The sequence below is a fragment of the Silene latifolia genome, chromosome 3 (assembly GCF_048544455.1).
Source record: "Silene latifolia isolate original U9 population chromosome 3, ASM4854445v1, whole genome shotgun sequence".
NCBI lineage: Eukaryota > Viridiplantae > Streptophyta > Magnoliopsida > Caryophyllales > Caryophyllaceae > Silene > Silene latifolia.
In genome coordinates this window covers 106,800,107-106,872,195 of record NC_133528.1, presented here as the reverse complement: position 1 = coordinate 106,872,195, position 72,089 = coordinate 106,800,107, and the positions used below count along the sequence as shown (strand labels likewise).

The window sequence follows — 72,089 nt, the reverse complement described above, 5'->3', positions numbered from 1 at the left end:
GGCAATCGGCTTCCATGGTGGTCCAGTAGTAACCTAGCCGCATGATTTTCCGTGTAAGCATCATTGCACTCATGTGAGGGCCACATTCTCCGTCGTGAACCTCTCCCATGACTTTTTGGCTTTGGGATGGTCAATGCAAAGGAGGAGAATTCCTTGGGGTGTTCTTTTGTTGAGTTGATTTTGGTTTATCACGAATTGTGATGCAAGTAAACGGATGGCTCTTTGTCCTCTTTGATCAGAGTTGGGAGGGAATTCGTTTTTGGTTTTGTAATTGAGGATGGCTTGGTACCAAGGTTCATCATGGCTTTCCTCGTCGTCGATAGTGGCACAAATGTGAGCTGGCTCGCTCCTTCTTTCGACACATAGGGGCATTGACGTCATGTCGTCAGGTATGTTGATTAGAGCGGCAAGTTTTGCCAGGGCATCAGCAAATTGATTTTCCTCACATAGCAAGTGGAAGTAGTCGACTTGGTCGAAGAACTCGGCCTCTTGATTGATCTCTGCTCGGTAGGGAGCTAAGCTGTCAGATCGGATTTTCCATGATCCGAACACCTGATTGATGATGAGCGAGGAATCGCCGTAGACCCTCAGTCTCTTGATGCCAAGTGTGATGGCTGCTTGTAGGCCGATGAGGCATGCTTCATATTCAGCGGCATTGTTGGTGACGGCGAAGTCTAGCTTGACCGAGATCGGAACATGTTCTCCCTCTGGTGATATTAGAAGGATTCCTACCCCGAAGCCTCTCAGATTAGATGCACCATCGAAGTATAGGTCCCATGCGTCGGAGTCGGCACAAAGGATGTCCTCGTCAGGAAGTGACCATGTGTCGGTCGTTGGATCCTCGTTGACGGGATTTTCTGCTAGGAAATCAGCGACTGCTCTTCCCTTGATGACCTTGAGGGTTACAAATTTGAGATCAAACTCGGACAGCATCAGTGTCCACCTAGACAGCCTTCCGTTTAGTACGGGTTTTTCAAAGATGTATTTAACCGGGTCCATCTTGGAGTAGATGTGGACCGTGTAGTTGAGCATGTAATATCGCAGCTTCTTTGTTGACCATACTAGGGCAAGGCATGTCTTTTCCAGTTGGGTATACCTCGTCTCGTACTCAATGAACTTTTTGCTGATGTAGTAGATGGCTCGCTCTTCGTTGCCAACTGTTTGTGCTAGCATTGCTCCCATGGCTGTGTTGGTAACAGTCAGGTATAGGGATAGAGGAATCCCCGGCTGAGGTGGCATGAGGACGGGAGGTTTGGATAAGATTTCTTTCATCCTGTCGAAGGTCTTCTGACAGTCGTCGTCCCAATCGGTGTGATTGGAGGTGCGAAGCTTTTTGAAAATTGGTTCACAAATCATAATGAGCTTGGAAATGAACCGGCTGATGTATTGGATCTGACCGAGAAATCCCCGAATCTCCTCCTCGTTCCTAGGCCGAGGCATCTGTTCAAGGGCTTTGATTTTGGTTGGATTAATCTCAATGCCTCTTTTGCTGACGACATGTTCTAAGAGTTTTCCGGAGGTGACCCCGAATGCACACTTCTGAGGATTTAGTCTCATGATATATTTCCTCAGACGAGCGAAGAATTTTTGGAGGGCACTGATGTGGCCGTCTCATTCTTTTGATTTGACGATCATGTCATCGACATATACCTCTACCTCCTTGTGCATCATATCATGTAGGAGAGTGGTAGCGGTTCTTTGATAGGTTGCTCCGGCGTTGATGAGGCCGAAAGCCATGACCGTGTAACAATATGTACCCCCACTGTGTAGTGAACGCAGTCTTGTGCATGTCTTCTTCAGCCATTTTAATCTGGTTGTACCCAGCATACCCGTCCATGAAGGATAGGAGAGCGTGCTCGGCGGTATTGTCTTCCAGAATGTGAACATGTGGCAAAGGGAAGTCATCCTTTGGACTCGCCTTGTTCAGATCCCTGAAGTCGACGCAAACCCGAATTCTTTCGTCTTTCTTCGGTACCGGCACAATGTTGGCCATCCAATCCGAGTATTCAGACACCTTGATGAACCCAGCCTTGAACTATTTATCCACTTCTTCTTTGATTTTTAGGGCCCATTCCGGGCTCATCCGGTGTAGTTTCTGCTTCACAGGTTTAGCCCCGGGTTTAATGGGTATCCGGCGCTCTGCAATTTCTCTGTCAATCCCAGGCATGTCTCTGTAAGACCAGGTGAACACGTCCTTGTATTCGTGGAGGAGGTCAATGAACTGTTGTCTTTCCGAGGGGTCCAGGGTTGTCCCTATCCTAAGTTCTTGAGGTGTATTGTCGGTTCCTACGTTAATAGGTTCGGTCTCCTCAATGATGGGGGTTCTGGTTTCCCGCTTGTCAAGTTCTTTGGCTAAGTGGGGTGGGTAGTCACTCAAGTCAAATTCCTCATAGTCATTCAGTATTGCATTGCAGTTAAATTGAGACGAGTCATAAGCAAACTTAGCGTTCATTAAGTTGACACGAGCGAAAAGCTCGGAAAGGACAGACATCTCGTGGTCAGTCAGAGGCGACACAACAGAGGAAGTGGCCCCTGGAACAGGCTCCAGGTTGTCACCGTTCATGGGAGTGGGGGTGACCTTAGTAGACTCAGCCTCTGAATCAGCCACGACTTTGTGATAAAACAGTGGGAACGGGACCTTGACTGGGACATTGGGAGTGTTAGGAGCTATAACAAACTCTGAATCCGACTCAGACTCAGACTCAAATCCTTCTTCACTTCTCTCCTTGAACATAGGGCCTTCTCCAGTTGTTATCTTGAGAATGCGGCCTTGACGATCGGTCCATTTGACGGTCTTCCTTCAGCCTTGGGTAGCTTTCTCCGGGTCAGTATCGGAGATCAAGGCGGTTGGATCGAACTGATTGTCTTTCAGGGCGATGTTGATGATATCCTCATAGTCGAGGTATTTGACGTTATCTTCCCCAAAGAGGAGTTTGACAACTTGTCCGTCGAGGCATGGTGATGGCTTGGACTCACTTGATGTAGCTTCGATGTTGTCGGGGATAAAGTAGCAGTCCTGGAAGACTTCCACCCCCGGGTACCGAGCCTTCACCACAGAGTCATAGATTTTCTCCGGAAAGCCATGGTAGAGCTCGGACTATCCCTCGGGGACAAAGTATCCGTTGAGAGTCAGGTGGTAGGGACGGAGGATAACTCCGTGCTTCTTGCGTTTTCGGATTAGGAGGTTCATCTCCTGGACATCTTCGTCGGTAGGCTCATATCCCAGCCCAAAGGGAATAAAGGGGGACCTTAGCCTGTTTCAAGGGAGGCAATGGGTTCTTTAGTGGATTGAGCGGCAAACCCGGGAAATAACCCTGACGCAACATAATACGGTTGACCGTGAGGTTGGTGAACAGGTCACAGTCAGAGGGTGTCAGTTCATCAGTTATGGCGTTCACGGCTTGGAAACCCCACATTTCATTATCATCCTCCTCAATGGCTTGGTAAGCTATCCCCTTTCTCATAACTGCCTTGATTGGGGAAGCAGGAATTGTAATCGTTTTCCCGTTAAAAGGGACCCTGATCTTCTGGTGGAGAGTTGAGGTGACCGCCTTGACGGCGTGAATCCAGGGACGTCCCAGGAGCATGTTGAAAGATGCGTCGATGTCGACCACTTGAAAATTGGTTGTCTTTCTAGTGGCCCGGTTGCGACGGTCAAAGTGACTAGCCCAGCGACCTTGTGACGAGTGCCGTCGTAGGCGCGTACTCCTTGATTCGTCGGGATTAAATCAGATTCCTTGATACCCAGCCTGTGGGCAGTTTTGAGAGGGATGACATTCACGGCGGAACCGTCATCCACGAGGACCATGGGTATATTTTTCTAGAGGCATTGTACGGTGATATACAGGGCCAGGTTATGATTGGCTCTGAACGGAGGGATGTCCTCGTCGGAGAAGACGACTGGGTTGTTTAGATCAGGGGCATCCCTCGTCATGTGCACCACTATTTCTTCTGGGGAAGAGGTGGTGGGCACGGTTAATTTTCCCAAGGCCTGCAGCAAGGCCTGCCGATGCTCAAAAGACGTTGTGATCAGTTGCCAGATCGAGATCTCGGCTTTTGCTTTCTGAAGTTGTTTCAGGATTGAGTTCTCAGGAGCCTTCGGTTGGGAGTCTACCTCAGGGACGACTTGGTCATTCGTTGTTGGAACGACCGTTGGATTGTTCGAATTCTGATAGGGACGTCCGGACCGGGTGAGATGCCCGATTTCTTTCACCCTCTTTTCCTTCCCCGGGATGACATAGACATCCTCAACATCATCTCTCCATATGCCGTTAATTTCGGAGTCTCGAGGATACCTTGGAGGGGTGTTCCTCGGTGGGTAGTTCTTGTGAGGGATATTTTTGTGAGGGCGATTCTTATGGGGGTATTCATTTTGAGGGTAGTTATTTTGAGGATGATTATTTTGAGGGTGATTTTCGTGGGGTCTATGCCAGAATGGCCGCGGGAGCAGTCCATCTTGGGATGGGTAATTTTGGATGTTTGGGGAATTCTCCCTTGGGCGCGGTGCTGGAGGATTAAAGATGAGTCGATGGTAGGCGTCGTCGAGTCGGGTGATTCTCTCAGAGAGGCTGGCTAAGGCCTCCTCAACTTGTTGAAACATAGTGAGCATAGTGGCAGCACTAAACACAAACACTCCGTCTGAAGGATCTTTTTCCAAAGCATTCACCTCGTCATCAACTGGCAGGATGAGGTGAGAACAGTCTAGGGTCGGCTCATCATCAGAGATGGCATAAATTCCCAGGGGATTCGTTTTGTTGTTCGGTTTAGTTGGTGGGGGTAAAGGGAAATCTCCTTTCTCAATCATGTCTTGAATGAGGTGCTTGAGTTTGAAATTAGTTTCGGTATCATGCCCTTTCCCTCGATGATACTGACAGTAAGCATTGGGGTTCCAGAACCAGGACTTCTTGGCATCGGTCGGATCCGGGGTGGGTCCGATCGGTTGTAACTTCCCCTGGTCCATGAGTCTTTTCAGGGCACTTGCGTAAGTCAACCCTATGTTGGTAAACACTCCCTGGGGGCGCTCAGTTTTCTTCGTAGATGGTTCAACGAGGTTAACCTCATCAATCTTGTTTGTCTGACCGTAAGGGCGAGATCCGGTTGAGGTGGATCCTTGATAACCCCTGCCAGTGGTCTTTGCTAAGACACCCTTTCGGAGGTCGTCCTCAATGCGCGTCCCAAGAATCTGCAGATCTTGGAAGGTCTTGATATTCTGATACCTCGGTAGGTTGGCATAAACCGGGCGGAGATTGTTGACAAACGTTTCCACCGAGTTGATTCACTCGCTTATCGACCAATTGAGTACTCACCCTCCTCCAGTAGGGTTAGGAACTCAGTGAACCCTTCCTTGTCGTTCTGGGTTAGTACTTCGAGGGTGCGGGTGTTGGCCTGGATCTCGACGTTGTCGGCATACTGTTTGGCAAACTCAACTGCGATCTCATCCCAAGTAGTAAGATTTTTCGGATCAAGGGAGTAGTACCACTGACGAGGGATTAGTTCCAAAGAGGACGGAAAGATCCGGGTGAAAAGTTCCTGTTTGACCCCTTTAATGGCCATGTAGTCTTTGAAGGCACGGATATGATTGAGCGGGTCCTCCACTCCTTTGAACTTAGGTTCATCAGTTAGGGTAAAGTTATCAGGTAATTGATCCCCAATAGGTTCGAACCTTCGGTTGTTCTCAGGATGGATATTGTTACCCCGGGCTAGGAGCTGTTCTTCCAAGAGCTTCAGCCTCTTCTCAGTTTCAGTCAGAGGTGGGGTATTATGTTCCCCAGTTTCCTTATTCTCCAGGGCGTCGATACAGGTCTCGACGCGATCCAGGGTGACCTTAAGGGCGGTAAGCAGGCTGGCTAGCTGATCAGTTGTGACATCTCTGTTGTTGTCATTGTTGTTGTTGGACGAAGCTGAAGATGGGGTCATGGCTCTGAGGCAGAAAAACGGCTCACATTATAACTCAATCCGACACGGTTCCAAGACTGAACGCAGACAACACAAAGGACGAGACAAAGATCAGACTCAACAAGACGGGGTGACAGTGTGTGGTCCCTCGGTGCTGACTCGATTTATGACGTGACGGTGTTTGACCGAACCTTTGACACGAGTCCAACATGACGGCGTGACGCCGTTGGACGGGTCTCGTGGTGAGACGACTCGTAAGTAAAGACCCATAAGTATGTTTGCTTTGACTCGATAGACACGAGGCGGAATTGGAATGGTGGACTGATGTTTTCGAAAATAGAAATTTTCAAAAAGATTCTAATTTGTGTTTTTTAAGACAGACTTGACTCGAGGTTCGGGTATGTGTTTCCCGAACGTGTCATTAGGAGAATTCAAGAAACGGATATTGGAATGACTCGATGTGTTAGCCTCGAGTGTGTGAGTCGAGGTGTGGAAATGTTTAGATCCTAATTGAAGGGGTCCAAAATGACGGCGTGACGCCTTAGGACTTGACTTGAATTTTGAAAAGACCCAAAATGTAAAGGAAGACGAGTTTATGACTCGACAGAGTTTCGACTAGGACATAGTCGGTTTGAACTTTGACTCAAACTTAGCCCAATTGAATTTACATATTTACATTTACACAGTTTGAAAAATATTTTGGTTTTCTTTTTTTTCTTTTTTCCTTTTTTTTTCGGACCTTTGTTTTTTGGTTTTTTTTTTATTTTCGACTTTTTATTGGACCCTTTTTCTTTAGGTTTTTTTATTTTGGACTTTTTATTGGACCCTTTTTTTTTAGGTTTTGAAATGGGTATTAGGCCCGAAGTTTGACTCGATATTTGGACAGAGTTTCGGCTCATTTTGCGCTATTTTGAAAATGTTTACATTTTGAAAAGGATTTTATTTTACAAAATTTCGTCATCGTTTCGTTTACAAAATGGTGATCACATATGATACAAGCATTCAAACAGGCATTATAACGGGATGCTGAGTGCATTTAGAAGGGTTTTGGTTTAAAGGGTGGGTTGCCATACCGAACAATCAAACCCGGGGTCTGTGGAGAGGCTCGTACCAAACAGGAGTAAGGCCGATTCCTAGTCCATTCTCTCGAGTAGTGAAAGCCCTTGATACAAACAGGAGTAGGTACCATGGTATGGTTGACGTCAATCGTTATCCATACTTAGGCCCTGTGGACATGGGCCACGTCTCGGTCTGTGGATTTAGGGGTCCACCTACCGGTCCGCGGTCACGGGCCACCTGCACGCCAGGCCAATCTGTGGACATGCAGCGGTCTTTTGAAAGCCACGCTCGGCGGCGTAAAAATGCTTTCGACCGGATCGCTTTAGATCGGTCGGTTTCGTCTCGGTAAAGGTCTCGAAACGATTAGAGATGTTCGGAGTCGCCACCAAGCATTTGTGGGATGCTTGGAACCCGTTCGAAATCCACTTTATACCTCGGTCAAACGAAGCATAAAGCAGGGTTTGACATAGGTACTAAAGATAAGGATTCGTCCCCCTTTTAGCATTCTATGCCTAAAATGACTCTCGTATGCCCTGGATAAGGCCATCCACTATCCAAAGGTTCTGAGTAAGGGGTGAGGGTACGTATTGGGAAGCCCTTTAATCGGACACCCAATCCCGCCCGCGTTAGCGGCCTCTACTGATCGATCGTGGTTTTTTAAGTGCAATAGTTGATAAAACGGTGTAAATGCATGAATGCACATCCAAAAGTGTTAACCTAACATGTGAGATTTCTAAGTCGGTTTGTTAATCCAAATATCAAGCATAAGATTTAAAGTTGGATTTATGGTTGATTTGCATGTGAGAACGGAAATTAAACATCCATTTACCAAATTCGGGCTATGATGCTTAACACGATCTATTTATTGAAAAAGGGTGTCAAATGACAAAGTGAAAAAAACGTAAGCTTGTCAATCTGATCCGTCATGTATTCGGATTAACCGTAATCGGGATATTCCTAGACAAGTGCTAACAACAAGACAGAACATTGCCAGGCAGCGCCCTTGGGGCGCGAGCCTATTGGCGATAGAAGGGGCTCTACCCTGGTTTTGAAACGTAGAAAACAGACGGCCTCTTGGGGCGCGAGCCATGAGCCGGCCCAAGGGGGTGTCTCCTGGTTTTTGAAAAGGTTGTTTAAAACCGTATTTGTGATTAAATAATTTGCAAGTATTGTTTGCATGACTCGGAATAATTACTATTGTGTTAGTAACATTCGTTGTCGGATTTGCATTTTTGAAAAGTATAGTTTACAAGTAAAAATGTAAAATGTTTGATTTGAACTAATCATGTTAAGTTCATTTCTTTGTAATTAGTCAAGTTAATCATCGTACTCGGATTAAACCGACATGGTATAAAGAACCAAGGATGATTATGAATTATGACTAATATATTTGCAAATGTAAACAAATGAGAAAAATGGTAAATAAAAGAAAAGGGTGTTAAAATATCCATTAAAATGTAATTAACCATAAAGTCATCAAGTCACGGAAAAAACCGTCATGGTATAAGGAACCAAGGATGATTTTTGTAATGGCCAAAATATGTTTATCATAAAAATGAATTAAAATGGTAAATAAAGAAAAGGATTTCTTTTAAAATGTAATTAACGAATTAATATCACCGAGTCACGGATTTAACCATCATGGTATATGGAACCAAGGGTGATTATGATTTATGGTTAAAAAGTTTGTTATAGAAATGGTTTGAAACATTCGAAATAGTAAAAACCGTAAAAGGAAAGAAGTAAAAATAAAAGAAAGTGTTGAAGGAAAGACGAACTCAAACACGTTTGAGTCTGACCTGGGCATCCCATTGAGGCGCGAGCCACCTTGCACAATAAGGGGCTTCTGCCCAAAACTCAGTTTTGGCTCGTCTAACCTAAATTTGAATCGTGTTATGCATCGTTCGTGCTTATAGACTCATAAAAACAGTAAATACATGAAATAAAGTGAGTTGATTACACCCTCAAACTTACGTGTATTGATATTTTGCGACGTAGACGACTTTAGAGACAAGTTTTCTCGTAGCGACTACTCACAATCAAGAAGTAAAAGAGTGCCTTAAAAAAGGATTTTGTTTTGAAAATGAGTTGAAAATATGTTAATTAAAACATGTTGATTGATGAATTGAGTTGGTCAAATGGGTCGGTCGAATGCACGGCGACGGTACCAAACAATATGTGTAAGGCTTGTGTTTACGATCGGTAGGTCGTAAACACGTGTCGATTTTGTGACTTAGGAAGTCGGGTCTAGAAGTTTAAGAGAGATGTGAGGGGGCGGACGCTCGCGTAAGTCTCAAATGGGTGGCATTTGAGGGGTATTTATAGGAGAATGAGTGGTTGTGTGAGTTTTGAGCGACGTGGCCACTTGGGCTGCTCAAAGAGGCGCGAGCCATGTCGCGGGTCTTCGAGCTATGTTGTCACTTTCACAACAAACACAATCATTATTTGTTCTATCCTAGGTTTTGTAGTCACATGTTTGGTACTTGACCAGCATGAATCCGGGAAAACTTAAGGTAGAAGGTTTGGAAAGTTTTGTCTTTGGTGGTTGACTCGGTTTGACTCGTTGTTGGAGTCGGGATTTGAATTTTTGAGTCGGTTTTTGGTCCGGTGTCGGTTTTGACTCTAGTTAGTGTCATTGCGACCCCGTCGTCGTGCATTAAACACTCCAGGTATTTTTGAAATATTTTATTTTCGAAATCGTTTTCAGTTTTCCGACGTAAAGTTGTACACAAACTGTCGATCAAACGCCGCGATTCCAAAACATGTTGTAGTCCGATAATCATCGGGTGTTTGTTGGAGTCTCAGCAGATACTGGGTATCTACAGGCCCAAATAAGAATTTGGACCGTCTAGACGGGACGATTGGTCGAATGGGTTGGGTTGGGCCTAGGAAGGCCGAATAAAACGGTCTAGGAAGACCGAGTTATGAAAATCGACAACTGTCTTGTACAAACTATTCCCTAACCTTGTTCAAGTTTCACCCTTGGCTACACGTAAGTGTATTATCCCCAGCGGGGTCACCAAACTATGGACGCGGGCCCACGGGGGTGAAAAGCGAGCAAGCTTTCCTTGTTGCATTTGTGGAGTCGCCACCAATTTATTGTGGAAAATTGGAAACCGTTCAAATACCTCGTGCTATGTCAAGACACAAAGTAGTGACATGAACACCAAGAACTCATTACCCTTAGCATTCTATGTCTAGAATGACTCTCGTGGATGCCAATGAACACGGATGTTCACAGAGATCTGGAGTAAGGGGTGAGGGTACGTATTAGGAAGCTCTTTTGATCGAACACCTAATCCCGCCCGCCTTGATAGCGGCCTCTACTAATGATTAGGGAAGTTGTCTATACTCGATATGTTGTCGATTATATGCATGCAATGCAACACTCATTAGATTAATCCTAGCATGTGAGAATTAACTAAGTCGGTGAACACGTAATTTAACATGCAATAATGTCGAAGTAGAAATTTAAGATCCATTACATGTGAGAGCATACAAGCAATATGATAAAAGAAACACAATAAAAATACAATAAAGAAAATTACAATAATTACATCGGATTAATGATTTATGTCGAAAATACATCTAAAACGGATAATTTTAGAAAAGAAAGAATAAATAAATAAACAAACATAAATTAGGTGATAATACGATTAATAGTTAACTAAATACGTAATCTAATAAACTAGGTCAAGGCAGAAACGGGAATTCAGAGACAGAAATCAACCGGAAACAGGCGCAGCAGAGCTGCGTCCCTTGGAAGAGGCGCAGCAGTAACTGCGTCGGTTCCTGGGTTGAGTTCTGGCTGTGAAGCCGAAACTGCATCTCGTTAATATTCATTGGTAAATTTAATGCTTGATTATGTTATTTGACTCGGGTGAAAGTGATTAACAGATTATTTACATGTGATTGAGGTCATAAAAGCGATAAAACACAAATAAAAACTAATTAGAACGGATTATATACAAGATTAATGAGGTTATTATAAATACAAATTAATCAAACTAATTAAATTAATTAGGTTAAACAAGTTATTAATGACGAACTAATAATGACGACGATAAATAACAGATGAAATATATCAAAAGTGAATTCCAGAGATTCAATATTGAGAAATCGAACCTCTAAAAACCCGAATTGATTTTAATGACGAAAACCCGCAAATATGAATTATAAGGGATTTAAGTCGGGAATTTAATGATGAATTAAATATTAATGATTTACATATTAGATTTATCATACTCAAATTATTATGTTAAAAGAACAATGAACAATTGAAGACGAAACAAAAACAATCGGATTTACAAAAGACGAAGGAAGAAGAAAGGAAGCATGTGTCCCTTCGAAAAGTTGCAGCAATTGCTGCGTCCTTTCTCGACGTTTGTCTCCTGATAATCCATAAGAAGGGTTTGAAACAAGGTTTTACAAATCGGTTTTAAGCATATTTTCGACATAAATCTTACAATTGTGATTACAATAATAAATAACAATAATAAAATAAGGATTTACACCATCAGACTTACATGTTTGACGAAGCGAGATTGACTAAGTTAACGTTTAGTGATGCTCGACTCGAATGTACGACGAAAGTGCCCTCTAGGAGGAAAACGAATAAGATTGATTAAAGTTGATTGATGTGGAGTTGGTCAAATTGGTCGGTCATGCAAAACGAGGCTAGTACTCAGAAAGATCCAAGCTTACGTGGTCGAAAGTTCAAGCACGTAGACGTCAGAAAGCAAGAGCGTGGTCTAGAATGCAAAGGGAGAAGAGAAGGGCGGACACTCGCGTGAGATATATGAGGAACGAAGCTCCCTATTTATACTAATCGCGGAATTAGGGTTTAGGAAAGGAGAGAAAGATCCGGAAACAACCGACTTAGGTTAAACACGAAAACTTGGACAAAAAGAAAGCCTGGGGAAAAGGCGCAGCAGTGCTGCGTCCCTTGGAAGAGGCGCAGCAGTTGCTGCGTCCTTTCCCCAACAGTTTCCTCCTGCGTAGAAAAGCGCGTTTGACAGCCTGTCGTATTTTAGGCATAACTTTCCCTACAAGACTCGGAATAAGGTGATTTTGGTGGCGTTGGAAAGCTAAAAGAAATATCTATAACTTTCTGAGAAATAGGCCTGACCCAAAAAGTAGTTATCACCTCGTAAAACGGGCCTAAAGGTTGGGTTATCATTTTAGCTAAATGAAATGCACATTTTGTAATGTAAACTTTAAGCTTAGCCCAAAGAAGTGACATGAGACTCAAAATGAGATATACTCTTAACATTTTATGACATCCTAACCTTAGGTAGACAATAACATTGCTTTTGACTTGGGATTTGACGGTTTTAGGAAATGAAGACGGTTTTTGACCCGGACTCCAAATGAACTCTAATTACTGTCAAAACGACCGTAATGACACCTAGATGACGACCATGAGGTAGACACAAGTATTTGAGCTATCACTTGACGATAAACTTAAGAATTGTCATAAATCGTTCCATGTACCAAACATGCGGCCCAATCATCACCGGGTGGCTTGCGGGAGGTGCAGAAATGAGGTATCTACAGGTTCTTAGATATAATTATAGCACTCGTGTTATCACTTAAAATAGGAATGCACCCAACGTTAATACCGTAATCACATAACTATTGCTTAAGTCATAAACGCTGAGAACATACCAACCCAGTAGCAATATACTCGGCTTTAGCTGTAGATAACGCAAAGGAATTTTGCTTTGTTGACCCCCATGTAATAATACACGGTCCAACAAACGTAGCTATGCTGGAAGTACTTTTTCTGTCAAGTGAGCAACCTGCATAGTCTGCATCTGAATACCCTATGAGATCAAAATTACACTCAAGAGGATACCATAGATATAATTTCGAGGTACCAATTAAATACTTCAAAATTCTCGTAACTGCAATCATATGCGATTCTTTAGGGCACGATTGAAATCGAGCACATACGCATACACTAAACATTATATCAAGATGACTTGCAGTTAAATAAAGAAGTGAGCCAATCATACCTCGATAAGTTGTCTCATCGACAGACTTACCGTCTTTATCCTTAGTCAACTTCTTATCTGTAACCATAGGAGTTGGCTTAGAATTAGAATTTTCCATACCAAATTTCTTAATTAGCTCTTTGATGTATTTTTGTTGGAGTATAATAATTCCTTCAGCAGTTTGTTAAATTTGAATCCCAAGGAAGAACCTGAGTTCTCCCATCATGCTCATCTCGAATTCAGATGTCATCAGTTCTGAAAAATACTTACATAAACGATTATTAGTTGAACCAAAAACAATATCGTCAACATAAATTTGTACAACTAATAGATCGGAATTTTCAGATTTCAAGAATAGGGTGGTCGACAGATCCTCTTTTAAAACCGCTTTCAAGAAGATATTTTGACAATCTGTCGTAACAAGACATGGGAGGTTGTTTCAAACCATACAAAGCTTTATCTAATTTGAAAACATGGTTTTGAAACTTGCTGTCGAGAAATCCTGGAGGTTGCACAACAAACACCTCCTCATTCAAATAACCGTTAAGAAATGTTGTCTTAACGTCCATTTGATACAGTTTAATTCCTTTGTGAGCTGCAAAAGCTATTAATAGTCTAATAGCCTCAAGTCTGGCTACGGGAGCAAAGGTCTCGTCATAGTCAATTCCTTCTTGTTGATTATATCCTTGTACAACCAATCTGGCTTTATTTCGTACAATAACTCCCGTATCATCCAACTTGTTTCTAAAAACCGATCTTGTACCAATAACAGTTCGGTCTTTAGGTCTCGGAACCAAATGCCAAATTTTGTTCCATTCGAACTGTTGAAGCTCTTCTTGCATGGCCTGTTCAGCTTTATCAAACATATTATTTTCATCAAAAATAACATGTTAGAAAACACATAAAGATAAACGCAATCGTGAAAGGATAACAAAGTCAACACAAAGCAAAGTTTAATCATAGTTCAAACGTTGTTCACCATGGCAATATCAAGTTTAAAGGGTACACCACCAAAACCAATAATACGAAGAAGGGAAGGGATGTAACAAAAGAGGCAAAATAGGTTGAGAGGATAAGGGTTAGGTCTAGGATGAGGACTCATCATCAGAATTTCCCTCGGAGGGACCATCTTCCTTTGCTTGGAGAAGAGTAGAGATAATATCAACTTCACCTTTCAACCCATCTACAATCTTCTCAAGACGACCAATCCCAGCCAAGGCATCCTCCACACGAGCCATAATAACATCCTTCTTTTTTGAATCCGCCTTAACCCGTGCACCAAGTTCTTGGGCTGCTTTGAGAACCGTTCCCAAAGATGGACCCGAACCTTTGCTAGATGAAGCAGATTCAAGACCCATGCCCCGAGACTTAATTGGGTGCAACCCATCATCACCAATTCGAATCAACATCTTGCCAAACTGCCCATCACTCATCACATCATAACAGTTTACACAACCTACACTTGTCGAGAGTAGCACACCCTTAGCTTTCAAAACTTTAGAAACCCACATACAATAAGGTAGACGGATAACACTAGAATCTTTGGGGTCGTAAAGTTTTGTGGTCATGGCCGAGAAACGGCGAAACATTAGACCAGGGAGGTTTATTTTGCGGTGAGTGGCAATGTGGTAAATGATGTATTGTTGGGCATTGAAATTTTATTGCGGTCTCCTGAAGGGTAAAGGGTACGGCAAAGCATATTGAAAATTAAGCGGAGAGGGGGAGGGATTAGAGTGTTCCCGACGCCACCACAAGTAATGGCCTTAGGAAAAACAATTTTGGCAATGGTCATGGGTGAGGCATAATCAAGGGCAGGCCAGGTTTCAGAGGGTAGGTTGTCATAGCCTTCGTTGGGTATGTTAAGAATTTCAGAAAAATCAGATTGAGAAAGTTCTATGGGCTTACCATTAACTTTGGCAGTGAGGGTTTTTCCAGTTTCATCAACTCGTAAGGAAGCATAGAATTGAACAACCTCACAAGCTTACACTGGTTCCCTAAGCTCGATTAAGCTTTCCCACTGTTGAGCAGCTATCATTTCTCGGACCTTGGTGAAAGCGGGTCGGTCAAGCCAAGTTTTCTCATAGACACGGGTTGAGTGGATAACATCCTTAGAAATTAGTCTCTTGCAATGACGATAGATTGAGGGACGAAGATCCAAAGCTTCGATTTGAGCCCATAAAGTGTCCTCGTCCCATTTTGATGTCAAGGGGACGGAATCATTTGGATCAATGAAGAAAGGTTTCCTCGGTTCTTCCACTGTCATGGGTTTCCCTCATTTCTTTGGAACCCCTTTTTGAAGTCTTCCTCTCCTTTTCTTAGGCTCCACAACCTTGTTTCCCTCATCAAGACCCGACTCATTACCTTTCCCCTTATCAGATTTTGTTGGTGACCCGGTTTTATCCGGATTTTCTTTATCCAAAACAGTATCCTCCTTTTCAACATTCACATCATTACCCTCGGCTTCTTCATTAATGTCGGGGAGATCAAGTTTTTTCTTTCTTTTACCCCCTCGTTGAGACTTAGCCGGAACATCTTCTTTTTCCCTTTGATCCACTTCCTCCTCGGATTGTTCATCATTTTCCTCATCCAAAATAGTGACAGTAGCAGATGATGATCCTACTGAGGTAGAGTTTATGCATTGTGAGCCTCGGGTTCTTATGCCAATCATAGAGGAGATCGGCGGTTCAGGTGGTAAAGGCTGGTCAGGAGGGAGGGTGGCAATAAGTGGTGGTTCAAGGGGAATTTTGGATTCAGTGGTGTTAGTGGGATCAGGAGTGATTGGGAATGCATGTGATCCCTTTCGTTTAGCCATGTCGGATTGAGAGAGTGAAGGGTCGTTGGTATGGTTGGTAGGGTTGGATGTTTGATTTGACATATGGGTAGGCTTTAGTTTAGTGTTGAATGAGGTTTTTACCATAGTAAAATGGTAAGGATAAGTAGGGATATGGATAGTTGGTAGGTGATATTGGGTGGATTTTGGGAAGTTGGAAGGAGATGGACGGATGTTTTGAGGATATGGGTTTGAGTCATTGAAGGTGGACGAAAATGACGAGGTGAAATGGCCCCATAAATATTGGATGGTGAGGGTAGGTTGGGCCAATTTAATGAAATGTAAACAATTCATATTAAGATTTCAAAGTGGTGTATAAGTAAACATGGACCTTGATATGAGGGTGAGTGATTACCAATTCACAAAGACGATATCAATTTATGATTAACGAACAATATGCAAAACACGAGAAAGAACAATAACATACTAACATGTCCCTAATTAGTCAATCATTTAGGAGAAAAAATATAGTCATAGTCATGAATTTAGTAACAATTAATTAAGCTTATGTCAAGTCTAAGTTTCTCAAATTGTTTCTGTTTAAGTGGCTTGGTAAATATATCGGCTATTTGGTCTTCGGTTTTGCAAAAGATAAGTTTAACGTTCCCTTTTTCTACATGGTCTCGAATGAAATGATGACGAATCTCAATATGGCTAGTCTTAGAATGTTGAATAGGATTTTTAGAAATATTTATTGCACTCGTATTATCACACAGTATGGGAACGGAGTCATAAATAATTCCAAAGTCAAGAAGTTGTTGTTTTACCCAAAGAAGTTGAGAGCAACAATGAGCGGCGCTAACGTACTCACTCTCGGCCATTGAAAGAGCAACCGTGTTTTGTTTTCTTGAGCCCCACGAAATCAAGCAAGGCCCCAAGAACGTGGCAATTCCGGAAGTGCTCTTTCGGTCAACGCTACACCCGGCATAGTCCGCATCTGAATAACCTATAAGATCTAAAGGACAATGTAAGGGGTACTATAAATAAAGTTCTTGTGTTCCAATCAAATATCGAAGAATACGTTTAACCGCTTTGAAATGGGATTCTTTCGGATTTGATTGGAATCTAGTACATAAACAAACACTAAAAAGAATGTCGGGACGACTTGCGGTCAAATAGGGAAGTGATCCAATCATACCTCTATACACCTTATCACTAATAATCTTACCATTCTCATCTTTGTCCAATTTGGACTTAGATATCATAGGTGTAGGAAGTGAGCTCCCATTAATCATCCCAAATTTCTTAAGCATTTCCTTAATATACTTTTATTGATGGATGATAATTCCTTCTTTGGATTGTTTAATTTGGAGTCCAAGGAAAAATCTTAGCTCACCCATCATGCTCATTTCAAATTCCGATTTCATTAGTTCCGAAAAATAAGCATAGAGTACATCATTTGTTGCACCAAAAATAATATCGTCCACATAAACTTGGACAACCAACAGTTCATCTGACTGTTGCTTCAAAAACAATGTTTTGTCAATTGAACCTCTTCTAAAACCATTTTCAATTAGAAATTTAGACAATCTATCATACCAACACCTAGGTGCTTGTTTTAAACCATAAAGAGCTTTGTCTAATTTGAAAACATGTTTTGGAAAATCATTGTTTAAGAAGCCCGGAGGTTGCTCTACAAATACATCTTCTTCCAAATATCCATTTAGAAAAGCGGTTTTGACATCCATTTGGAAGAGCTTGATGCCCTTGTGAGCCACAAAAGCAATAATTAATCGTATGGCTTCAAGTCTAGCTACCGGTGCATAGGTTTCGTCATAATCAATACCCTCTTGTTGGGTTATAACCTTGCACCACTAGTCTAGCCTTGTTCCTCACGATTTCTCCGGAATCATCAAGCTTATTGCGAAAGACCCACCTAGTACCAATGATGGTACGGTTAGGCGGTCTAGGGACTAAGTGCCATACCTTGTTCCTTTTGAATTGATTGAGTTCTTCTTGCATGGCAATTAACCAGACTGCATCAGTCAGAGCGACTGTCACATTGGCAGGTTCAATTTGAGAAAGAAAGGCATTGTGGGCACAATACTCATCAAGATGAGCAAGATTGTTGAGAGATGATCTTGTTTGAATTCCAGAGTTAATATCACTTGTGAGGTTTGAGAGAGGATGAGAGCTTTGACATTTCCACTTCTTTAGAATGATGGTTTCTTGTTCCCCCTCAGCAGTGTCAGTCTCAGTGACTGATTCCTTCTATGTGGAATGGTCATCATCAACACTGCCATGAGTTACCTCATTTCTGGAAGTGGAGGCAACAGTCGTTTGGTCTGTTGCGTTCTGAGAGGAAGCAGTGGCAGAGATACCACGTGTTCCCCTTGAAATGTTGCTTTTCTTTGGAGGTGACAGTGCCTGAGATTGTTGTTGATCAGCGTCATTGTTCATTGCTTCATCCTCCTCAAACACAAAGTCCTTTCGAACAAAACCTATTTAGAACTCATCATCATCATCGTCTTCTTCCACATTTTGTACCTGTCGAAGCATACTAGATTCATCAAAAATGACATGGACACTTTCTTCAATTAACATGGTTCGTTTATTGTAGACTTTATAAGCCTTACTATGGTCGGAGTAGCCAATAAACACCCCTTCATCACTACGTGGATCAAACTTACCCAAGTTATTTTTACCATTGTTGTGAACAAAGCATTTGCACCCAAAGCATCTAAAATATGAAATGTTGGGCTTTCTTCCACGTAGTAATTCGTAGGGAGTTTTGTTGATTATACTCCTTATCATGACACGATTATGAATATAGCAAGCGGTGTTTACCGCTTCGGCCCAAAAGTTCTTAGGCAACTTACTACACAATAACATGGTTCTAGCCATACTTTCAAGGGTCCTATTCATCCTTTCAACCACTCCATTTTGTTGTGGGGTTTTAGGAGCCGAGAAATTATGGTCTACACCATTGTCATCACAATAAGCACCAAATGATGAGTTTTCAAATTCGGTTCCCTGATCAGTTCATATGGAAACAAGTTTTAAATTGAGTTTATTTTGAATCTTTCTTAACCAAATTAGAAACTCATCAAATGCCTCATTCTTAGAGCCTAAGAAGAGTGCCCAAACGAACCTAGAATAATCATCAACAATGACACACACATAACGACTACCACCTCTACTCCTAGTCCTCATTGGTCCACATAAGTCGATATGTAAAAGTTGCAATGGTCGAAGTGTGCTCACAATTCTTTTAGGTTTAAAGAAACTTCTAACATGTTTACCTCTAGCACATTCATCACATACTTTGTCAAAGTCAAATTTTATGTTAGGAAAACCTTCAACCAAGTCAAGTTTTCTAAGGGTGTTAAGAGTTTTAGCACTAACATGTCCAAACCTTTTATGCCACAACCAAGGATCACTATTCATTACACTCATGCAAGACATGGTATGACCGGATAAAGTGTTTAAGTTGGTTAAGTACACATCTTTGACACGTCTACCTTCGAGAATTAATTCATGAGTAGTGACATCAAATATTCGACACAAATTAGCACTAAATTCGACAATATTACCCTTATCACATAGTTGAGAAATGCTAAGGAGATTATGCTTCAAACCTTTGACAAGCCGCACGTTGTCGACACAAAGAGATGGTGACTTACCGACCTTTCCAATGCCAATTACTTCACCCTTTTTGTTGTCACCAAACCTTACCGTGCCACCATTATACGCCTTTAGTGAGAGGAATTGGCTTCTATCACCCATCATGTGACGAGAGCATCCACTATCCAAGTACCAATTGCGGCCGCCTCTCACCAAGCCCTACACAAGATTAGACTTTGAGTTTAGGAACCCAAACAAACTTGGGTCCCCTTTTGTGATCAACATATCTTACGGTGTCCTTCCTAATCTATATTTGTTTTACAACTTTAATGTTCTTGTTAATGTCATTGAATCTTTTCTTGCAAGCATTAAGGACATGACCATTCTTACCACAATAGTTGCAAATAATATATTCGGGAAGACCAGCGTATTTTCTTCTCCTAAAGTCGGTCTTAGGCTTCTGGATATGATAGTCTGTCTGACTGTTCCATTTAAAGCCCAAACCGGCAACCTTGTCACATCTCTTGGATTGACTAGTGAGGAAGTTTAACACGGTTTGACTTCCTTCCCATTTTTCAGTGACATTTTTGGCATTCACAAGTTCTTTTGTCAATTCATTGACTTTGGTGAGAAGACGCATGTTCTTTTCCTTTTCTCTTTTAAGTTCATCATTCTTCTCAACTTCTATTGACGACCTTTTTTCAACTATGAAGTCATGAGTGTGAGCATTGAGTTTAGACACAATATATCCAATTCTTTCCTTAGACTCTTCATACTTAGATGTCATTTCATCAAGACGTTTGTTTAGATCAAAGAATTCTTCAGATCTTTGGTGAAGTATGGATCTAGAAGTACTACATTCGGGCATACCCTTTTGAAGGAAGGTAAGCCTTTCGTGAAGGACTCCTATTTATTTCTTGAGATTAGCTACTTCACCCTTTAGACACTCGTTTTCACTGACCAAACATTTGACGTTTTCATTTGACTTGTCTAGGTCTTTGTTGGATGCAACAGTTTCAGACACTATTTCTCTCAAGTCTACTATTTCAACCACAAGGTCATATACTTCATTTTCGAGAGCATCTTTGTCCTTTAAAAGATCATCACGCTCCTTGGTTAGCGAGGAGACTTGCATCACCAAGGTGGTGTTGACATTTCCAAGGTCAGAGACGTCCATGGGGGTCATCTTAAGACGCTCTAGCTCCTTAGTCATTTGTTTGTTTAGTTTGTTGACTCTTTTTACTTCCTCGTAAGCCTCTGAGGTGACAGTGAAGTTGTCTGTTGCTTTTAGTTCGTTCTTAAGGTTAAAGTTCTCTTGGGCAATTTCCTCAATCTCACTTTGCATGTCATCAAGTTTATCATTTTGAAACTGACACTTATCAAAAAGTTGGTCAAGAAGCTTACATACTTTCTCTTTGGAGTAAGTTCTAGCCTTGGCCTTTAGATGATTTACCTCATTATCGGAATCGGATTCGGAGTCATCGGGATTAGACATGAGGCATCTAAGGTGTTCGATTTTTGAAGTTTTTGAGACTTTGTCCTTGAGATGACTTGTAAGATACATTTTAGCCTCTAGTTCCTCCTCGATGATTTCCTCATCTTCCTCGGAGTCGGACATTCCCCAAATAGCACTCATGACTCTATGTTTGTAGTCCTTTTTAACTTTGTCTCGTTTTTCCTTAGATTTGATTTCATCCCACTTGGGACATTCTTTAATTTGGTGAGTTTTATCACCACACTTAAAGCATCCCACGGTGGAACTAGGTCGTTTCTTAGGAAAGCATTTTTTCGATTGATTATTGTTGAACCTTTTACTACCTTGACCATTGACTAACCCGGGTAAATTCCTTGAGAACATAGAAAACTCGTCTTCCTCCTCGTCTTCTCCATCACTTGGAGAGGATGTGAGGGCGAGACTCTTTCCCTTTGAAGACTCACTAGAATGCTTGTCGAGATTGAACTCGTGAGCCATTAGTGATCCCATTAGTTCATGAAGAGATATGGTTGACAAATTTTTGGCTTCCTCTATGGCGGTAACTTTGGGTTGCCATTTAGAGGTTAGACTACGAAGGATTTTTCGAATGATGTCCTCGGACTCGAAATTCCTTCCTAGACTCTTTAGCTCATTAATAATACAAGAAAAGCAAGAAGAAAAGCTATTTATGGACTCGTCCTTTGACATTCTAAATATCTCATATTGTTGCATGAGAAGGTCAATACGGTGTTTTCTAACTTGGGAGGTCCCCTCATAAGCAAGTACGAGAGAATCCCAAATAATTTTGCCATAGGACATCTAGAGATTCGACTAACTTCCCCCTCACCAACACAACGTTGAAGAATCGACATTGCTTTGGAGTTCTTTTCGGCAAGTTTGAAGTCATTTTCATTGTAATATTTTTCCTCTTTGGTTTTGGTGAAACCGTTTAGTATGTCGGTTTCCTCAATAACGAGAGGTCCATTTTGGATGATGTTCCAACATTGATAATCGATACTTTTGATGTAATGTTCCATTTTGAGTTTTCACCATCCAAAATTCGCACCGGTAAAGACCGGAATCTTGGAGTGTTTCTCGGAATCCATTACCCACGAATCAAACTCTAAGGCGATTAGCCTTGATCAAGAGCACGAGGCTCTGATACCAATTGAAGAGTTTAAGGATTCAAGTACCTAAGAGGGGGAGGGGGGTGAATAGGTACTATTTTAAAATTTCAACTTAAACTTTATTGGTTAAAGTAAGTTGTTTGATAATGTGGAGAAGTTGTGAATACATCAATTAATATTGACGAATTAAACGAGTATTGAAAAGTAACTACTTGCTGAACTGTGAGGGTAACAATGGTTCTGACTGTTGCTATTCGTCTCTTAGCATATGAAGTACAAGCTACGGAATAAATGTGACAGTATGTAGAACTGTTACTTCAAAGTAAAGCAAACAAAGAAGCTTGATAAGAATAAATGCAGGGGAATAAAAGTAAGAAAAGATAGAACACAAGATTTTTGAATTGTTTCGGCTAATACTCAAAAGCCTACGTCCAATCTACTTTTTATTGAATATTTTAGTGATCTACTCCGACTACTAAAAACCCGTACAATAAAAAGACCAACAACCTACTCCGGTTGTGACACAAGTTCAAGGACTACTCCGTCCTAGAACCATACACTCTTACTTAGAACGTTTTACAAGGATCAAGTTTCCACGGACTGAATCTTAACAAGAATTGATATGGACAACTTACAAGATCAAACGGTTCATAAGTGAAAGAGTTCAATACTTAAAGTAACAGTTGTTGTGACTGTAACACTTGAAGACTTTGAAAGCTTTTGCAAAATGTTAAAAATGATTTTAAACTTGAAACCAATTTTGCAAACTCAATAAAATTCTCAGGAAAGTCTTGCTTTCAAAATGAGGAGTGGTGCTCCTTTTATAGAGAAGGGACGAGAGGATGTAAGCTAGGGTTTGTGGTCAAGTTCTTTGGTCACGAAATAAGAGAAGTTGACCTTCCCAAACTAGCACCAAAAGGGCTTACTTCTAAGGAGCAAAAGAGAGAAAAGAGAGTTTGTATTTAGCCTCAAAATATCCGTGGCTTTTCAGAAACAAAGAGGAGATGCCATTAATAAGAAGACAATTCATTGATAAACAAGGAAAGAGCCAAACAAGGTTCATGGAAAGTTAAGAAAAAGTTGTTTCATGAAAAGGGAAATCTTTTGAACTAGTCTTTACAAACTCTTTTTAACATACCACCTTTTAAAATATTTTAGAATGCCAAAACTGATTTGAGAGAGCCTATTCGTAAAATATTTGAAATAAAAAGTTTGCTTCAAGTGTGACGGGTCAAACTAGATAGTCAAGAACACCATTACCCGTTATAGGTAACGGTATGTCAGACTGTCACTGTTATAAGTATTCTACTCTTCCAACTTGTACATAATATGACCGGTACAAGACCAAATGACTATATCTTGGGTAGCAATTACTTGACGATCCTTGAATGATTAGAATAAGCAAATTGATCGATTAAGCCTGAAATAATAAACTAAGAAAACACAAGTTAAAATGGGTATGTCATCATCAATTAAGAGAACCCAACACTTACCTCTTCTTCTTCTTCTTCTTCTTCTGAATCTCCTAAGAAGCAGCAATATTAGTCCACGCTATCTTTATCATCGTCTGAAAGTAGGTCAAGACTTACGTTGCTTAGGCATAGATTAGCAACTTCTTCTTCTCCAGATCCTTCGTCGTCCTCCGTGTCAAGATATCCCCAGCATGATGCCATCATAACTTGCTTGAACTCTTTCTTAGTCTTCTCACGTTTTGTTTTGTCTTTAATTTTCTCCCATGTGGGACAATCCTTAATCATATGACTGGATTATCAGCACTTGAAGTATCCTCTATTAGCAAACGTATTCTTAGACTCAGAAGTTTTCTTATTATAGGACTTGTTGTTGTTATTGAACGATTTTGCTTGCTTGTTTCTAAAAATTCGTTTATTGAATCATTTAGCAAACAAAACTGTTTCGTCCTCTATTTCAGCATTGACATCTTCCTTAGCAGAAGCTTGTAGAGCCATGCTCTTACTGTTACTGGACTCGGCCTCATCGTCATCCAGGACGAGTTCATGAGCCATAAGAGCCCCAATAAGTTCTGCATAAGGTAGAGAGGTGAAATCTCTAACTTCCTCCATAACCGTGACCTTGGGACGCCATTTATTGGTCAAACTCCTAAGTACTTTCCTAACAATATCATTGGAGTTAAAAGTTCTACCGATATTTTTTAGCTCATTAATGATAGTAGAAAATCGTGATGTCATGCTATCGAATGCTTCATTCTTTTCCATTTTAAAAAGTTCATATTTTTGAATCGACAAGTCAATACGATATTTTCTAACAGCCGACGTTCCTTCATAGGCCAATTCAAGACCATCCCATATTTCCTTGGCCGAAGTGCAAGAATAAAAACGATTGAATTCAGTCGATGTCATGCCGTTTTGTAACAGGCTTATCGTTTTCAAGTTTTTCTCAGCCTTCTCGTAATCAGCCTCGATATAGTCTTCTTCCTTTTTCTCATAGGTAGTGCCTTCTGAAGATGCGACCAAAATTTTGTGTGGCCCATTTTTAATAATCGTCCAGCACTTTCAATCATGTCCTTTTATATAGTGTGTCATCATGTTTTTCCATAGTCCATAATTCTTCCCATCAAAGATAGGACACTTAAGATACTTGGAATCCATTTCACATTTATAAGGCAGCGGAATTTAACATAAAATAAAAAGATAGACGGATCAGCCTCTTTGCGGTTAGGCAATCAAGAGCATAAGGCTCTGATACCAATTGAAGAGTTTATCAAGGTCAAAATACTCGAGGTGGGGGGGGGGAGTTGAATTGAGTACCCCAAATGTACTACAACAGAGGTCTGCAATAGAGATAGATATGACTCAGTTCTGGGCTTCTCCCACCACAAAAGCAGTCAACCAGAAATTCTCGGGAAAACTAAACTTTGTACTTGCTTTTTGGCAAAGTTACGGGGCTATTTTGCCGAGTTCCTTAGAGAGAAACTTATGCCCACTTTTTATTCTATATCTAAGTAATTAATTATTTAAATTTTACTGATTAAACTTTAACTAATTAACTAAACGATTATAAACGTAATGAAATGAACGATAAAGAAAACTGCAAGGACACACGATATTTGAAGTGGTTCAGCTTCACACGTTGAAGTCTACGTCCACTAATCTCGACTAATAATTTTAGTGCCTTTCTCCGGATTACAAATTTATCAACCCACTCGTATAGCTAACTCTAGATATAGCTCGATTTCAATATCACTAGACATTCGGTTTTGACTATCTTAAGTTACTAACAAAGCACTTGATTGTTCCTTTAGTGTTCACACAATTGAACGAGTAGAACAATATGAAGTACTATTATCTTATAACGTAATCTTAAGAATAACACGCAAATAAAGGAGCATGACTTTTCGTAAAAGATTTTCAATTGCAAAACAAATAAAATACTTGATTAGATTTAAACTCAAATTGTTTGCAAAGAATTTTTATATTTCGAAAATCTTGTTTGAATTAATAAATATCATGAGTATATATAGTAGAAGAGAAACACTAGGGTTTGGTCGAAACCCTAGGGGTGCCGTGAGGCAAGGTGAATTATTTCATAAGAAACAAATCTTATCTCTTCTTAAATTAATCTACTAAATATTTTGATTAAGTAAATAAGGTAAATCTAATATAATTGATAACATATGAAAATATCTTATGGCAATATATTATGGATTTGACCTAATAGTATTTACTTGCATAGGGAGTACGTTCGGCCTCCACACGGCCCATATGCCTATCTTAGCCGAAACCCTAGGTCAAAGTATCAAGGTGTAGATTAGGGTTAGGTTTAGATAATTTAGCAAACCCTAGGTAGCATGACGACTCACAAGTCGTTTTACTAACCAATAGGATAATGTAAATTATTCATTCTAAACAACCCGTATTTCATCTCTACCATATACACGCATGATTTCGAAATATATTTAAAGAATTTTATCTTTTAGAAAATTGATTTTAAAACTATTAAAATTGTGCCTTAAAATGCAACCTAAAGTTATAGTACAAATGGCTATAACTTTTAGTTTGGTAAGTAAAGTTATAAGTGAAATAGCTATAACTTTACCTTCCCAGTATTACTTCTTAAGATACCGTTACTAGATGAAGTCCTATACTAGCTAATCTTCCTGGAGATCTTCAGTGATAGGATCTTCTTTTTATCTTGATCATAAGCTCTTCATCTTGAGCTTGTTATAGACTTGATCGAGCCTTTTGCTTGAGTGATCATCATACTTGAAACTTGTTACAGTTACTATGACGCTTTAAGAATCTTCAATGTTATAGCTGAAGCTGCTATAACATTACTTGAACAATGCTTCACAAATCTTCAATGTTATAGTCAAGATTGCTATAACATCACTTGCTTAAATTGTGAACTTTAAACAATCTATTAAAGACTCAACAAACAATTACAAGAAAGAGTATATATAAAATAAAGTACAATACTTGTCATTATCAAAACTAATCATATATCAATATGGTCCAACAACTACAACGCGCGGATGCGCGCGATATGGGTGGCGTTGGTCCATAATATGGAGGCCAGTGCATAAACCAGTGAATGCTTCTCTAGTAATTGCCCAGCCTGCTCTATTATTTACACCTAAAGTATTCCCACCTTTGGTTAGCTCCATTAAGGCTACTCTAGCTAGACAAATTATGAGGATGAGTAGACATGATGGTCCTTTAGGTGGGAGGGCACTAAGAAAGTCTGGTGCTTACTCATTTATGGATGGATTAAATGGTATGACTACTCCTTGAGGGAGAGTAGTTCAGAGTATAAAGGATCCTCCTAACCAACTCCAAATGCATAGTATTGGTTTTTGGAATGTTAGGGAGTTGAATGACCTGAATAAACAAGAAGTGCCTAAGTGATTTATGCATAATAAGGGTGCAGGGTTATTTGGTTTATCAGAAACTAAAATTAATTCAAGTAGTTTACTAAAAAAGAATACTGTAATTTGTGATGAATGGAGTGTATCTACTAACTATGGCTGGCATAAGAGAGGTATGATTTGGATTATGTGGAAGCCTTCTTGTTTTGATTCTCAGTTCCTATTCTAAGGTGCACAACATATACATATGATGGTTGAATCAAAAGTTTATTTTATAGAGGTTTTATTTAACTATGATATATGCTTTTAATAGGTTGAATGAGAGAGTTGAATTGTGGGAGGTTGTGAGGAATGTTTCTTTAAATTGTGAGGAGTCGTGGCGCTGGACAGGGGATTTTAATATTATGTTATTCCATATTGAGACATTGGGGCCCAACTCTTCCAAGGCAAAGATGGAGCACTTTTAGGAGTGTGTGTCCTTATGTGGCGTAGAGGATATCCAGGCAACAGGAGCTTTGTTTACATGGTCTAACAAACAATAGCCTGTTAATAGGGTCTATAGTAGGCTTGACAGAGTGATTGGTAATCACGAGTGGATGAATAAATATGGAGATTACATTACTCATTTCCATCCTAAGGGAATTTTTTATCATTGTCCATGTATTGTTATGAATAGAAAGATAGAGTTTGGAGGAAGGAGAAGCTTTAAATATTTTAACATGTGGAGAATGTAAGAAAATTTCAGTGAATGTGTAGATAGTATATGGAAGAGGATATATGAAGGGACTAAAATGTTTAGAATGGTGAAAAAACTGAAGGATTTAAAATCTGTTTTGAAGCAACTAAATAAGCAGACCCTCTCTGATATTGAGAAAAATACGAATATCATTAATGCCCTACTTGAGCATATTCAAAAAGACCTTCTGCATAAGGGATATGGATCTTATGCAAATGTAAATGGAAGTGGCTCATGATTTAAAAGTATGAATTGCAGCTAAGGATAATTTCCTCATTCAGAAAGCTCAAGTTCAATGGTTAATGGAAGGGGACATTAACACATCATACTTTCATAATGCTATAAATAAGAGGGTGATGCTTAACAAGATATTATTAACAGAAGACAAGGATGGTCAAATTTGTACTGAAGGGACCCAAATTCAGGAAGCATTCCTGGATTATTATTATAGGGAGCTGTTGGAAACACACTATAATACAGATGACGTGAAAGTAAAGGTGGTAACTAAGAAGAGAAAGATGTTGTATTCAGGAACAATGGGAGATTCTGAACAAACCTGTGACAGTTGATGAGGTTAAGAAGAGTCTTTTCAGCATTCCAAAAGAGAAATCCTTTAGTCCTGATGGCTACACTAGCCAGTTTTATATGGATGTTTGGGGGATTATTGGGCATGACATATGTGAGCCTGTAATCAATTTCTTTGAAACTGGTAAACTGTTGACTCGGATCAATGCTACAATTATCACACTCATACCAAAATGGAAAGACCAACAAGTGTAAAGCACTTTATGCCAATATCTTGCTGTAATATAATTTATAAGACCATTTCTAAGCTCATGTGTAATAGATTGGCTATGGAGCTCCTTGAGGTGATAAGTAGAAAGCAAGGGGCCTTCATACAGGGTAGGAGTATCCTAGAAAACATACTAATATGCCAAGATCTGGTCAAACTGTATAACAGGGAGCATGTGTCACCTAGATTCGTGTTCTAGATGAATCTGCAAAAGGTATATGATTCAATTGAATGGAAGTTTGTTGATCAAATGTTGGATGCTCTTTGTTTTTCTAAGAAATTTAGAAAGATGTTTATGGTATGTGTAACAACTACCTCTTTCTCATTAAGTCTGAATGGTGCTTAATTTGGATACATTAAAGGAAGAAGGGGGTTAAGGCAAAGGCATCCAGTTTCTCCTTTACTATTCACAATTTGCATGAAGTATTTGACAAGAATGCTTGATTTTGCCACTCAGAAATAGTTTTTTAGATTCTGCCCATTGTGTAGGGGATTAAAACTGAACCATTTACTGTTTGATGATGATTTATTAATGTTCTATAATGGGGATGTGAGATCCATTATGTTCATATTGAGGGATTTACTACCTTTTCTGCAACTATGATTAACTTTGTATTCAAGACCTTATACAATTGCTGGCATCAATCTTCCCGATTCCGAAGATGGTAATCACAAGAATTGAGGCAATCTGCAGAAACTACCTGTGGGATGAGGGAGTTGAGTACAATAGGTCTCCTATAGTGTCTTGGCAGAAAGTCTGTTGCAGTAAGACGAATGGAGGATTGGGAATAAAGGAAGCAGGGGTGTGGAATATAGCTATTGTGGGTAAGTTGGTGCACTGGCTTTATACAAAAGCAGATAGGTTATGGTACAGTGGGTTGATCATATCTATTTAAAAGGGTACTAGCAGGAATGAGCATCAGCCTCTTCCTGATTTTAATTAAAATTGGAGGAATATTTGTAAGGTAAGATGCCATATGGATACAGGTTACCAAATCTTTGGATATCAAATCCTAGGGTTATTGGTTACCAGTTCTGGTTATCATTGGTTGCAGGGAGTATACCCACATATCCAATGGTACCTTGAGGTTTAGGACAATTGGTGTGTGCCCAAACACCCATTTGTGGGTTGGTTGTTTAAAAATGAAGCCCTAAACACAAAAGAGAAATTGTTCTCTATTGGTGTGTGTGAATCAAGCAACTGGGTTCTGTGTGAAAGGGAAAGTTAGACTCATGTACATTTTTTTTTGCAGTGTGTGAGTTCAGTATCAGAGTGTAATACTCCGTATTTTATAATTATATATACTATATTGTATTGTATTAATACGAGTTATGAATGAGACGGAATAATAAAATAATAATAATTATTATTATAAGTAGATGGTAATGATAATAATAATAATAATAATAATAATAATAATAATAATAATAATAATAATAATAATAATAATAATAATAATAATAATAATAATAATAATAATAATAATAATAATAATAATAATAATAATAATAATAATAATAATAATACGTAAGATGATACACATACGTAGATACATAAACTACCCTATAATCCAATATATACTCCACTCACCTTATCCAAACACAATCCTCACCCAAGATTTTATAGAGAGAAAGAAGAGAGAAAGAGAGAAAAGAAAAGGAAGAAAATGGAAGATCGTCTTTTGTCCCTCCGCCTCTAGATCGTAAGGTAATACCGTCTTAAACTAGTTTATATATTATTAATTAATACCGTTGACCCGCCTCGACCTTGACCCGTCTCTGACTTCCCTTGACCACCTGTATGACCGTCGTTGGCCGTGGGAATGGGGGTTTGACCGCAGATAAAAGGGTGTTACTATTTTTGTTGTGACTCGGTTTTTGGGTTGGGTTTGGAACACCAAACCATGACTGACAGGGCTGGGGTTTCAGTGGTTGTATTGTGGGTTGAGTGGGGGTTGTGGTGGTGATCAATGGTGGCGGGTTAGGTGGTGATAAGTGGTCGAAAAGGGGTTGTATAAGGAGGGTGTCGAGTTGTGTGTGGTTTTTGTCGATTGTTGTTGTTGTTGTCATGTGGGTGTTGTGGGCTCAGGACTGGTGGCGGCTAGGGGTGGTTGTCATGTAGTTGAGCGATGTGCACATTAATGACTTGTGTTTGGAGGGGCTCGTGTAGTTGAGACACGACGTCTGGCAGAGGGCCCGGTTGGGTTCCTGGCTCGGTACGTCTGGGCGTGTCCCGGTACCTGCTTGTGAGTTGTGGAGTCGTGGGCGTGTCCCTGGCACCGGTGGTTGTGGGTACGTCTTGGCGTGTCCCGGTACCGGTGTGGTGGTTGTTTGATAACGTTCCATTCATGTCATAGTCATGTTGCATATTCACACACTTGTGTCGTGTCTCACTTTATTTATTTATTTAAACTGACGTGTTGTGTGTCTGTGTAACTGTCACCTATTTCCGGGGTGGCCTGTATCGATCCATATGATATTTCCGATCGTATAGAGAGAAGGTTATGGATAGGTTATCTTTGATGGCACGTGGGAGACGGGACGAGTCTTGATGACATCCGAGTCGAGTATAGCTGGCTAGAAGAGTATAGTTGTCATGAGTTGTATTTTTCTTCATTTATTAGTTTATGGTTTGTAATCACTAAACTTGTATTTATAATAGATATTTCTTGATTGTATCTCCGATTTACCGCCACGGGAAACCGAGATGGTAACATCTCCCAATTACCTTGGCCGGGTAAGAAAGAGGTGTTACACAGAGTTACAGCTAGGGAGGAAAAATGGATGCAGCTGAGGATGGATAGTAGTAGTCTTAATTACTCAAAAATGCAGCTAAAGGTGTGCCATATGGTAAAGATGGCCTATTGGTACTGTATTTGGTTGTAGAGAAATAGATCTCGATTGGAAATAAGAGTAACCAAGATTGAGAATATTGTTATTGAGATCAAGAGGATCGTACATTCAAGAGTGCGGGCAACTTCTTCCTAAATCTGTCTTTAATGTCGACAAGAACTGGCTTCTGAAATTAGATATCATAGTTTGAAAATTGATTGTAGGCATGTTATGCCAAATTAGGGTGAACAATATATTGTATTGTTGAAATGTTTTGATTATTAATGAAAAACTCACATTTAGCCAAAAACACTGGCTATTGAACGATATTGTGTCATATATTGAGGGTTATCACACTTAAGAATAATTAAGGTGACAAATGTATGGTTACTCTGTTGAGAAATTTTACTAGACTGAAATAAATCTTGAATAGCACCACATGCCTCTTCCATAACTATAGGTCATGCATCTTTGTAGAAAGCACTAGAGTAACCATTAGTGCCATGTGGTTAAGAATTGCAAAAATAGTTTCTTTGTTGGAAACAGGAGAAAGAAGAATATCCCAGTGTTCAACATTACAAACAGTCCTCATTTGCACCACATTGAAGCTCGTTGACTTAGAATTTGCTGCAATGCCAAGCAGCTCTTTATAAAATGTCAAAAAGCTTCTTGTATTTTTTTCTTCAATCAGTGTGAATCACTCCAGCATGCCAGCAATCCCCAGAATCTTACTTTTTACTTGCCTATTCTTGAGAATACTGTGAAAATAACTAGTATTATCATCACCTTCATTAATCCAAACAGCCTTATGATTTTTTTTAAGGAAAAATTTAAGGAAAAAGATGTGCCCTAGAGAAACCCTACGTAGGCGATTTCTAGTGCATCTTCTTCATCCTTGATTCTTAACCATGGCCAGAAATTCTTCAAGTAAGACAAAGAGCAAGAAATCTAGTAGAGTAACTGTGGTTAAGAATGCTAAAAAGAGTATTGCAAAGATCGGTGAGATGAAAAAACCAGGGCCTTCAGAAGAGGATGTGTTGAAAACGAAGTCCATGCAGGAAATAACAGGAAACCCTGGATTGCCTTTTGATGAAGTAGTCGATGAAGAGTTGGAGGAAAACTCCCAATGGATCACTCAGAGAGGCAAGAAAGCTGTCGTGAAGGAGGTGGAGACTGTTGAAACAGAGGACCTACTTCAGTTTACACAAGAGGATACACAAGATGAGATATCTTATTGGAATAATGCAGTGTACTGCTTTGTGCTGGGGGCAAACCCTCCATGGGAAGTTTTGAATGGATTTATTCACCGCATTTGGCAAAAACATAGCATTGATAAGGTATCTTTTCTACCTAATGGTGTCTTCTTGGTAAGATTTAAGGAGAGTAAAGATAGAGAGACTGTTCTTCAAGCAGGTCATTTTATGTTTGATAATAAACCTCTGATTGTTCGTCCTTGGGATGAACATGTGGAACTTACCAAGGAAAATGTTAAGGATGTACCTACCTGGATTAGAATTCATGCTCTGTCTATGAAATTTTGGGGTAGATACTTGCCAAAAATTGCAGGACTGGTGGGAAAATTCCAAAAAGCTGATCAAGCAACCATGGACAAAACTAGATTGGGCTTTGCTCGTGTGATGGTTGAAGTGTTTGTGGGGCAGAAATTTCCAAATAAAGTGAAATTTCTGGATGAAAATGGTAAAGTGGTAATGTTGGACGTGGAGTATGAATGGATGCCCATTATATGTTCCAAATGCAAAGGAATGGGACATGACCAGGCAAAGTGCAGGGCTACTCCTGCTGATGGGAAAAAACCAGCTGTGATAAAGAAAATATGGAAGCCTGTGGTTAAACCTTTGGCTCCAACATCCAACCAGCAAGTTGTACCTGCACAGGCCACTGCTATGACTACTGAGGGAGAATGCACTCCTGTGTCCACTCCTATGAGCTTATTTCTTCTGCAGGTACTACCCCTGAGAAGTCTTTTAAGGATGTTACAGTGGGAAGTATGAATAATGTGAGACCTAAAGAAGGTGTAGGTCAAAATGGTAACCCAAAATCATCACATAATAATGAATAATTTAGGGTTTTGGAATGTTCGAGGGCTCAATAGTGTACATAAACAAAATACTGCTAAATGGTTTCTTCATAATAAAGATGTTGGTTTATTTGGTTTAGTTGAAACTAAAATAAATGGTGCAAATGTGGGTAATATTTCTAGCACTATGCTGGATGGCTGGAGTGTCACTACCAATAAAAATTATCATAAGGGAGGAAGAGTATGGCTCCTATGGAAACCCAATCTGTTTGATGTGCAGGTGTTACAATATGATGCTCAATACATTCATTCTAGTGTAACATCTAGAATCACCCAACAGCAATTTTTCTTCACTATGGTCTATGCTTTTAATGAGGGAGTGGATAGAAGGGATTTATGGAGGAAGCTGGAGCTGATTGGCACCCAGTGGCCAGGAGCCTGGCTAATTGCTGGGGATTTCAATACTGTTATAAATCCTGCAGAGAGACTAGGTGGCAACACTAAGCAAGCTGATATGGACGAGTTTATTGATTGTTTAGCTAATTGTGGGATGATTAATTTGCCTGGAACTGGTGCTTTTTATACGTGGTGTAATAAGCAAGATCCTCTGACTAGGGTGTACAGCCGGCTTGATAGATGTTTGGCAAATCAAGATTGGCTCAATAAGTTTCCTGATATGGTTGCTCACTTTCATCCTGCTGGACTCTTTGACCACTGCCCCTGCACTGTGAGTAACATCAAACTGGAATCAGGTAGGAGAGCTAGTTTTAAATTTTTCAATATGTGGGGAGATGCCCCGTCTTTCCTTCCTACAGTGCAAGAGGAATGGAACCAGCACTACCCTGGTTATAAAATGTTCAATGTGGTGAAAAGACTAAAAAATCTTAAGGCAAAACTTAAGGAATTGAACAAGGAATGCTTCTCTGATATTGAGAATAAGGCCAGTATTGCAGAGACGGATCTACTTTATGTCCAACTGCAGATAGAGATGGACCCTCAGAATGCTACTTTGATTCAAAAAGAGATTCAGCTGTCTGATAACCTTAAAACTCTCAGCAAAGCCAGAACCAGTTTCTTGTAGCAGAAAGCAAAAATCAGATGGTTGGAGGAGGGGGATAGCAACACTGCCTACTTCCATGGTGCTATAAAGAAAAGATGCACTATCAATAAAGTAACACAAATTGAGGATCAGAATGGAAATAGCTGTGTAGAGAGCCAAAGTATTCAGGATGCTTTCCTGGATTATTACAAGCAGCTTTTGGGAAGTAGTAAATCTACTTAACCAGTCAGGAATTCTGTAATTAATATGGGAAGAATCTGCAGTCAGGAAAATCACATGATCTTGAACTCTCCTATCACCAATGAAGAGATAAAGAAAGCTTTTTTTGACATACCTATTGACAAAGCACCTGGCCCAGATGGTTATACCAGTGGTTTTTTCAAGAAGAGTTGGAGTATTATTGGTGATGATATCAGTGAGGCTATAAAGGATTTCTTTGCAACGGGAAAGTTATTAAATCAGCTGAATGCTACCAACATCACATTGATTCCTAAGTGTGATAGGCCAACTTCTGTGAAGCACTTCAGACCTATTGCCTGCTGCAACATGATTTATAAGGTGATCTCTAAACTTATTTGTAATAGACTGTCCTTGGTTTTACCTGACATTGTTGGTGAGAATCAAGGAGCATTCATTAAGGGGAGGTCAATTATTGAAAATGTTTTAATTTGCCAAGACATTGTCAAACTATATAATAGGAGGGCAGTATCACCTAGTTGCTTATTCAAGATTGATCTACAGAAGGCATATGATACTGTGGAGTGGGGATTTGTTGAACAATTATTCAGGGCTCTTGCTTTTCCTGACAGTTTCACTCAAAGAATTATGGCTTGTGTGACATCCACTTCCTTCTCCTTATGCTTGAATGGAAATAGTTTTGGGTTTTTCAAGGGACAAAGAGGCCTAAGACAGGGAGACCCAATGTCTCCTATTATATTTACTCTATGTATGGACTATCTTACAAGAATGATCAATTATGCTACAAGTAGATGGCCGTTTCAATTCCATCCTCTTTGTAAGGGTACAAGATTAAACCATCTCATGTTTGCTGATGATTTGTTGATGTTTTTCAAGGGAAATGCTCAATCTATCATGCTCTTAGTCAGAGCTTTTTCATCCTTCTCTAAAGCTACTGGTCTAACTATGAATAGTACAAAATCTGAGGTGTACTTTAATGGCATGACTGAAGCACTTAAGCTAGACATCATTCAAGCAACTGGTTTTGTTGAGGGGTCTTTGCCTTTCAGATACTTAGGGGTTCCAATAAAAGCAGGCAGGTTGACAAAGAAAGATTGCAATATTCTTGCTGAAAAAATGGTGAATAGAATAAGGAGCTTAGGTGCCAAGAAGTTGTCCTATGCAGGGAGAGTTGTCCTCATTAATTCAGTACTCAACACTCTTTATTCATATTGGGCTAGCATTTTTCTGATACTTAAGGGTGTAATCAAGAGAATTGAGGCCATATGCAGGAACTATTTATGGGGTAGCAGTGCTGATTATCACAGGGTCCCTCTTATAGCCTGGGATAAGGTTACTCTACCTAAAGATGAAGGAGGATTGGGCATTAAGCAGGCAGAGGTATGGAATACAGCCACTGTAGCTAAACTGGTGGATTGGATCTATGGCAAAGCTGATAGGTTGTGGATCAGATGGGTCAATCAGATTTACATAAAAAACAAGGATTGGCATACCTATTCTCCGCCAAATGATGTGTCCTGGACTTGGAAGTGTATTTGTAAAGTGAAAGAGATTATGAAGCATGCATACATTGATGGCAAATGGTCTACAGATCCTAAGGGGTACTCTATTAGGAGTGGCTACGAATGGATGAGACCTAAGCAAGCCTTATAAAGTTGGAAGAGCCTTGTTTGGAGCAAATGGAACTACCCTAAACATGCTATGATTAGCTGGATCACCATGAATAATGGATTGAAGGTTAAGGATAAGCTATTCCAGATTGGTTGCTGCACTGATAATAGCTGCTGCCTATGTGATGCTGCTGTTGAAACTCGGAGTCATCTGTTTTTTGAGTGCTCATACAGTAGGCTAGTTATTGCTGCAGTGGAGTCCTGGTGTGGATTCAAGGTTGCCGTTAACATATCTGCAGCTACTACTGGTATTGTTCCCAGGCGTGCACTGAAACAAGAAGTACATTCCCTCATATGGACAGCCTGTGTATACTGCATTTGGAACCAGAGAAATAATGCAAGGATGAACCTTGTCCTGATAAAACCAGACATTATTGCTAGCAATATAAGAGAGGAAGTGAAGAGAAGAATCAGATCAAAGTTGAGCAAGGAAACTACACGAACTGATAGAATCTAGCTCAGGAAATGGGGCATAGCAGTGGACTGACCTGTGTCTGCTAGTTGTTCTTGTTAGTGTTGAATTTGTATTGGTATTGGTACTGCAGTGATACTCTTTGTAACAGGAAAGTTTTGGCTTAGGCTAAGGCTGGACTGTCCATCCTGTATATTTGTCTCTTTGATTAATATATTTATCTCACATTTCACCAAAAAAAAAAAAAAAAAAATCCATACAGCCTTAGATTATTGAATCAAGAAACTTTCAGCACCAGCATTCAGTTCCTTATAGGTCTTGGCAGCCTCCCTTTCTTTCAGAATCAACTTAGTATTATTAGGATGCAATTTCACTCTAGTCTGAATATAATATAAATACTTCCATGCCCTAATAGCATTATTTTCCACATCATCAAAAAGGGTTTTATTCAACTCTTTCAAAGGTTTCTTCAATTATTTCAATTTCATGGCAATCTTAAACATTTTAGTCCTCTTCCAATATGTATTCTTTGTTGTACATATGGGAAAGTAGCAAATTGCCCTCAAACGTTTGGAGCTATGTACAGTTTAGCCCCAAACTTTTTCAAATGTACAATTTGCCCCAAACGTTTGAGATTATGTGCAAATCAATCCAACTTTATAATTCCGGCAATGCTCCAACTATAACCACCCTCCCCACCACCACCAAACAAAATCTCCCCCCCACCCCCCCCCCCCCCCGTCGTTATGTCCCACCCTAAGTCTCTTCTCCCTTTCAAACCCCAACCTTAACCAAGAATCCAACCAAATCTCTCCAACCGTGTGACGTATAATTTATAATGTAAAAGCAAAATTTCCACAGATGGATGTTTGGAACAAAGTAATTGATTAATTATCGCAGTATATTGAAAAACAGAACAAATTACACATAAACTAGAAGAAAATGTACAAAAATTGGCAGATAGTATGTATCTCCTTCTAGGGGGACACACCCAATGAATAAGATCATGAGCTATACAAGTTTATTACAGTGTTTGTGGGTTGGTAAGTAGTTGTAGTATACAACAAATTTAATTGGTGCAAATAATGCTAGTTATTTGTAAAACAGGTGTATTTTCGTTAGTTGAACTGCACCTTCAGTTAAACTAACGTTGATACAATTTATAAATTATACTCTGTAATGAATAGATTTACAAGTGAAATCTGATAGGTGAGGTTATGGTTGGAGTTTGAATGAGATGGGAGATTTAGGATGGGACATGGGTTGGAGGATTGTGTTTGGTGGTGGTGGGGAGGGTGGTTGTAGGTGGAGAATTGATTAGGTTGATTTGCACATAGTCCCAAACATTTGGGAGCAAATTGCATATTTGAAAACGTTTGGGACCAAATTGCACATAACCCCAAACGTTTGGGGGCAATTTGCTCCCCGTTGTACACAAAGTAAAAAGTCATCAACAGTGCTCCACATATTTTAATACTTGAAGCTTTTCCGGCCCGCCACAAAATTAGCCTTGTCTTGAATATTACAGGGTTAATGGTCAAATAAGCCTTCATTGAAAAAATGAGCATAAGTATCACCAGAGGCTATTAACCAATCATGGTTAACCAAAACTCTGTCTAATCTAGAAAAACTCCCTAGTTTCTTGATCCTGTTTATAGTCCATGTATAATAAGAACCAACAGCAGGTATGTCTATAAGGTCATAGAAGTCTAGACACTCTTGAAAAGCATTCATTTCCTCATCAGTGGATTGGCCTCCTAGTCTTTCAGAAGAAGATAGAACACAATTAAAGTCCTCATTAAGCATGCAAGGACCCTGAATATTTGCGGTGCACACACAAAGATCCTTCCATAAACACTTCCTCTCATTCACACCATTAAAGGCATATATCATTGTATAATGAAATTTAAACTGAGAGTAGATTTCAACTAATACTGCCTTATGAATCATCTGGGCACTATAATAAAGAAAGTTAACTTGAAACAAATCTACCACATTACTCAAACTCTATCACTTTTATACCAATTAATATTTGTAGACAAAGACCACCCATCACAAATATTTGTATAAACTTTATTTAGAGAAGAAGGTTTTACCTTCATCTCAAGGAGGCCAAATAGACATTTGTACCCACTCCAACCCTAGGTCTAGTATTATTTAAAGAGAGAGGGTTTTTTGTCAAAAGGTACCTAACATTTAGGATAGTTTGCGTCAAGGTACCTAACATTTTAATATATGTACATGGCACCACTCCCTTAACAACGTGCTCCATTTCATGACATAGCATGTCTCCCTTAACAACGTGCTCATATCACCAAGGTACCCCTCCCTTAACAACGTACCACCACTTTGTAATAGTACCCCTACCTCAACAACGTACATATTACCGTTCATCGCAGAGTACAACTCCCTTAACAACGTACATCTGACCGCAATACCTCCCATCACAATTCCACATTCATAATCAACAATAATAATTAAACTCATCTCGTCATAATTACGCATCACAGTATAATATAATTTCTCCCTTTCCAACAATTCCAACAATATCAATATGTAAACAATTCACTTCAATATATCATTCTCCATATCATACAACAACATACACAGATCATATACGAGAGTTGAGTAGGATTTATCCCTACCTAGCAAGCAAAACAGCTCCAATAAATGTAATTCAAATACAACACCTAACATAAATAATAATAACATACAAAATTACCCATTATTCTTCTTAATAGATTATATAATTAATTAACTAATTCCGACTCAACGCTACCCAATTACTAATTATATTAATATTAATTATATAAAACATTAAGTGATTCAATTAAATAAAAACTCGTCCCAAACCATTGGTCAATTCCCGTCTCAAAAACTCAAGTCAAATCCCAAACATACTCGTCCTAAACTATCCAAATCGAACCCTGTGACCCACAACATAACTCATGCCAACACCCCTCAAAACATCCCTTAATTCCCGACCAACCAGGCCCGTCTAAAGCTAGGCGCTCTATGTGCAACGGCACTGGGCCTCAAAATTTTTGGGGCCCAAATCTTGGTTGTCCATAAATAATTGAAAAAAAAAAAGCAATGGAATTAGGCAACTCAAAAGCACGCTGCGGGAGTGCCTCAAAGCGTTGCAAATTGACAACGAATTGAGAGGTCCCGGGTTCGACTCCCTACACGGGAGTGCTGCGGTTACCTGTCATCCTAAGGGATGTCTTACCTGGCACACGTGGTTTGCAGGGTATTGCATGTGCCCGGGGGGATTAAACCCCTCGTCATCAAAAAAAAAAAAAAAAAAAAAAAAAAAAAAAAAAAAAAAAAAGCACGCTGCATGTAATTGTGTGTCTATACTCTATTCCAATACTTCAAGTATTCAATCAATTCAATCTCCTTCCTAAAATACTGAGTAAATTAATTTTCTTCCTAAAATGATTAAATTTGCTCTTTAGTTTTCCCATAAATTCATCCAATGTTCCTAAATTTGAAATCTTTATATATGATTTATCCCATATCAATTTCCCACCATTCCAAGTTTACAATTAGAGAGTTTGTAATCAAAATTTTACTATATTGTTTCGATTGTCAAAAAAAATCCCAGATTTACCCTAAGTTTCAAAGAGATAGAAATATAGGTAATATTTTTTCATAGTTTAATGAATTGTTCTGTTATGGGGATAGTCGATTTCTTGTGAATCTTATCTTTATTTTTCTTTTATATGATTGTCTTAATTTTTATTTGCTTTATGAATTTGCAGCTATTTTCGGAAGATTAGAGGATTTTATTTTGTCGGTTTTTGTTTCACGCCGCCGCAACGATAGTTTTGCAATTTGGCTTCAATAGGGCAGTTTCTGTATTTTGTAAATCTTGGGGGCCTCGTATTTTTTTTTGCTCCGGACCTCCACTTTTCTTGAGACGGCCCTGCGACCAACCACGACTCAACCACCTCTGCCGCCTGCCTCCACCGTGAGCCCACCACCACCTGCTGCCTAGCCACCCACCGGCACTAGTAGGACCACCACACACGACCTGACCATGCTCTAACCGCTACAACACATGACACCAACAACAATGTTGCAACACCAATCAACACCTCATTCGCCACCAGCATCCACCACCACCGTGGTCACCTCTGACCCACGGTGGTCCTATCAATATCGCCCTACTCTCGGTCAGGGCCACGACGATTCAAGGTGGTCCCTAGATTTAGTTAACACTCGGTTATAGCAAGACAACAACAACCACCACGACTTGTTTGAATTTCGGCAACCACCACACCGAAAGCCACCCCTGGCCACCCACGACCACCCAACCTGGTCGACCAACCACCCTGATACCAACCCCAGCCCAGGTCTGGTCCGAGTCAGGCGCGTTAAGGGCAAAAACCGAGTCTTATCTATTGTTTAACCCAACAAACACCACCACAAAACCCCGGTCAAACACCTCATCCCTAACGGTCAACGGCGGTCCAACGTGGGTTTGGTCACCCCCTGGTGTCCCACGGTCAAGGTCACGGTCCTAGCTAGTCTAGAGGCAGTCTAATTTACGAGTTTTTTATAATTATAAGATGCATACATTATATTGTGAGACGGTTGTATAGACTACCTTGAGACGATAATTGCGCTGAATCTAATTAATTCCCCCCCCCCCTCTGTATAATATTATGTCAATAAGACTTTAGGGTAGGTCAGCCTTGATTATATAGTATTAAAGTAGATAGGATGTGCTTTTTCACATACGAAATTTATTTTTTCACATACGTTTTTTACAATTTTACCCTTATCATTTTTTTCATCTTCCTCACTCAAAACCAATTATCCACTCATTTCCTCACCATCCACCGGCCTATACCCTCCCTCCGACCTACCCCACCCTCTGGCATATCCACCCGAGTCATGTTCAGACATTATAAAGGCTAGCTAGGCTTCACAAAGATAAAGCCTTCCCCACCGATTTTCGTCGACACTAGAACACAGGAACAATTTCTGGGCATGGTTAATTGGTTAAAGAGTAGAGGATGTACATCATTAGGACAAATGAAAAAATGAACCTAATTTCATTTACATTATTCTCGCACGAAGACGTCAAACAATGCACACTCAAATGTTCTACAAAATTCATTAACCAATAAAAGCTAAATGGGAGAACAACAAATTGGGGAAAAGCATCGGCAACCGAACACAATAGCCATTTTGATTGCATCACCTTTCTCTACATAAAGCGATTGAATTGATAAGTAAATACTTCATGCCCATGGATTACATTTAAATTAAGCGTAAAAACCCAATTGTTGTATGATTTATAGAACTTACATATGGTAGTTAATTGCACCTCCATCATTAATCGGAGATTAAGATTCATTTTTTAAGTGGAACAATTAGATTAGGTTTTTCTTTTGGCAAAAGGGTATTAGATGGAAAGTTAATGAGAAAATGTATGTGAAAGTGTAAAATCCGTATGTGAAAAAGTAATTCCGTTATTATTATTATTATTATTATTATAAGATGCGCTCAGCTTTCATTAAAATAATAATAATAATAATTATTATTATTATTATTATTATTATTATTATTATTATTATCATTATCATTATCATTATCATTATCATTATTATTATTATTATCGTCATTTATTATTATTATTATTATTATCATCGTCATTTATTATTATCATTATTATCATTATTACTATTACTATTACTATTACTATTACTATTACTATAGAATCAAGGGGAGAGATTGAAGAATTAGGATCAATTGCCGGAGAATATCAAGGGGAGAGTTTGTCTTACCTATCAAAGAATCAAGGGGAGAGTTTGTTGGTTTGTTGTAGAATTAATAACTAAAGGAGGAAAATCATTATTAATAACCGATATTGTTGTATTTTTTGTAGTAGAGATTGAAGAATTAGGATCAATTACCGGAGATCTCGCCATTTGTTCCTTTTTTTTTTATGTTCAATAGTCCGAGCTGAAACCTTAATTCGAGAGAGATTTTCCTCTTTTTCTCGTATCTCTAGATACAAGTTGATGTTTTTTAGTCGGGGTTGGGTAATTGGAAATTAGAATACAAAAAGTAATAAAATGTGTACAAAATATCCGCGAAAATAAACTCCAATATTATATATGTTGTAACAAAAAAACCTCAGCTGTGCCCCAAAAGTTAATATCGACATCACAAGTCAATATAATAACAGCAGTGATAAAATGATAATTCAATGAATGATGTGACGACATTTAGAATTATGAACATAAATAATGGTACAATTGTACAAACTATCGGAGAAAACTAAAGTTATCAATTGAACCATATCCCGGACTCTTGTAACTTCATCTTATGAGACTGGAATAATTACAAATTAAATGCCCGTAAATATAGTAAATTTACCCAAAGAATGATGTTTGTGCAACAAACTGTGCAACGCATTTCCATAGCCAACAACTTGCTGATCATCAAAGGATAATGGAAATGAAATTGATTCTCGCTCTCCAAAACGTGGTTCAGCCCCAAGTGAAACACACAATTTGGTAGAGCTTTCAAAGTTAATGGAACCATCTAGCTGCTTAAGCAGAACTGACAAAACTTCTTCAAGTTACAATTGTCTTTAAATTTCTGCTGTCAACATTTAACATTCGCTCAAGACTCCGAAAGTTTTCCCGATGTGTTATCAATCAAAGCTATTCAGAAACAGCAAATCTATAGCAGCATGGACCGAGGAAGGGCAATCATGGTGAACCTCTTAGTAACAAGTATTGGAGGTCTTGCACAACTTCAGACATCAACGGCCGGAATCCTGGCTCAGTCTGCAAAAATTAGCCTTTCTCAGTCAGAATTCTCTGAGGTAATATATGCACCAATTTGCTACGCATCAACTAAAAAGTGCTCGAAGCTAAGCTAGACAGTTGTTGAATTGTCATTTGTAAATCTACCTTCATGGTTCCATCCCTCATTCATTCATTGGCAACAATGCTAAACTTTTTACCATTAATTATATAGAGAAAATGTTAATATTTGATGTTTGAAAACTACTATTTTCCCTGATATCATATTAAAATTGTTTGAACGACCAGTCATATAAGAACATAACACAAGGGATGGAGGAAGTAACTAACAAAAGCTACAAGTATCACTATCCGTTCGGTGTTAGACATGGAATACAACCATGGAGTATAACTTTAGACGAGTAGTTCTAATTTTGTGACTGATATTCTCAAGAGGAACTTTTAGCCCCATTAGCTAAAATGTTTTTCAACCCTTCCTAATGTATAACAATCTATGATTCAAGAATATGTCCACCGCTTCAATTTTGTTAAATGTTGGTTCGGCAATGTATAGACGGAAAAAGTTCAATGTCGCATTTTACATATAACAATGAAACATAAACAAGATGGTCATACTTCACCTGTACACATCGAGATATAATGTCAGCAAAGTGAGATAAGGACTTAATTGGATACTCTCCATTAAGGGAAGGATCAACCATCCTTTGTAAAGCATCAATATCGTATAGCTGAGGAACTGCCCATCTTACCAAAATCTGTTCCCCTCGACTTCGTGTCCTGAACATGATTCCAAATGAACATAGAATGAGCGATCGGTTAAAAAAAGTGTTTTTAACGTCTCAATTATAACATATCTCACCTGTCATATGACATTCGACCCGTCAAAAGTTCCAACATAACCACGCCAAAACTGTAGACATCACTTTGGGTAGTATATATTCCTGACTCAAATTCTGGGGCTCCATATCCATAGGCTGATAAAAGGTGGCCGGACAACTGAGATAGGGAAACAACATTTCAGACAAGGCCATGATTGAGAGGAAGAATTTAATATTCTCGCTAAATTAATTTCAACAGAGCAGTTTTATACTCTGAAACCACACTCACTTTGACGGTTCATATTAGGCCAAAAATTTGAAACTTTCCATAAAATAGCCTGCCCTGGTGACCAACACTCACTTATTTTGCTTTTTCACCTACCTGGCTAACAGATTTAGATGCTATCAGAGTTGCCAAGCCACAATCAGAAACTTGCACATTGAGTTCGTCATCAAGAAGAATATTTGCAGATTTGAAGTTTCTGTGGACTACTGCTGGTTCACAGACTTCGTGCAAATACCTGTTTCAGACATGAAAAATACATCATCATTAAGTGACTAACAAAAAGTTGAATGCTTCGACGTTGGACAAACTCCTCAGACGAAAGTCTTCTTTACATGACAACATAGCAATCACAGTAATATTTTCACGTGCAGGAAGCCTTGTGGTGAAGTCCAAGACTCGTAGTACACAGAATTCTTAAGAAGTCAACAAAAAAAATGGTTGTAACCGAATCACAGGATGATTTAAATTAATCGTAGAGCAATAAATCACATAGGTCTCAAATTCAAATTCCAGGTCGCATTGTGGTTCATTGATTGTCATGTGAAAGCCAAATGTGTGAAAGCTTACATAGGGAGTCTAGCTGCTAAGAACTCTCAGATTGGAGGCAGTTGTTACAGTGTAGTGTAGATGAAAAATAAAGGAGAAACGAGGGAAAATGAAGGCAATGATGGGAAGACAGAGAAGTGGTGAAGGAGGAATTCTACAACCATACGAGGATATTGCATTATCATAGGAAGAACATGGTAACTACTGGAAATAGGAAATGAGGGAAAATGAAGGCGGTGATGGGAAGACAAAGAAGTGGTGAAGGAAGAATTCTACCACCATAAGAGGATATTGGATTACCGTAGGAAGAACATGGTAACTACTGGGGGAATAGTTTCATGCCATATACAACAACATTACCCCAGTGCCTCAATGGCTCCCGCAAACAAGGGCGTCTAATGCGCAAACAAGGGCGTCTAGTGCACTGGGCAACCACAGGCGGCGGAACCGGGCCTCTGGTTTTGGCCACCAATTTACAAGCTTAATTGATGAAATTCAATACAAACCTTGACGTATAATACACTTGTACATTCACATTTGGGGCCTCATTCCATTAAATGTGGGCCATTGGATGACACCAAAGAGCAAATATGGTGCATTGATAAGGAAAAGAGCATCTAACTTTTTCTGTAAATAATTTACCACAAGTGACTTTTTTTTATCAATAGGACAATTAAAATCCACCTGTTTTATCAATTTGATAGTTTGGCCCAAACAGAAGAGCTTTCTCAGAAGTCAGAACTACTTACTCCAGGGCTCGTGCAGCTCCAAGTGCCATTTGTGTTCGTTTATTCCATGTAAGTCTCTTTCTGTACTCATCATCTTGGTGCAATGCATCATCTAATGTTCCATTACTACAATACTCATAGATCAATAGTCGTTGGCCATGCTCCGAACAGTAGCCCATGAGTTCCACAACATTGACATGCCGAATCCTGTCGATTGTGTTTACAAGCTCAAGAAATTCATGGTCTTTCATTCTATTGGCAATACCTTTGTCAAATTTCTTGATTGTCGACAGCTGCACATACACCCAAAGAAAGAATTCAAGATACATAAATTATACTCGCTCCAGCTCATATATTGTCTTCATCTGAATTTGGTCAGTCAATATTGACTTTGACAAACATTTACTCATATAATACAACCACAACGTTTTACAAATGGTAACACGAAAATGGGTAATTTGTCAAATCAAACGTGACAAAACTTCTGCATTATTTGTGCATTATATTGAGGACATAACTGTTAAGGTTGGCTCTTTGATCGTCAAAGTCGAATGAGAATAAATTCAGGATGGACATAGTACATAGGTAAGAAATTCTAATATTTAAATTGCCACTAAACCACAAACCTTCCCCATCAAACACGTTTACACAAAGGAAAAGATGGAAGATACCATCCTCATATCCACATTGCATCAAAAGAGGCTCCCATTCAAGCGAGGGCAAGGGTGTATTATAGGCAGCATTTTTATAGTAACAATGAACAATCATCGACTACTAAACAACAAAACAATCAACTACTACTTCACGGTAAAAGGGCAAAGGATTCTAAGTTGTGTTTCCATTAACTCCATCACTTAATTTTTATTGAGGGAAGACATGAGATAGAGAGAGGATCACCATTTTCTAATGTTAGGATATGAGTTTGGGGCAAAAGGAGAGGAATGAAGACATCCACTTGCCTTCCCCTACGATAAACTCAATCTTTCTACAGAGGAAGTAATTTGGAAGAAAAAAGCATCTCCATCTATTCTCCCTTTCCATCTTTCTCCCTCCTTAAGCCCCCACACCATCCCCCTCTATTGTTACTTGAACAAATGTGTGTATTCCAATGTAAAAGAGCTATGATTTGCCGCCTTAAGATATGGTAAGCCAACAGAATCACAAACAAGTGAATAACGTTTCCAGAACCCAAAATAAAAAGTCAAATATATTGGCCTTCAATTTTTTTTATTAACTCCAGTCTCCAGAGTATATGCCAGACAAGACATATATGGGATGCCCTCAAAAATAACACATCACAGTATCAAATTTCTTTACACTGTTCCGTGACTGAAAATTGCAAATTTGCAATTCAAAGTTGCTTGGCAGGATACAGCACACTGGCTGCTTTCGGATGAAACATAAATAAAAATGCATTTAAAATTGCATCAAACACAGTTACTTCACAAATGAAAGCATCTTGTACACAAAAGAAAGAACACACCCATGCAGAAAGTAATGAACCCTCAAGACAGACAGCATTACTCCAGATGTAATGAGGATACCAGTCTAACCCTAACTTAAAAGTTAAAGCAAATGTAAATCACAAGAGGTGATATATGCAAGAAAGCATATTTCACATGCGAGTGCTTCTTCTAGACTCTCACACAAACCCAAAGCTAAAAGTTTAGCTTGAATGTTGAAACTCGTAATAAAACTCGTACCTTGCCATTTGGAAGTTCTGCATAATAAACAGTTCCAAGCATGCCGCTTCCAAGAAGATTATCTTGTGAAAAGCTGTTGGTATACTCTTGAAGAGAGGCAACTGGGAAAGACCTAACTGACGTCAATGGAAGAGGTTTAGTGGAAGGTCTTAGATCAGTATCTTCTGATCTAATGGGATTAACAATAACTTTCTCAGAAAGAAAAGGATGTGGTGGTGGTGGCGGCGGTGGAGGAGGTGGAGGGGGTGGTGGTGGTGGTGGTGACATCATAAAATCAATGTCACTCAAACTCATATTGCTGTCAAGGTTCCTCAGTGGCGTTGTGGACCTTTGTGAATATAAACCCTCCTCATTTTGTAGTTTTGGAACTGCAGCAATTCTTCTTACTGGTGCTTGATGCTCCTCATCTTTAATATCTACAACAGCATTTTTTTGAGCTGATAGCAGAGGAATCTCATGAGTACTTAATTTGTAATTAGATAAGGGTAAAAAGGCATGAACAAATTAGTAGCTTAGTAACTGAATAAAATTTGAAGCATACCCTTTTCAACATCATTATTGATCTGACTAAAAGGCCCGTAATCGCGGTATCTCATGAACTTAATTTGTAATTAGATAAGGGTAAAATGGAATGAACAAATGAGTAGTTTAGTACTGAATAAAATTTGAAGCATACCCTTTTCGACATGATTATTGAGCTGACTAAATGACCCGTAATCGATAGGGTTATCTCGCATGCCCACATATGGTTGAACTTCATGTCTCGTGGTAGTACGATAGTACTCTTTACTTCTACTAAAACACCATGGCATGCAGAGCAATAAAGCCAAAATAAATATTATAAATCCAATAACAGAAGCGATAGATATTCCAACTATCCTTTTCGTTTTTGAGGACTGAGTCTTTTTTTGAGTATTAGGTTCCTGCACTGCAGCGGGTGGCACGGCCTGTCTTCCAGGTTTCTGTCTGGAACCAGAAGCAGTGCCAGAACTAGAAGATGAGCCAGATCGAGGAGGTGACTTTGCCGGTGGCCCTTGAAAAAATGGAGAAAGTTGAATTGAGGGAGCTGGGGGTGAAGCCACTGGAGTAGCAGATGTACTAATATTATTTCCGTCACCACTGCATGGAAAAACTATGCTTATATAAGTACGACATACACAGAGAGTCAGATATATAGATGACATAAATAAGAGAATTCCAGTCACCTCTTTGGAGGTGAAGCCATCGGAGCAGCAGATGTACTGAAATTATTTCCGGCACTCCTGTATAGGAACATTTACTAGTATAAGTAGGAGATGTACAGAGACCTAGACAATATAACTAAGAGATCCAGACACCTATCCGAGAACTACTAGTCAAGGGTTTGTTTGGATACAACCACAGGAGGTAAAGGGCGCAAGGGTAATTTGGTAAACGGTGGGGGAATGAAGCAATGCCATTTTTCTTCTAAACCTTACTTATGTTGGAAGAGTTTTAATTTGGCTTCTAAGATTCATTTCCAATCTACTTTGCAAGCCAAACAAGGGAAACAGCCCCCTCCCTCTCCCTCCACTCCTAGTCGCTCAATGCAGATAAAGGGTAAAGGGTAAACATTACTCCATATCCTTTCATCCTAGCAAATGGTTAACATTACCACTAGACAATGCGAGTGATGGCATATATAATACATCAGTCAAGCAGGTCAAGTGGATCAGGCCAATACAATTCACAACAACATTAGTGAAACTTACTAGCAAAAAAGGTATATGTCTCACTCTCTTAGTACATCACTCTTGGACATCAACATTGCGCAATGTGTTTCATTGTTGTAAAGTTAGCATGAACGTATAATATTTAGGCTGCAACGAATTGCAAATGATTTATTGTGGTCTTGAAGGTACTTTTAAGTCTGTAACTGAATTTTGAGATGGTATGCGGCAAATTTATGACATGGTGACCGAGATTTGGCAGCAACACCCAATTCCAAAATTAAGCCTCAACTCGAAAACTTAATGCCACATGCATGACTCCACAAGTTAAGTGGCAATTTGGATGTCATTATATCACACATAGCATGCGATATTGTGATGCAAGTGTACTGCATTTAATATAAGCAAGACTGGAGAAAGAAATATGCAAAATAAACTCCTGAAGCTCTCACTTGAAGCTGGGGATAGTTAGCAGCTTCTGAGGTAGAGACCCAGAGAACAAGTTGTTTTCTATATTCCTGCTCAAAAAAAGAAGGAAACATAATACGTTCAGGAATACCCAACATAGCAAAAGCACATAAATTGACAGAAAATATTCACATGAGTTGTTCAACATATATAAAGTTAAAGAAGAGTACAGGTCTTGCAGAGGAAGATTCTGAAGCACATCAAGGGTTCCAGACAGTTGATTGTTCTGCAAGTGTCTGACAAAACAAAGTTCTTCGTTGGCAAAAGAAAAATCTTGAAAGAAGGGAAAAAGAAAAAGGTAAAAACTTTCCAATTACCACTTACAAGATAGAGAGAGCGGACAAATTCTCCATTGAAGGAGGAAGCTCTCCACTCATATTATTCCCTGCTAAATCTCTATACATAATAATAATAATAATAATAGTTTTCAGTAAAACATGCGTAAAATAATATTTCTGATAAAGCATCACATATGATCATTTCTGTGGAACTTACAAGGTTTGCAATGAAATTGGCAAGGTTGAAGGAATGTTCCCTCCAATATTGTTATTGCTTAAATCACTGTACAAAAACAATGGCTAACATGAGACAGCCAACTCATAGAGTGCCAGTCCTGAACAACTCAAAAGTCAGCGGACAAGAGATGTAAAATAGTCTTCTTGCAGAGTTGGAAAGAATACTGACTGAAGAATATACAAGATAAGCTGAGGGAATGTACTAGAAAGGTAAAGGGAGCTTGAGACAGAGTTAACACTAACAAAAGGAACTAAGTTATCACGTGTCTTCCACTCAAAGGACCTCAACTATCGAAGATTCTAGTTGAGAAGCTTACGATCTACTACAGTTGTATTTCTGTTGACTCTTAGTTATGAAGTATTTTAATCGCCACCATTTTGTCGCTTACGTGAATACAGAAGTATCTATATCACCTACCTCCATTACATATTCCCTCCTCTTACACACTCTCCCTTCAAAACTTTAGCAATGGTTGGCGACAAGTCAACAATTGAACCCTACCATAATTAATGTCATTTAGTAATTAGAAAATAAATGCAATTGCAACCTACTTCCACTGCTGTAATATGCATCTACAGCTTGTTCCAACAAGGAGTCAACCTAATACAATAATAAAGATACAAGCCTTAACAGCGTCAAGTTACATTGCTGATATTAAAAGAATAGAGGAGAAAGAAATCCTTACATTGTTTGAATAGATGAAAATGATCCTAGGCTATCACCTAGTTCACCTCCTAAATTGTTGTTAGTGAGAGTTCTGTTACATAAATTAAATTAGATACAAGTACAGATGAGATTGTGAGAAGCTAACAGTCCATACGCCATACACTATGTTACTCAGACTCTTTATCTGACCTCTTGCATCTGTGTTTGACACTCAACCATGGTATGACACTTGGAACATTTCACGTTAAGTGAAACACCATGATGTTTTTTCATAAATAGTCAGGTCTAGCATTAGGACATAAACCCATGTCTAATCATTCTAATTAAGTCTGAGTAGCATAGTGTATGGACTGTTAGCATTAGGAGATACACCTATGTCTAAGCATTAGGACATATTGTTGACAACACTGGAACTTACATAGAAATTATGTTATTTGTAGTATCACATAAGACGCCTTGCCAAGCGTCGCCACATGGATCGCCAGCAGCACTAACCCATCCCGGGATATTGGGAGAGCCAAGTGCAGCATATAAGCTGTTAATAGCAGCAACTTGTTGAACAAAAAAATTCAATATTTTTTATCAGTCATGTGCATACTAATTGATAGCCAGCATCACAGACAACCAAGTGCAGCGAAAGAGACGTGGAAAAATTGTTACAGAGGTTATTAAGATAAGAGAAGAATTCAGAACCAACATGGACAAGGCCATATTCAATATTTGTATGGGCTCTATACAGTATACACAAACAACACTACCCTGGTACCTCAAGGTAAAACCGTGAAACAGGTTGGAGGACCGGTGGTGGGTTACTGGTCGTGTAGGTTTGGAGAGAATACGAGTCTGCTTTATTGCGGATTTGAAGAATATGGGTTTATAAGAGTTGGGTTTATACAGATGTCAAGTTGGATTAGGATGTATATAACGTTTAAATACACATCAATTAATGATACTCCTTGTAAGATTTGTATATTTTCTTTGTTTTGACCATTATAAATACATAACTATGCTAGATTCATAATTATTTACTTTAATACTTCCTTCATCTATGATACTAAAATAATTAAAATCGTGTATATTAACTTGAAACATAAAGAGACTTTGTCTCCTATTTCTATTGAAGCGAGAAAATAGAATGTAGATATAAATAAAACAAATTATGAATATCAAAGAAGTTCAAAACCCTGAACATAAATCGTGAAATAGCGTAATAGCCTATTACGCTATTTCAAGGGTTCCATGTTCTCTGGTCTCATTCTTCATCGCGCTCTAGTGTCTAGTCCGACTGTTCCTTTTGGGACTTGACTGGGCCGGTGACAAGGATGATTACGTTTCCACCACTGCTTATCTTGTTTATCTTGGTCGGAATCCAGTTTCTTGGTGACAAGGATGATACTCACAGAAGAATTCACCGATCTTAGACAAGTCATATGTAGGTAGCAAATATTGTATCCTTTTCTTGTTGGGACGATACCCCTTGAAAATGAGTAGTGAGTAGCACAATATTGGATGTTTTTTTTCTTACTAAATTTAAAAAGGCGGCAATTAATTTGGGAATAAATGAGGGCGGATAAACAGGAAGGAGGGAGTAAGAGTGTTTAATTCCGAGTTTCAGACACATAACTGGAGAATCCAACAGACGAAAGTTAAGCAATAGTGGTACAATGAATTAGTACGATACAGTAGGAGAAGTTAGCAAACATGGTGTCATTATGAATCAAATGAAAATACACAGGAGTAATAATTAAAGAGTTACCATCAGTTGGATTAGTGGCCCCGTAGGCGAAATGATGCAGACAAATGAAGATAAAGACCAAGATAGGGTGTGGCCACAGTTTTGAACAAGGGCAGTCCATATCATTTATCCTCCAAACCATTCATTCAAGATTCCGCCTTGAATTGCCTGAATTTCACAATTCAAATAAAAAAATACTGTAATCAGACAGCAAGCAACCTAAGATCCATGGCAGTAACAAAACCAATGATTAACAATATAATTCACACACTTAAAATAATGCACATGAAGTAATAAATTAACAATGATTACTTGAAATCATAGCAAACACAGCAGAGAAACCGGGTGGGTGGGTAAATGGATCTAAGGAGATACAGATTCTTACCACCAATCAACAACTGAAACAACCATACATACCAGCAGTAAAAAATAAAAATAAATAACTATTACTAAGTAGTATGATAGATGAACAGTGAAGGAGATTATTATCTGGAAATGTTTGTATGAAAATAGCTATAAAAGGAGAAAGAGCTGGAAAGAAACAAAGCAAACTGAAATTTTAACTAAGAAAGAGCTTGTCTCGCTCAAACTCTATTGCTCAAAACCGACATTAGCTTCACTAACAAATTAGTTTTTTTTTTTTGGGTTGGGGGGGCTGTCACTCTGTCAGCCTGTCCTTATCTTTTATCTTTTTTTTTTTCCCCGGTTAGTTGTTAATTGGTGTATACTGTAGACTTTGGATCTGCTTTCTTAATTGAACGTGTTGCAAAATGACTTGGAAAAGGACTTTACTCATTATCTAACTAATGTCTACGCAAAGTAAAACGGAACACTCCACTTATCCGTTGCTTCCCCTTCAAAATTTGTAATCACTAACTTTTGGTGCTAGTGAGCGAGTCCGATGCGGAAATGATGCAAAACATTGGTGGTGCTAGTGGGTGAGTCCGATGTGAAAATGATGAACTGATCGTTAGGAGAGGACCTGCGCACCAAATTGTAGTAAGAAACAATAGCCATTGTCATTACATGTTCATCGCTCGATATGCTTTTAAAATTTTGTTTCTTCATATGGGATGACCAGAACACTAGTAGCTGAGAGTGTGAGACAAGAAGATAATCAGACAAACTTATTTATAAGTAAAACTAGTTTTTGTACCCGTGAAAACTATGGGTGCGTTTGAGATTGTATAAACTCACGCATAAACGTAATCTCATTAGTTTGAAACATGTTCACATCTTTGGTGCCTTGTGTTGACTACATGACACGCAAAAATGTTATCCATGAATGTTATTCATGTATTTTGGCGAGAAATAGAACAACATATTTATTTTCAATTTCACATGAATTAAGATATTAAAGAGGTAAGTAGATGTAATAACGTATGTGTATATACCTCGTTTCTACACCTTCCGCCAACCACCAGTGATAATTGGGCCGCATGTTTATCACGCTGAGCGATTTATGACATTCGTAAGTTCGTCGACAACTGATAGCTCAAACAGTCGAGTCAACCTCATGGTCGTCATCTACGCGCCAACACAGTCGTTTTGACAGTAATTAGAGTACATTTGGAGTCCGGGTCAAAAACCGTTTCCATTTTCTAAAACCGTCTTAAGCCGAATCGGAATGTTCCAGAATATACTAGAGTTTTATTCCTAAATATTTATTTTTTATGATTAAATATCGAAAATATCTTCTTTACGGAATAAGGAAGCATACATCTTCCCTAATTCCTAAATTAAATCGCAGAAATCTTTCTTGATGAGGAGGAAAAGCCTCAGGAGATGATGCAGTAGGAGCTGCACCTCTTGGAAAGGTCGCAGTTCGGCTGCTTTTTCCCCAATTTCCATAATCTTTCCGAATTTCTTTCCTAATCCGACTTTTTCCTCCTCCTCGTGATTAATATAAATAGAGGACTCTACCTCACACGCGAGTGTCCGCCCTTCTCTTCTCCCTTTGCATTCTAAGACCGCACTCTTGCTTTTCGACTTCTACGTGCTTGATCTACACGACCACGTAAACTCAGATCATTCTAAGTACCAGTCACGTTGCATAGACCGACCCACTTGACCAACCCCACTTAATCAATCGTTCTAAATCCTTCTAAAGAGGGCACTTTCAGTCCTACATCGAGTCGAGCAATCATTAACAACAACTTAGTTAATCTCGCTTCGTCAAACATGTAAGTCTGAGGGTGTAAAATTCCAATTTTGTTCTCTTTTGTTTCTTTGTAGATATTAATGTAAGAATTTATTCGTAAATATGCTAAAAAACGCTTTCAAAATTGCCTTTTAAAACCCTTTTTACGAAATCAACAGAGATCTGGCATGGGGAAGAATCACATCAACCGATGCGCTTTCTGGAAAGGCCGCAGCATCTACTGCGCCTCTTCCAAGGGCTGCCATCAGTTGCTGCATTTCTTCTTCTTCCTCAGGTTTCTTTCAAATTTCGTTTTCTTTTGTTTTTTCGTTTCTTTTATTTTCATTACCTTTTTTATCAAATCTTTTTCAATGTTTTCGACATTAGATCACTTATAATCGATATTTGTGGATTTTCGTCATCTATTCAAAGCCAGATTTTAAGAGATTCGATTCATTCATATCAAGTCTCTTGGGCTTGTTTTGATACATCGTTTTATGTAAATTCTCTATTTTCTGTCTTCTACTTTAATCTTACCTTAAGTTTCAACCTTTTCGTTTCCGACATCGTATACGTATCGCGTTTGTAAAATCCTTTATATCTTATTTAACTTGTCCTTCTATCGCTTTATGACGGTCCTTAGCTTGTACGCATATAATCTAACTAAATCACCTATTTTGACTCATATGCTAATAATCGACCCTAAAATCAACCAACGAACGATAACTGAAACATGAATTCGACTTTCACAGTCAGAATCCAACTCGAGAACAGCCGCATAAACTGATGCGCCTCTTCTAGAGGACACAGTGGATGTTGCGCCTGTTCTGAGTTTGGTTTTGACTCTGGACTCTTTCTCGTCTTGACGTAGAATTTTAATTAATTATTATCCGTATTATCGCCATATTTCTACATATTTCTATATCTCAAACTCCAATTACCTTATTCCTTTCGTTTTTTTACTTCTAAAATCCCTTTTGAGCACGTTTATGATGTAAATTCAATAATCGTTGTAATTTATTCTTATCATGTATTTTCATATTTATTTCATATCGTTCTTGTATGATTTATTTATCTGGCCTTTTCACATGCAAATCAACCTAAATTCCAACTTTGACTCCCAATTGAGTGCTAAATTGCTTGTCAACCGACATAATATATATTCACATGCTAGATTTAAAATATGTTTGTTGCATAGCATGCATACAATTGACAATATATCGAATATAAATAACTTCCCTAATCATTAGTATAGGCCGCTATCGAGGCGGGTGGGATTAGGTGTTCAAATAAAGAGCTTCCTAATAAGTACCCTCACCACTTACTCAGATATCTGTGAGCATCCGTGTTCATTGGCATCGCGAGAGTTATTCTAGATATAGAATGCTAAGGGTAACGAAATTCTTAGTGTTCATGTCACTACTTTGTATCTTGACATGACATGAAGTATTCGAACAGTTCCAATTTTCCATAAAAATTGGCGGCGACTCCACAAATGCAGGCTTGCTCAAACCTTTCACCGGTTTTAATGCCTTTCAAATCGGTAATGGCCCATGACGTGCTTTGTCCAACCAAAGTTCCGTGGGAGAAGTGTCGCCGCCTCAAAATCTAACCAACGCGCGGGTGGCTTGATCCACTGGTGACTCCGCTAGGGACTACACACTTAGACTAAGCCTAGTTTTACTTATGGTGAAACTTGAACAAGGTTAGAGAATAGTTTATATGAGACAGTTGTCAGTTTTCATTATTCGACCTTCTTAGGCCATTTTGGCCAGTCTTCCTAGGTTTTTTAACCAAACCAATTCGACCAATCGTCCCGTCTGGACGGTGCAAATTCCTATTTGTGCCCAAAGATGGATAACGACTGACATCAACCATACCACGATACTTACTCATGTTTGTATCAAGAGCTTCACTACTCGAGCGAATAGACGACCTTACTCATGTTTGGCACGGATCTCTCCACACGGACCAGGGTTTGATAGCTTGGTATGGCAACCCACCCTTTAAGCCAAAACCTTCTAAAAGCACTCAGCATACCGTTATAATGCCTATACCTATACTTGTAGCTTGTATGTTATCACCTTTTGCAAACAAAACCATGACGAAATTTTCAAAAACCTTTCTTCAAATGTAAATGTAAATATTTCAAAAATGGCCTAAACAGCGCAAAGTCAATAAAATCAAGTCGAAACACTGTCAAAATTTCAAAGGTCTTAAGCATTACGCTATCATTTTCAAAGTCACTTGGAGTCAGCACTCCTATAATCACACAATGATTGTCTAGGATAACATTTCAAAATCCATCACACGACACAAAGGCATTCACGTCCTTTTGAGTCATTACACGAGTCCTTGTTTTCTTCGAGTAAGTGTGCAATGTGGTCGATTGTGTTTTGATTCGTCATTAGTTCTTATCCTCAGTCCAAGATGGTCAGAACTAACGAAAGTCAAGGAAGGTTATTCAAGCTCACAACTAGAGAAGGAGAGATGTTCAAAGGAGAACCAGATGACGACGAGCTCTAGTCGGAGTCGGAGTTGGAACCTAAGTCTAAGTCTAGAGAAGTCGCTAAAGAGTCTCCTCCTATTGTCACTCCCTATCCCATCATTTCTCCTAGCATAGCGTCGTCTAGTAATAGTAATCTGGGGAATGTCCCAGCAACTGTCCCTCTGCCGCCACCGACTACGACGCAGATGGCCTCTTTAGTTCAGCTATGTTCAAACATTAATATGAATAAATCTGACTCTACTTACTCCTCATGTTATTTTGATTGCAATTTTGTTTATGATGATACTGAAGATGATCTTGACCCAGACTCAATCAAACTACCTCCCTACATAATAAATAGATACTAGAAGAGGGGGAAGGGGCACCAATCATAGAGAACACTGAACCTGTTAATGTAGGGGCAGACTTAAAACCCCAAGAACTTAGGATAAGGACGACCCTGGACCCAATTGAAAGAGCTTGCTTCATCAACATTCTTCACGAGTTCAAAGACGTTTTTGCTTGGTCTTACAAGGATATGATAGGGATAGACATGGATATTGTAGAACATCAAATCCTAATCAAACCAGGTTTCAAGCCTGTAAAGCAGAAGCTTCGCCGAATGAGAACAGAGTGGGCTCTCAAAATTAAAGAAGAGGTAAACAAGCAATTCAAAGCTGGATTCATCAAAGTTTTCGAGTACTAAGAGCATCCGCAAAGGAGGGAAATAAGCTCCCCTTTTGACTTCTCTTTCCTCAAATGAGCAACCCCATTGTTGCACCAACCTCTCCATTTTTTGGGGTTCCACTGTTTTTAGGGAAGGTCCCCAACAAAAAAGTAATGCAATTTTTGTTACTTTTGGGGAGCTTCCCAAATTTTTGTGTGTGAATTGGGGAACCTCATTGTTGCATTGATGTAGTTATGAAATGGGGAGGGTAAATGGAAAAGTTAGTGGAAAATAAGGTGGACGAATAAAAAAAGGAAAGAGAAATTATGGGGAGCCTCACCTTTGCGGATGCTCTAAGACTAGGAGGCTAACATAGTCCCCGTACCCAAAAAGGATGGGCGAATCCGGGTTTGTATTGATTTCAGAGATCTGGAGAAAGCCAGTCCAAAAGATGACTTCCCACTGCCACACATCGACATACTAATAGATAATATAACAGATCGCGCGCTCCTTTCTTTCATGGATGGGTATGCGGGATACAATCATATCAAAATGGATGAAGAGGATATGCATAAAACGGCGTTCGTCACTCAATGGGGTACTTATTGCTACACCATTATGCCATTCGAGTTAATAAATGCTGGAGCAACATATCAATGCACCGTAACTACCCTGTTACATGACATGATGCATAAAGAGGTAGAGGTATATGTAGATGACATGATCGTTAAATCCAAGGATAGGCAAGGTCACATCGCCAACCTTTGCAAGTTCTTTCTCAGATTGCGCAAGTACAACATGAGACCTAATCCTCAGAAATGCGCATTCGAGGTAACGTCCGTCAAGCTGTTGGGATATGTAGTCAGTCAAAGAGGAATAGATATTGATCCATCCAAGATCAAGGCTCTAATCGAGATGCCATAGCCGCAGACAGAAAAGGAAGTTCGAGGTTCCTAGGCAAGGTACAATATATAAGTCGCTTTATTTCAAAGCTTACTATGATCTGCGAACCCATATTCAAGAAGCTCAAGAAGACGGTGTAACACCTGTAATTCTTATAAAAACCTACTTTTGGCTTTTAGTCACAAATTTATTATTTTAAATTATTTTTATAAAATATAGGTTGATATATATATATATATATATATATATAGGGTTATTTAACAAGAACACTCCAAACTATTAGTGGTCTTCTCAAAATACTCTAGGCTTCAATTTAACTCACAATAAAACATACAATTGACGTCTCTTCTCATACTACACTCGGATGACCGACTACCTCTTTAACAACTCACTCCCTTTACTCTCCTTACAAACCTGCCCATTACCCACCTAACCTTTCTCCATTAATCATCACCCTACCACAACAGCCACCATCCACCGCAACCACAACCACCAATACCTTATTTAATTACGGACTACCGACACCTCCCGTCCCCCCACCCAATTCGCGGACGACCACCTTTCTTAACCCCTTAAATCCTAAATTAACATTTTCCTAAAATTGATTTGGGGGATCTCGGGTTTACATTGATCGTTGCCTGTGTCGAGAGTTGTACAAGCAAACTTGAATCAGTTTGTCCGGGCGTGGATTTAGGTTTGTCAAAGGGGTTGTTTGTGGCTGATTTCAGACATATTTAGGGGTGACGAAGGTGATTGAATGCTGCTGGTCAGAGATGAGTTCAAGCCTTGCGCGTGGAGACTGTGTTCCATGTCTGAAGTAGGTGGTGACAGAGGTAGTTATAGACTGTTTGAGGATGTTTTTAGGGCTGGTGGAGGGAGTAGCGATGGTGATGGTGATAGTGAAATGTGTATTAAATGGAGGGAGTAGTGATGGTGATGGTGTGTAGCTGGTTTGGTGGCATCGGGATAGTGGTGTCGGTTTAAATATTGGATGCGGTTGTTGTGCCTGTGAATTAGAAGAAGAAAGTGGCGGTAGTGTTTGAGTAGGTGATGTAGTGGTGCTGATGGGACCCGCCTTGGGTTTTGACCTGTTTTTACAAGTTAAAACCGACCCTAGTGCAATTTAAGAAGAGTAGGGTTATTGTATGTTTTATTGTGAGTTAAATTGAAGTGTAGTGTATTTTGAGAAGGCCCTCTATAGTTTGGAGTCTTGTTATTAAATAACCCTATATATATATATATATATATATATATATATATATATATATATATATATATATATATATATATATATATATATATATATATATATAGGCCGGATCGGTGAGGCACCTCATTATGGCGAGGCGGCGGTCTCACCATAATGATACATGTTGACCTGGATTTGTGATATATTGCGCGGGCTTAGATCAAAATTGACTCAATTACATTATTACAAACACACGCTCAACCCTATACAAACAACCTTCATCATCAAAACTCCTCTCAGCCATCTTTCCCAAATCAATCTCCATAACCTAATCAATTGAAGCAATTGTTCGTAGATTGCAGCGATTTTCCGATCAATTGTAGCGATTTTCCAATCAGGCGAAGAAATCGTCCGAGAATCTCAAGGAAGTGACTCATAAAGTGTTCTTCGATGTTGCAATTGATGGAAAGCCAACTGGTATGTTCTTATGGACCCCATTGATGATATGAAATTTAGTTTTGTGAAGTTTTGATATGCTTTTGGCATATCTTTGGACATTCGACTAGCTTTAGGTAGCTGGAGTAGATAAGAGTATAGGATTGCTGTTTTTGTTAATATCTGAAGGCGAATGACGCAGTTCATATGATGAATTATGTTGCTAGTTCATTTCTATTGTATCCGGAATTCATGGCGTAGACACATGGTAACCATCGGTTTTGCGTAGTATTGTCGTCTGGTTTAACAAAAATTACTACTACTATAGTTAAATGAGGTTTATGGCTTAAGATATGATAAGAGATAACCTGTTTTGCTCTTCTCCTGATTTTGTGAATCTCGGTCCTTATGTTGTGAATTCTATAGCTTGTTTTGTGAACCTGTAAGATAATTTTCTAAAACTTGGTCATTGTAGGTATTAGGAATCACCTATTTTGTTCTTTGCCTTATTTTGTGAATCTCAGTCCTTGTGTTGTGAATCCTAGAGATTGTTTTGTGAACTTGTAAGATAATTTTCTAGAACTTGGTCACCATAAGTGTTAGGAATCACCTATTTTGCTCTTTGCCTCATTTGTGTGAATCTCAGTCCTTGTGTTGTGAATCCTAGAGCTTGTTTAGTGAACCTGTAAGATCATTTTCTAAAACTTGGTCACCATAAGTGTTAGGAATCACCTATTTTGCTCTTTGCCTTATTTTGTGAATCTCAGTTCTTGTTTTGTGAATCTCAGACCTTGTTCAGTGAATCGTGGGGCTTGTTTTGTGAAACTTGGTCATCATAAGTGGTTAAAGTCGCCTATTTTGCCCTTTTCCTTATTTGGTGAATCTCAGACCTCGTTTTGTGAATCTCAGACCTTATTCTGTTAATCTCAAACCTTATTATGTGAATGTCAGACCTTATTCTGTTAATCTTAGAGCTTAATTTGTGAACTTAGAAGCTAATATTCTTAAATTTTGTTATAAGTGATAAGAGATAACCTGTTTTGCTCTTCTCCTGATTTTGTGAATATCGATCCTTATGTTGTGAATCCTATAGCTTGTTTTGTGAATCTGTAAGATAATTTTCTAAACTTGGTCATTATAGGTGTTAGGAATCACCTATTTTGGTCTTTGCCTTATTTTGAATCTCAGGTCCTTATGTTGTGAATCCTAGAGCTTGTTTTGTGAACTTGTAAGATAATTTTCTAGAACTTGGTCACCATAAGTGTTAGGAATCTCAGTCCTTGTGTTGTGAATCACATAGAATGAGGGCATTCTATGTTTGAGGTTTTACAGCTTAGTTTTTATTTCAGGAACTTTATAGTAGAATTTTTTGCTGTTACTTTTTAACTTTTTTCCTTATTTGGTGAATCTCAGACCTTATTTTGTGAATCTCAGACCTTATTCAGTGAATCTAAGAGCTTGTTTTGTGAAACTTGGTCATCATAAGTGGTTAAAATCACCTTTTTTGCTCTTTTCCTTATTTGGTGAATCTCAGACCTTATTTTGTGAATCTCATACTTTATTCAGTGAATCTTAGGGCTTATTTTGTGAAACTTGATCATCATAAGTGGTAAAATCACCTAATTTGCTCTTTTCTTTATTCAGTGAATCTCATACTTTGTTTTGTGAATCTCAGACCTTATTCAGTGAATCTTAGATCTTGTTTTGTGAAACTTGGTCATCATAAGTGGTTAAAATAACGTTTTTTGCTCTTTTCCTTATTTGGTGAATCTCAAACCTTATTTTGTGAAACTTGGTCATCATAAGTGTTTAAAATAAATGGTGGTATGATTTTCTTTCACATTCTTTCAAGATGGAATGAACTAAAGTAGCACATATTCAAAAAAACCGCAATTAATTTTGTTCCTCAACATGAAGGTGGAAAAAGATAAGGGAACAACTCACATGATGAAAACTAGTGGAATGATTTAATTATTTTAAAACCAATTAGCTCAAATGGCAGAGCGTTGTGCAATGCACAAGGTGTGGGTTCGACTCCCATGTTGGTTATTGATCTGCCATCACTTTATTTCAAAGCCTAGTTGGTATTTCTCTAGTGGCCTTTTGGGTTTTGGCCTTTTCATCATGCCCAATTGCACCCAATTTAGATAATTTCTAACATTGACTTTACAAAGGACTCAAAATTGTAATCCTTTGCTCCTTTAGTGGCTCTGCACGACGTTTTGGCTTATGCACGCCGTTTGTGCACATCTAAGTTTGAGCTTCTTCTACTCATCCTCAATTTTGCACATCTGAGTACGGATTTGGCTAACTCATCCTCAATGTTATTGTACTTAAGTTTAATACACTAGATTCTTAAATTAACTAGGCTATATGAGATTCGAACTCATACCTTTGTGCAAGATTTGCACATTGCTCTCCCATTTGAGCTAATAGCCGTTAAGATATACGAGTACATAACAAAGATTAAATAAGAGGAACCTTAAGCTAATAGCCTTTAGATATGCAACAATGAAAAGCCTAACTGCGATTGATCACAATGTGATGAACAGGCCTAGATTCATTACCATATGACTCCGTGATTGTAGAACGGGCATCGAGAACGAACTTAAATACATTCTATTTCTACCATTTTGCAAAGATAAGTACCCTTTGCCTTCTCTTTTCCAGTTCTATTATTTGTTTCGGTTAGACGGAAAGTCTTGTATCTTTTGGTTTTCATTGCATTCAGTCTCCAAAATGTCATTCTGCTAGTTTCATTAGACAAAAAGTCTTCATCTGTTTGCATTCGTGTCTCCACAATGTCTTTTCTTCTACTTATTTCGGTAAGACGAAAAGAACTGATTACCTCATCTGTCTTCTACTGTGAACCTCTTTTGGTTTTCATTGCATTCAGGTCTCCAAAATGATGTCTGCTAGTTTTCATTGCATTCAGGTCTCCAAACATGCAAACTAATCGCCATTGAAAATTTCCTAAAACCAAAATCCAGAATAACAAATTAAGCAGAGTTAGGGCTGGATAACACTTACCCTTAAGGCCTTTATCTAAATAGCTGAAAAGTGAAGATAGCTAACATCTGTAACATAACTTGTGCTCATTCGGTCAAAGTGTCAAACTGAAATCTTTTCTTGTTGGTCCTTTATCTAAATAGCTGAAAATTTGCCTTGGTAGGTAACAAAATTGAATGAAGCTCTTTTCCCTTTTCTAGAGATTTAGTTGATGCACATGTCGAGATTGCGCTAGCCATGGTAACCCCATTCGGTTGAACATTGACGAAAAGCATCTCCCTAAAGAACTGTAACGTTTCATCTATCCTATTCTTTTGTGCAAGGTCAGACACTAATGAAGTCCAGGTGAATACATCAGGAGACATTCCAGAATCACCCATCTTTCGCATAAATTCCATGGCAACATCACAATCACCAGACTGACTACAACCAGCAATCAGTATGTTCCAAGTTATCAAGCACGGCTCAATTCCCTCGTCTCTCATCAAATTAAACAACATATGTGCTTTGCCATTCTCACCTCTCTGACAATATCCAGATATCAAAACATTCCAGCTCACAATATCCCTTTCATTTATCTCCTCAAACAACTTCTCAGCTAAACTCAATTCACCACACTTTGCATACACAGCCAATAAAGCATTATCAATTCGCCTAGACGACCTCATCCCACCTCGAATCACAAGGGAATGTATCAACGTCCCAGTCCCGAAATCCCCACAATTCCCACAAGCCTGTAAATTTAAATATGCCTGAATCTGACTTAAACCACACAAGGAAACTTGCTATAGACACTGAAGGCTAGCATTTCCTTATCAGGAGTACCAACATTTAACTTTCAAGCTTGCTGTAGGATCACTTCACAAGTTGCCGCGATAAATAATACTCCGTTCAGATTATGATGAAGACTAGTATTATTTGAGAACTAAGTCTTTTAACATTTAAGATTTGATCAAGGAATTTCCTGCAAGCAATTGCAGACAGCAAGATGGCTTCCTAACAAGATCTTGTGATGAAGATGATTTATTAATGCTCACATCAGAGAATCATCACTGGCAGTATAGCATGCAAGAGATGCAGCTAGCTTTACAGCTTCAATATAATGCAAGAGACTGGTATTTTCTTCTTCTAAACAAAACATGGCATGTTTACATGGACAAGCTATAATTAGGACCCTTACATTTGATTTAAGAAAATAAGGCGGTCGGGACAAATAACTCGTAACTTTAATTATATTCACTCAATAGATTGATGTAAAACCTTAATGCGAAGCACAATTCACGGACATATCACAGTCTTAGAGGAGTTATGTGAAAGGGATTGCTTTTATATGCTATAGTTTTATTTCTTTATCAACAACAAAGCCAACTAACTATAACGATTAAGAATTAACAATAACAGATCTATTTCTCTAAAAACAAAACAAAGGATGATCTAAATATGTCTTTCGATATATAATTATAATTACAAAGGTGACAAAATTAGTGAGCAAAGCCTGCAAAACCCGAAAGGAGTTCCCTAAGGCTTTATATCTCATCGATTCGGCTAACACCTCTTGTGTGATCCTGTGGAAATCCCAACAACATCTCCATATCACTAGGTTCAAGTACAAAGAACCTTGTACTTCCCAACCCAAACCAAGTTCCATTTCTTGCATTGTTTCATAACAAAATCTATGTCACTTGGAGACGGCGTACCAGATTCCACACGCTTCCTAATCCTCTCCGTAAGTGAAGCACTTCCTATACAAGTTAAAAGGCAATTTAACTTTTCTCTTTTGTCCCAAGTGGGCCACCATTTTTTTGTGGATGGGAGTGCCTCATGTATGGTTTTGGGGGAATAGGAAAAAGAGGTCATCTCATTTTCTATAGGAAGGTTATGTATATAACCCCTTTTTCGAGCAAACACGAGAAATGAAGAGAGTCCACAAACTCGGGTTCTATGTCATACAAAAACCGGAAATCGATCCCAAACTCCCTTTGGAGTGCGGGCGACGTTTTCGTAGTAGAAGTAGGGAGGACCGAAAGCTAGTTTTGGGATCTCCCTCTTAGTTACCCTTGTTGAGTAACCAGGAATCCCAAAGCCAATCATATTGTTTGGCATTGGCAGATTGATTGAATCCCTGATACGCACACTTTGAACCAGTTTACGGGGTCGTTCTATGGACCCAAAACTAGGTTTTCTCTTTTGGGGTGTTAATGTAGGGGCATTAGTGTCAGTCTTCACTGTTTGAGAGGCGAATATGAAGTCGGTAAGTTCGTCTAGTGGAGCATTAGATCCTGAAATGCAAGCCATATATCAATCAATTTACCAAACAAACGGAATCATGTCAATTTATATAAAAATAATACTTCATTGCTAACTCAGGAAAATAAGTTTTGAAATATACACTGCCAAAGACTTAATTTGAAAAGATAAAACAATATTTTGCTAACTCACCACATTGCTCGATAGCCTTTACCACATCAACATATTGATAACCCATGCCAGTGAGGCGCGAAAGTGTGTCTACCGTTATATCTTTCTGCAAGGCAAAACGGATGGCATTTACTAGTAGAACTTTTCTAGCTTAAGAAAACCATTCCTGATCGCCAAGCCAAAATTTCACCAGGAAGAAAGTAGATTGAAACTTGTTGAGTGTCAAACAACGGTAACATGTAAAAAAGACATTCAGGACATAAGGTATAGAAAAATGAAGTTAACAAAGTTCATTGCTAATCCAAAGTTTTGCCCTTTAACATGGATATACTGGCAACATTGTGGAATAAGGAAGAAAACAAACTAGCAGATTTCCAGCAGTTGTACAGAATATTTCACATTTTTCTTTTAAAACGAGAAAGATACAAGGCACATAGCTAAGCAATGTAAAGATATTATCACACTGAAAGTAAAAGAAGCATTACCAATGGGTAACAAAACCACTTACAGGATAAGAAAGAAGGGTGTTCAAAATTGCTTCAGTATCCTCCTCCCCTGCCAATTATAGGTTCAGAGCATTAAACAATCAATGGTATTCAAAAAAGGATAATATGTCGATCTCAATCAACGGAAGCATGACAAAGATTATCACCATTCTCCTTAAGTGCTCGAATCACCAGCTTCTCATTAAATCCCATTGCGACAAAATGGTCAAGAGCAGCTGGATTCTGACTTGAAGATGAAGATGATATGTCAGCCTACAAGCATTGAACATGATCAGCCTTCTTGTAAGCTATGATTGACAAAAAAAATAAAAAATAAAAAAGGCATTTAACAGAGAAGAGCTATACAAAGATGTGAATGGACATCTTGAGGAGCAAGATTCTACTACTTTCATCCCAAATTATCTTCCCGTTCGGCTTTGATGATCAACTAATGACAACTTGGGGCATTAGCTACTCAAAATATATGTATAGTAGTACGTACAATGTAACATTCAACATGATTGGTTTATTTAAAAGTGGTAGCATTCAGCATTGCATTTCGAAAGTAGTAGTAGCCATATTACTGAGATTGGATGGAGGGAGTAGTTCGCAAACCTCAAATCAAATATAACTCAGGTTACCCATCAAATGTATTATGTATAAAAAATTCACTTGATCAACATATATAATGAAAGGTCAAAACAAAACAAGTACATACTTGATCATTTTCAATCTCTTGAAAGTATTCCATCTCAAGCTCATCATCAGTGTCCCACTCGTAGCTTTCCACTGAACTAACATTAGTAAGATCCTGCCAAGCAACACAAATATTTTGAGAGAACAAATGACACCTTGATATTATTAATCGCTACAGGAAAGACAATGCGAAATCCAAATTCAAACCCTGGAAGCATTATTTTTGTTCCTTAACTTATAATGGGTGACAACAAACTAAGCCCAAGAGAAAAAAAAAAATGTCATCCGATCCACACGTTAATGTAATCATGGGCAAATAAATATGCATTGTTTAGCAGGTTTTTAGTAAGGTGACCACCAAGACATAATTAATCTAAAGACAAATCAGATATCGTTAATATACAAGCTCTTGATGATTATTAACTCATTACCAAAAGGATTAATTCAAGGGAGGGACACAATTAGAGGCCCAAAATAGATATCCAAAAGCAGAAGAAAACACACCATTATTGTGTTAAGATGACACTTCCACTTAATTAGTACCTGCTCTTGAGACTTTCTTGCGGGAGGAATTATCAGCTCTACTTTGTTCCTAAAAAGCATGCAAATAGAGAAACGTTAAAATTCAATAATCATGCACAACTCCTAACCGGCATAGTTTTTGGCCTCATTAAAAACAAGGCGGTTAAATCCGGCCAGAGTCATTTTCAAAACCGGCATACTTAACAGATTCTTCTATGTTTTTATTAAAATACTCCTTTACAAATGAATAAAGTGTAAAGAATCTGTTGAGTCGGAGACTCGGAGGTTGTATTTCGTATTTCGTATTTCGTATTTCGTTTAGACTGCCAACTCCGTTGATGATTTAAAGTTTTAAACCAAGTCAATGAACATGAAAAGTTTCATTAAAAGCGTAGGAAACAAAAACCCATCAGGCAAAATACCTTCATTCGTCATCAAACCAAACAACTTTACCACCTCACTCCATCTCTGCTCCCTCGAATACGCTCCCATCATAGCAGACCAAGTAAACAAATTGTAATGAATAACATATATCATTAAAATCAAGCGATTGTAATTTTCAAGACGTCATAACCTAAAAACTTAATTAGAATCAAATTAAATCAACAATAAATACGAACTAATCGAACATCTAAGAAAAGAAATGAACTAAACGTAATCGAAATCTAATCGCATAAACTATCAATCAGCAATGTCAATGCATCATCCTAGTCGACTTCTGGAAAATCAAGAATATGTAAATTAAATAGGACATCAAAAACTATGTTGATAGTGCAAAAAAAGAAGAAATCGATAAGTGAAATTGTGTACCGTATTGAGCAACATCGAGGTTGAATTCATCGAAATTAGGATGAATCGAAATTACCTAGATCAAAAAATTAGGATGATCGAAATTAGGATGAATCGAAATTGCCTAGATCGAAAAATAAATTAGATTGACGATGGCGATGGCGATCAAAATTTGAGCGATAAATTGTCGATCGAAATAAGAGTGAGTGACGATGAGCTGAAGAGAGAGAAAGTAAGAAGTGCGAAATGAGGGAATTTTCGATTAGTTGAGTTTTGTATGAAAACACGTGTCATAATCTGATGAGGCTATAATAATTAGATCTAATGGTTTAGAAGGTGTCCAGTAGCCTCACCCTAAGGAGGGTGCCTCACATGATTCAATCTCTATATATATATATATATATATATATATATATATATATATATATATATATATATATATATATATATATATATATATATAGGAATGGGATCATGTGAGGATACACTATCTTTTTGAAGATTGGGGATTTCGTTACAATATCAGATGTTCTTCAATACAATATCACAGGTTATTCGATAAAATATCAAAAAAAAAACACCTGTTTTTTTTTAAGAAAAAAAAAATTGGCAAAGGTCAGATTTTTCGTGATATTGTATTGAAGAACCTCTGATATCGTATTCACTAATCCTCAATCCTCAAATATTTAGGAGTTCTCACTGGATCCCGACTCTCTCTCTCTCTCTCTCTATATATATATATATATATATATAAGAGAGAGAGTGAGTGAGAGAGAGAGAGAGAGAGAGAAAGAGAGGAGTTCTAATGAGTCCACCTATTCCATTGAGTCCCTAAGTCCCTCTAAGGGCCATTGGATGGACTCAATGGATAGTTGAGATGAAATTGATTAAGGCCTATTAAAAAGAAAAGGAAAAAAATGTGGATGGTTGGATTGAGATGGATGGTTGAGATTGAAAAAAAATAATAATTATCACTAATCAAATTTCTATACACTAATTAAATTTTCTTTCTCTCTCTAGCCCCTAATTAATCAGTTTTGAGTTTCAGATTTTATGAGTGTAAATGTAATGTTGTATGAGTTTTATGAGTGTAACTTTGATTTTTTGAGGCGGTTTTGTGTGACAAATTTTTTACAAGTGTAACTTTAACATTTTATGAGTGTAACTTTGAAGTTTTTTTAGTGTATTTTTTTTATGACGGAAAATCTGAATTTATATAATTTTAACATTTTACGAGTTTAACTTTGATGTTTTACGAGTGTAAATGTAATATTTTAAGAGTGTAATTTTTAATTTTTTGTGACGGAAAATTTGAATTTATATAATTTTAACATTTTACGAGTGTAACTTTGATGTTTTACGAGTGTAAGTGTAATATTTTAAGAGTGTAAAATTGATTTTTTGTGACGGAAATTTTGAATTTTTATAATTTTAACATTTAACGAGTGTAAATTTGATGTTTTACGAGTGTAAATGTAATATTTTAAGAGTGTAAATTTGATCTTTTGTGACGGAAATTTTGAATTTATATAATTTTAACATTTTACGAGTGTAAATTTCATGTTTTGCGAGTGTAAATGTATTATTTTAAGAGTGTAAATTTGATTTTTAGGCAATTTTTTCTATATAAAAATTTGAATTTATATAATCTTAACATGTTACCGAGTGTAAATGTGATGTTTCACAAGTGTAAGTGTAGTATTTTAAGTATAAATTTGAAGGTCTACGAGTGTAAATTTGAAGGTCTATGAGTGTAGCTTTGGTCCTTTATGTGTAACTTTAGTCCTTTATAAGTATAACTTGAGTCCGACCACCGACAAACACCACCACTGTCATCCTCCATCACTAACTCCTATCCACAAAGAAATCTATAGTAGATCTGAAAAAAAAATAGGAGTGTAAATGTAAAGAAATACGAGTGTAAATGTAAGGAAATATGAGTGTAACTGTAAAGAAATACAAGTGTAAATGTAAAGAAATATGAGTGTAAATGTAAAGAAATATGAGTGTAAATGTCAAAAATCTGAAAAATAAGTGTAACTTTAATAAAATACACGTGTAACTTTAATATAGTACGAGTGTAAATCTAAAAAAAAGAGTGTAACTTTAATAATACGAGTGTAACTTTAATATAGTAGAAGTGTAACTTTCAAACAATATAAGTGTAACTTTTAAAAAATCTGAAAATATATACGGAGTATAACAAACCCTAAATCTAGGGGAAAAAAAGATAAAAATATTAAAAGATCCTATTAATCTGAAAAAAAAAAAACTACTTAAAACAGCCGATCTACAACAACAACAAACAATAACAAATTTTATTGAAATCTCCTCAAAAAGAAAAAGAAAAGAGATGCGAAGGAGGGAGGCGGCACTCGGCCGGCGTGAGTGCGGCATGGTGGTATGTGGTGAGTGCGGCCCAGATCTGAAAAAAAAAGAGGAGATATGGTGGTGTCGGGTTGTGAGAATGGTGGGTAGAGGGTGGTCGGTTGGTGGTGGTCGGCTGGTGGTGGTCGGCCCAGATCTGAAAAAATCGAGTAGAAGGGGCGGATGGTGCAGGTTGTGGGAGTTTTTTGTAGATCTCTGTTTGTGAGGTGGAGTGGCGGCTGTGGTGGTTGTGGTGTTGGAGGTGCTATTGTGGTGGGGTCGGGAAATGGTGGTGGTTGTGGTTGCTGGAGGAGGCGACCGAGAATGGTGGTTTAATTTTCTAAATCTCTTTTTTTTTTCAGATCTAGTGATTGTGGTGGTGCGGTGGGTGGTGGTTGCACGTATGGGGGTGTTTTTGGCGGTGGTTGGTGGGCTGTGGTCGTGGGTTGGTGGAAAGGTGGGTTGCGGGTTTGTAGGTGGCGATGGTTGCAGGTTGGTGGGTGGTGGGGCTGCGGGTTGGTGGTGGTGGTGACGGGGTTGCGGGTTGGTGGGTGATAATGGTTTGGTAGGTTTTTTTTAGTGATTTTTTTTTTTTTTTGGGATTTTTGATTTTTATGGATTTTAGAGAGATGAAGGGAGGTTAATTTGGTGAGATGAGTGAGAAATGGGTGGAAAAATAAAATATATATAGTGGATTAGTAATTGATTAGTGTGGATTAGTAAAGTAGTGAGAGAGTGGGTTTAATTATCCACTAATCCCTTACTTTTTGTCTTCAATCTCAACCCTTCATCTCATCTTTTCAATGGCCCTAAAGAGGACTTGTGGACTCAAGGAATTTTGGCGGACTCATTAGATGGAGGGAGATGAAGGGATCAAGTGAGTCCATGTATATGTATTGAGTCCATAAGTTCTATTATGAGCCATTGGATGGAGGGAGATGAAGGGATGAGATGAACCCACCCAAAGTCATTAAATTGCTAATTAACACACTTTACTAATCCACCCTAATTAATCACTAATTTACTATATATTTGTTTCCCACCACTCATTTCTCTCTCATCTGACACATTTCACTCATCTCTTCTCTCAAATTCCCCCCCCCCTCCCAAAAAAAACCCAAATAAAAAAAACCCAAAAAATCCAAATAAATAAAAACCCAAAAAACTCTAATAAATAAAAAAACCCAACAAATCCAAATAAATAAAAAAACCAAAAACCCAAATAAATCAAAACTTCTCTTCTTCATACACACCACCCCATCCGACACCACCCAACCACCGTCCCACCACCACGATCTCGTTTCAGAATCAATTAACGTGTTTTATTTATTTATTTTTTTCAGAATGTGTCTTTATCGTTTTTTTTTTTCGCTTTTGTGTTAAATTTGATGTTTTGAGTTGTTTTTTTTCTATTTGTTAGTATTAATATTAGACATATTAAAGTTATTATAATGTATATTTTGACATTTCAAATATTGTCTTGTTTTTTGTTTTTTCAAATATCGTCTTGTT

At 38.5% G+C, this 72,089-nt stretch overlaps 4 protein-coding genes across 15 annotated transcripts; 2 read left to right on the top strand and 2 right to left on the bottom strand.

Moving 5' to 3' along the window:
• The first annotated feature begins 33,221 nt into the window (after positions 1-33,221).
• On the top strand, positions 33,222-34,268 carry LOC141649447 (uncharacterized). Its single transcript, XM_074458137.1, has one exon. The coding sequence runs from the start codon at positions 33,222-33,224 to the stop codon at positions 34,266-34,268; it is 1,047 nt and encodes a 348-aa protein (XP_074314238.1).
• A 1,896-nt stretch (positions 34,269-36,164) lies between these two features.
• On the top strand, positions 36,165-36,572 carry LOC141649446 (uncharacterized). The gene has a single exon (XM_074458136.1). It carries the CDS (start codon positions 36,165-36,167, stop codon positions 36,570-36,572), a length of 408 nt encoding a protein of 135 aa, XP_074314237.1.
• Positions 36,573-42,632: 6,060 nt separating this feature from the next.
• LOC141647827 (protein STRUBBELIG-RECEPTOR FAMILY 3-like) lies at positions 42,633-53,236 on the bottom strand. Of its 12 annotated transcripts, XM_074456173.1 has the most exons (17): positions 52,855-53,126; positions 52,491-52,637; positions 51,153-51,285; positions 50,754-50,825; positions 50,620-50,668; positions 50,048-50,113; positions 49,877-49,948; positions 49,723-49,788; positions 49,537-49,602; positions 48,602-48,658; positions 48,073-48,515; positions 47,397-47,833; positions 45,715-45,986; positions 44,516-44,654; positions 44,175-44,311; positions 43,936-44,092; positions 42,633-43,336 (listed from the first exon to the last, which is right to left on the bottom strand). In XM_074456173.1, the coding sequence occupies exons 7-17, from the start codon at positions 49,927-49,929 to the stop codon at positions 43,259-43,261; spliced, it is 1,905 nt and encodes a 634-aa protein (XP_074312274.1). In that variant the 5' UTR covers positions 49,930-49,948; positions 50,048-50,113; positions 50,620-50,668; positions 50,754-50,825; positions 51,153-51,285; positions 52,491-52,637; positions 52,855-53,126; the 3' UTR covers positions 42,633-43,258. The 12 variants fall into 12 exon arrangements, with proteins under 12 accessions (XP_074312274.1, XP_074312279.1, XP_074312268.1 ...); XM_074456178.1 differs by lacking the exon at positions 50,620-50,668 and having other exon boundaries at positions 47,397-47,812; positions 51,153-51,269; positions 52,782-53,198; XM_074456167.1 differs by lacking the exon at positions 50,620-50,668 and having other exon boundaries at positions 52,782-53,191.
• A 12,953-nt stretch (positions 53,237-66,189) lies between these two features.
• On the bottom strand, positions 66,190-67,493 carry LOC141646218 (DNA (cytosine-5)-methyltransferase DRM2-like). Its single transcript, XM_074454193.1, has 4 exons — positions 67,404-67,493; positions 66,922-67,014; positions 66,371-66,476; positions 66,190-66,273 (listed from the first exon to the last, which is right to left on the bottom strand). The coding sequence occupies exons 1-4, from the start codon at positions 67,404-67,406 to the stop codon at positions 66,200-66,202; spliced, it is 276 nt and encodes a 91-aa protein (XP_074310294.1). The 5' UTR covers positions 67,407-67,493; the 3' UTR covers positions 66,190-66,199.
• Positions 67,494-72,089: the final 4,596 nt, after the last annotated feature.

Coding starts and splice junctions, on each gene's coding strand:
- LOC141649447 (XM_074458137.1), top strand. CDS start 33,222: ATGAATAATTTAGGGTTTTGGAATGTTCGAGGGCTCAATAGTGTACAT.
- LOC141646218 (XM_074454193.1), bottom strand. Junction 66,477..66,921: donor AAGAGATTGAAAATGATCAA/GTATGTACTTGT, acceptor CAATGCTTGTAG/GCTGACATATCATCTTCATC. Junction 66,274..66,370: donor TCGAGCACTTAAGGAGAATG/GTGATAATCTTT, acceptor TATAATTGGCAG/GGGAGGAGGATACTGAAGCA.
- LOC141649446 (XM_074458136.1), top strand. CDS start 36,165: ATGAATAATGGATTGAAGGTTAAGGATAAGCTATTCCAGATTGGTTGC.
- LOC141647827 (XM_074456167.1), bottom strand. CDS start 52,611: ATGGTTTGGAGGATAAATGATATGGACTGCCCTTGTTCAAAACTGTGG. Junction 49,603..49,722: donor AATCTTCCTCTGCAAGACCT/GTACTCTTCTTT, acceptor TTTTTTGAGCAG/GAATATAGAAAACAACTTGT. Junction 44,312..44,515: donor CATCTAAATCTGTTAGCCAG/GTAGGTGAAAAA, acceptor TCCCTATCTCAG/TTGTCCGGCCACCTTTTATC.